The sequence below is a fragment of the Thunnus albacares genome, chromosome 1 (genome assembly GCF_914725855.1).
Source record: "Thunnus albacares chromosome 1, fThuAlb1.1, whole genome shotgun sequence".
Lineage (NCBI taxonomy): Eukaryota > Metazoa > Chordata > Actinopteri > Scombriformes > Scombridae > Thunnus > Thunnus albacares.
In genome coordinates this window covers 11474851-11546939 of record NC_058106.1, presented here as the reverse complement: position 1 = coordinate 11546939, position 72089 = coordinate 11474851, and the positions used below count along the sequence as shown (strand labels likewise).

The 72089-nt window shown below is 38.9% G+C and overlaps 1 long non-coding RNA gene across 2 annotated transcripts; it reads right to left on the bottom strand.

Moving 5' to 3' along the window:
• Positions 1 to 33901: 33901 nt before the first annotated feature.
• Positions 33902 to 47123, bottom strand: LOC122988199. 2 transcript variants are annotated; one of them, XR_006404729.1, is made up of 4 exons: positions 46558 to 47123; positions 35828 to 35908; positions 34543 to 34612; positions 33902 to 34366 (listed from the first exon to the last, which is right to left on the bottom strand). It is a non-coding gene; the product is annotated as an uncharacterized LOC122988199 (long non-coding RNA). The 2 variants fall into 2 exon arrangements; XR_006404731.1 differs by having other exon boundaries at positions 35855 to 35908.
• Positions 47124 to 72089: the final 24966 nt, after the last annotated feature.

Below are 72089 nucleotides of genomic sequence, written 5' to 3'. Positions count from 1 at the left end.
GTGTCATGCAGGATACAGGTAAGGAACCCAACACAAACAGCTGAGTTGTCACTGATGATGGTGTCACTGTTTAATAGCTCGACCCTTCTACTGAATGTATCCACTCCTAAGACTGATTTTTTTAAACAAATTGCGCTATCAAAGAGGATAATCCACATGCAATGAATTCATTAAAGCATTAATGGGTAAGAATATATGAATATTAATATATAATAAGGCTCTACATAATAAGGCTGTAAGCAAGGGTTAAAATGCTTATGTGTACAGTATGTCTGTGAAGATTCTCAGTCATCCAGGTTATGGTATAAAAGGACTATGTCAAGAACAACTGGACTTGCTTTTGATTCTTGACAACGTGTCACCTCTCATCCAAAAAGTATCTGAAGCAGCCTTTTCAAAGAGAAGCATTTAGAACTGTTGAGCATCATAGATTTAATACTGTATAACAGCAAAATCAATTTCAGATTCACCATGTGTATGCATGTGTAAATACGTAATGTGTATGTCCATGTGTAGTACAGATCTGGAGCACTGGGTGGTCTTAATCACCTCCCTGCTCACACACACACACAGTGAGCTGACAAGATGGTGACAGTATGGACACAAACAGATCTCCTGCTTTCTCGAGGCCCAAGGCTGAGCCCTGTGGCCCCCGGGACCATGTTCCATGTTGTCCCCCTGGATCAGCTCAGGGAGAGTCCTGCTGTGTGCCACAGCTCAGCTCAGAGCTGCTGGGGAACATATGTTGAATGTGACACATGGTTGCACTGACACACGTGGCCTTGCATTTATACAAACAGCACACCCCTGTCTCCCTAACCACACACACACACACACACACACACACAAGCATACACACATGCTCTCTTTAAACCACCTGAAAATAATCACTACACACAAATAATACCTAACTGTGAGCACAGCAACATTAAAAAGACTTTTACAAACCTATATGGGCACACACACACACACACACACACACACACTCACGTAAGTACCAGAGACTGGCGTACTCTCCAGTTAAACAAATCACAGTTTCCCCAGCAGCACACATTCTCCCAGCCCCCCTCCACTGCAGAGGCAACAACACCATAGCAACCAACTGGATCACATCCAACATAATATGTATTAGATTTGATGGAGTCAAAGCGCTGGCCACAATCTAATTAAAGCTAATGTGTTTATATTTGTGTTGTGTGCTGCTGATTGCAGTCTCAGTGGACTGGAGTAGGGCTAACGCTAACATGATGAGTTTTGGCTGCTCAGACATTCCTTGTAATTGAGGCCGCTGAGTTAGCTTGCTCTGATTGGTTGGCTTCTGGTTCTTCTTGTTAAACAAGGCCCATGTCCACCAGAAGCATGTTTGATCCAGTATTTGCCGTGCATATGTTGGAGCCAACATGGAGGCATTTTGTTCAACGGAGCTATGACCACCAGCTGTGGATGTGGCATGACAGCCAGACTGGAGCCTTGCGGCATTTTCTGCTGTCCTTTATCCACCTCCGGTCTAGTCTTTTCTGGGTACATTTATGTTTATGAACTCTGGCAATAAACTGTAAAGATTTAGTATGTATACAGTATATTTACAGTAATGACATGGAAAATTGGAATATTACGTATAATATTACTAAGTGTTATGTATCAACTGACATAAAAACAGCTTAAACAATTCACTCAAATTATATTAACAACAAAAGCAATGTCATATTTTGCTTCGGAATGAAAAGTGCCTGAAACTACTAGTAGTCAACGTAACTTCTATCTTCCTCACACACAAAACACTTTTTATTTGTTTGGAAGAAACTTTATTATCAAAACTGCAAAAGTCACTACAAACTGTACACGCAGTTACAAGGCATAAAATCTCAAAGTGACCCAATAATAGCCTTTATTTTTACCTAGGTGTACATAATATAAAATGAATAACTAATGATGCCAAACAATCAAAATGTTTAATGAGAGATGCAACTGATTCTAAAAGAAACCCTATTTTTACTTAGGTGCGCATGAAATTAATATATAATTATGCCAAACAATCAAATTCAATGAGAAATGCATAAGAAGAGTAAGTTACTTCAGGTCAATTTCATAACGAATGTGATCCATGACATTTCTCTCCATCTGCTTCCTTAGTCAACATTCAGAGTATGACAACAAAACAGATTCTTCACTGGCTTTCAAAATGCAAGAGAAATGTCCCACACTTCAACCCACATAGCAATGTTAGAAGAACAAACAACAGTAATGTGGTAGGTAGTGTGTGAGGCAACTTATGTGAGAAAAAAAATCACAGAATTTATATGTGCGACCCAGAAAGCGTCCATCTCCAGCAGTGAGAGCCAGGTAGGTCCCACTGTTTACTGATGGGGATTATGTGATTTCAAGCAAAAAACTTGAACTCACAATGTCTTTGTCACTTTTGACAATGCATGGTGGGTCACGATCTCTCTCACAACACAGTCTTATGGAATAACATTGTAAAGATGGGGTAAAGATAGTCGGTGGAGCCATTTTTTTGTAGATTTAAAAGTGGAAACCCACGAAAAAAATCACAGATCTCAACATTGCGATGTATAGGCTATTTCCGGTTCCTATTATTGATGGCAACTTAAAGTATCTACAATACAAAGCTCATCTTTGAATGAAGTAATCACAGCTCACCACTATATATATATATTAAAAAAAAAAGTGGGTGAATTATTCAATTCTTGCATGTCAGTCGGGGGCCCTTTGGGAGGTCGGGGCCCATTTCAACTGAAACAGGTGAAACACAGAAAAGGCCACCAATGACCCTGGTTACCCTGTAGTGTTGCTGCCGTCAGAATGACAAACTAGAGACCCATAACACTGACCGAGTGCAACACTATTACTAAAATATGCTCCGTTATCTCCATAGTGAAATGACACCGCGTCTCCCCGTCCCCGTCCCGTCTCTGTATTGGTCAGCTTTTCACTCCGCCTTTGAGTGAAGTCGTTCAGAACAACCATAAACACATTTGATTTCTGACGTGGTCAGACAGCACGTCACAAGAACCAGTTCTGAGAGAGAAAAATGTAGTTAAAAAGTATGAAAGTAAAAATAGTAGTTTGGTCCCTGAACGATATATTTTTTTATTTTATTAACCAGAAAGTCCCTTGAGATTGAAATCTCTTTTCTGAGGGAGAGCTGGCCAAGCACACCAGTTACAGTTTATGTAGAAATAAAACACAACAGATAAGGAATACAAACATCAAACACACAAAGAAGAGACTGAATTCAGCCACATGAGGTAGTTGCAATTCTCAGTTGCAGGGACTTTTAACATGGCTTTAAAATTTTCCATATATTATACATACATATCATTTATGACATCATTAGATCATTAATACTGAAGCATGTTACTGTTGTAGCTGCTGGAGGTGGAGCTAGTTTCAACTATTTTATATACAGTTAAACCATAAATCAGCATAAAGCAGCTGCCAGAGGGTGTCCTGACTCCTTGCAAGAAACAGAGAAGTTGTTTTCTTTTTCCACTGTAGCAACTAAACTGTTTCACTAATAGTTTCCACTGCAGAACAACTAAATTGTTTCATTAATAGTTTTGACCAATGAGCCATTGATGGAGGTTTAAATGTTTCAAAATAAAAAGACCAAATTGTTATTTTCTACCTTTCTTTTTTTCCTGCTGTACTGAAATCGTACTGAACCGTGACCCCAAAACCGAGGTACAGACTGAACAGTGAATTTTGTGTATCATCACACCCCTAGTAGACACAAACACATTTGACAAGTCATCTTTTTTTATTGCATTGTATTGTAGTTTTCACAATTAGGTGCCCCGATTGAAGCCAGTGATCGAAATGTATATCTACCAATATATAACAACATACATATGTCACATATCTCTATGCACCTTTCATAAAGAATTGAAATGCGTGCTGTTTGTGTATGTGGATTGCCGGGGAGCAACAGATTCATCAAGATGTTTAAATGTGTTTCAAACCACAGTGTATGTCTAATCCAATTCACAGCTCAGAAAAAGAGATGTATATCATCTCTATATGATAACTCACACTGTGACACCCTGAGATTTTCATATCATGATGAAGCAAAGTCAATCTGCAGGAGAGTGCGGTATTGGATAGAGTCACGCTCCTCTCAGCCTTGTAAAGTACAGAGTGCCCGGCTCTTGCAAGGTAACCATCTTTCTTGGCCGTCCGTCTCATTCACTTGTAAAACATAGCTATACTTTATAGGCTTGTTACTGCCACAGGGTTACTCTTTTATTTATTAGCCTGTCCACAGTGAATGGATGTGTTTCTGTCTGTGATGTGAACCTCTTGAAGTGAGCCTGATTCTTGTGTTGCTTCTACCAGGGTTGGACAGGAATGCTAATGCTATCAGACAATCAGTCCCCTGCCTGTGGGTGGATAAAACTTGTGTGTGTGTGTGTGTGTGTGTGTGTGTATGCATTCATGTAGGAGAGATGTAATCATATGAATTGTTCGCTTATGCATTTTTGCCTCTTAAATACACATAACAGATACAAAAAGCAGCGCAGGTTTTATTTTAAACAGCTCTGATTGAGCCATCTGAATGTTAAACATATTTATCAAATGGTAGCTACATCCTTCCAGAGGGCTTCTGGGGGGTTGGGGTGGGGGCACAGCCTGCCACGTATGGTGACTCGATGCATCTTGGACCACTGAGCCTCAGTGCATTGAACTCTGAGATAAATGATAAAAGGGAGCTAATCTTCAATGGCATGCCATCATAGCTCATTTCCATAGCAGCCCTTCTCATTGTAGCAGGATCAAATCTGAGCTGGCACAGAACAGTTGTTTCCATTTGATATGCCCCTCTGCCCACTGCACCATAATAGCTGCCCTGCAATAAGGATATACTTTTTGATTGCCAGTGAATATCCTGCAGCGATTCAACGCTTTTCCTTCCGACGGTGTGTGCAGAGCCCATTCTGTTTCTGCAGCTGAGTTCATCTCGATTTGGACAGAGAGGCAGAGGATGGAGGGGAGAAGAAAAGAGAAGAGATTTTAGTGCACTCTCTGTTCTCCGCGATAATGAATGCTTTGTCAGGGAGAATCCATCAACGGTCACTGTGGGGGGAGGAAATGTCAGGGAAAGTTATGGTTTGTTGGCTTTTAACCCACGTGGCCCAGCCCCGCAAAGTAATTGAAGTACAGAAAATGTCATGTTGTTGCACTTCATCTATTTGTATAGCTGTCTCACAGGATAAATAGAAATATTGCTGTGGCAACACGACGAACAACAAGCGTAGAGTCTGTTTAGATCTACAAAGTGTGGGTGGAGGGTTGATGTACCGTACAATACACCACACTGCACATTCCCAATGCTGCAAAAAGAGAATCTCTATCGATTCTTGTTCTTCTGCTATTTGTGTGCTTTTTATGCTCTTGTGCCTCTTTCAGAAATAGCGTCTTCTTTTGTCAATTTGATATTGTGGAAACCTGAGTGAAAAATCAGGGCTTGATGATTGCAGTCTTGTTGAAGGCAGTCGGGTATCTGTGTGATATGGACAGGAAAGGGATGAGTAGTTCACAAGGCATGAAAAAGGGAAATCTGTGTACGCCTTGTGCACACCCTCTCCCAGGTGTTCCTCTGTGTCAAAGGAAAGACATGATGCTAAAGCTGATAATCTTTCTTGCAGGGAGTGTGACAATTATTGGCTCCTCATTCAGTTTCAGAAAACATTTCATTGCAGGAATTTCATCTCTCAACTGTAAAACTGAATACCATCTCTGACTAAATGCTATTGTAAACAAAAACTGAGGTCAACTGTTTACCTCAAATACAAATAATACATTCTATCAAAGCATTTAAGTCAAAGTACACTTAGACGCCCTTTACACCTTGCATTAAAATGCGTTTTGGGTGATCGGATTGCAATTGGATAGTACTTGACCACATGGAAGTACAGGTGTAAATGCACCCAAGACGCACTGAGGATGGATTGTGGACCCGATCGGCCAAACCACCTCCGGACGCATTGTGACCACATTGAACACAAGTGTAAATGCAATTGCTCTTGCAATTGTATATCCACATACAACAACTACGTGTGTGGAAATACATAATTGCACAGGACTGTTCCAAACTAGCGAGGTAGCAGCCATTAGCCAGTTAGTGAGCTAAGCTACTGGCAAGAAAGCTATGGATATTCAAGACACTTGTGGATGGAGTCCATACAATATAGCACAGCCTCATGGATGGCTACCATTTTTTGTTGTTGTTGTTGTTGTTGTTGTTTTGGACCCACACAAATGAGAGGAGGAAGTGACGTTAGGTTGTTGATCTGGACAGAGCAATCAGATCTCAATGTGGACACTGGAGACACATATTAATACCAGGTATAAATGTCATCAGGTTAAATTATATCTAGATACAATCTAGTGACAAGACACATTGTAATGCAGGGTGTAATGGGGGTCTTAGTTACCTACTGCACTTTAAAAAGTACCGCTGTTAATTTTTAGCTTGTCAGTGAGCAGATGGGCCTTATTTTAGAACAAAATTAAAATACTAACTATAATCACTTCTGTGCCCTTGAAGCTTTGCCAGTTTAATTATATTCACCTTGATCTTAACCCTTAACAGTAAACCCATCCATGTCTAACTAAAAGCTTGTGGACGAAGGGGTGGATACACTGCAGCCTGTTCTAATTGGAGAGGGCCTGTCTGTCTGTGTTGTTTAGTGATCCATGGATGGACCCTTTCCTCCAGTTAGAGGTAGCCAGGCTTGAATGACACCTCCATGTAAGTGAAAGCTGCACAACCTCAACCTGATCAGCCTCTTTAACTGTTGAAGCATGGCTCCTCGTGTAGCCTTCCCTTCTTCCAGCCTGCCTCATTCCAATTCCGAGGCCAGAAATAACTGTCAGTGTTGGCCCAACTAGGCTCCTGGAATCCAGGCTCTGTCCATCACCGTGAGGCCGACATTCTTCATGTGAGTAATGGGAGAATGTGTTAGGCTTTATATCCCATCCATCCTGTGTATTGTTTGACTTCCCTAGCCCCAACAATGTAAACGCTGTGAGTCAGAGTTCACTAAGGTCATGAGTGGTATTTACTGACCCAGAGAAGAGAGAAGAAAAAACTAGCAGGAATATTTTGCTGTGGTTTTAAACTGAGGGAGACTGAAACAAACATTGCGGTTTGCAAACAACTGCTTTTCACTTGGAAACAGCTTGTCATAGACATCAGTGTCACATGATCACAGCACTGAGCAGCTGATGTGTTTTGATTTTGGCACTGTATGTTGAGCAGCGCACAATGATTTGATTCAAATGTTATGATTGGAAGGATGGGAAAAAAATCTGCAATCTTCAGTAATTGTTCCCCGGAATGAAACTGATTCACACCCAACCGAGCATGAAATAACATTGGCAGATGACACTGCTGTTACTGTGCCTGAAACACAACACAATTCTAATAGGAATAATCAGCCCCTTCTTGCAGAGAGGAGACACAGCCATACTTTTAGGCGATTAGATGATGCAAACTGTTTTACCAGGTAGGGTAACCTAACCCTAACCTGGTATTAACGTATGAATTAATCCCTAAATGGAGCTAAAAGTAAATGTAAAATCTTTAAATCTTTATCCTGAAAATAAATCACACTTTTTCTAATCCAGAAGAGTAATTAGGACTCTGAAGGCTCTCATGGCCACATATTCTTAATATGACACAGCAGGTGTTTGAAGATAACAGTCCGCCTTCATGTAATAATGTTTTTGAAAGCAATTCCATACTAAATCTGCACTGTGCAACATTATTGTACAAAATGGGCACAGTGGCAAAGACACTTTTTACACTTTCAAATATTACTGACTAACTCATTGGGATTTGGACTTGGGGGAGGTGAAAACAACTCTAAAAAGATCTCACAATAATCACGACCAGGGACGTCATGCAGTCAATTCTTTTGATGGGGGCATAATTTCACAATGCATATGTTAATGTTCACACCAAACCAAGCTGTCACAAGAATTTATCTGCTTTGGCTTCTATGTTCATGATCAAGTCGCTCCCCTCCTATCAGTAACTATCTACCATTGAATGACTTATTAACACTATATTGTATTTAACAGCAATATTGAACAAGAGAATGTTAGCAAAAAGGCTTTAAACTCAGGGCTAATGTTAGATGGTTAGCTAGCTTGCATTGTTGATTATTTAACGTGAATAAAGAAAGCTCACAAACATGTAGCTGATGTTTTTACTGATACTATTTAGCTCTTGACTCATTACAAAAAATGTTGTTATGCCCATCCTGTTTTGTAGAATGCATTTTAGTGCGGGAAACAGCAAAAAAATAACTGATAAAAATACTAATTTAATACTAGCAAAGGACAACAAACTAACACTACTGTTAATTACTTGTGGGTTATAGTTAAAACCACTGTTGCTAAAGTCAATTTAAATAGGGAAATTGTGAAATTCTTCATCATTTACAAAGTCATTCAAGTCATACTGTTTTATAATGGTTCTGCTAGCTCCACTGCTACTATGTAGTGCTTTCTAGCTAGAGGGAACCAAGTAACCTAAACAGAGAGGAGTTAAATGCAAATAAAAACACAGCAAAGTTTCTAAAAATATATTGTTAAGGCTAATAAAAAACACTTATTGTGAAAATAGAATTCAACAATTCCCAAAGTCTCAAATATTTGAGGGGGCATGCAGCATTTTTTGCCCACACTAGATATCAAACAAAAGCCAGAGACATATCGTATCATATTAAGTTGCTGTGAGGTGTAAATTCACCACTTCTAAGCAGAAGGCAGAAGATAACGTTATCTTGGACCCTGACAAGCCTCAGGAAAGGCCTCTCTTCCTCTGGGTAGCTCGGCTGTTCCTGCCACCATCTCAGACTCACCCTGGTCGGTGGCTGTCTCCTCGGCCTGCTGCTGGGTGCGCAGTGCTATCTTCTTCTTCTTTTTTCTGTTTTATGACACGTGGCAACCAGCGTTAACGGGCATCACTGCCACCTACCATGTTGGAATGTGAACCAGAGTTATCTACCCACACAAACAAACAGCACTATCTTCTTGCTCAACTTTCAGGGCTTGGAAGCCCTGGACACATAGCCCAGGGTGGGTCCCGGTGTAACACCAGCAATTGTCTGACCAATGAGAATTTGGTCGGACAAGAGCATATCGACCAACCAATCGTTGTCCATTTATCATCATGCCAATCATGTGCATCCTCAGAACACAACATTTTGTCCAATTTGAACTAATAACGTACTGGTAATTTGTCTACAGTGTATAGTCATTTAGCTCTCTGATAGATTGGCGATCTGTCCATGGTGTACTGGAATAGGCTCAATCCTGACCAGGACAAGTGGTCCTGAAAATGGATGGATGGGTAATAGCCTGAAGCAATGACACACTAAAAAGCTATGAGCACTACACATACTATGTAATGCACATCATGAATACACACAACATTGACACTTTTATGCATGAATCTCAACTTTTCTGACATATGGTCATTGCATTTAAAAATGATGCTGCTGAGTTTGGCCCAGGGCGGTGGGTACCTCCACAGGGTCTGAAAATACTCCTCACACTGCTGCACAGCACTGTTAGGCCAGTGGCTCTCTGGAGGCTCAGGGATGATCAGTAAACAGACTGACCTGATTCTGATGCCCTGCCTCCAGCTATTCAGCCCAGAATCGTTGAGCACAGAGCTCTTCTCATGAACCGACAGCTACGCGGTCTTGGTATTTAGTTTGCCACACCCCACTCATTTTTCTTCTATTCAACCAACTGCCACAGAAAAGATAAATGTGTTTTGGAACGAGAGACTGCATGTTGATGTATATTAAGCAAGCAGAGATTACTATACTGTACCACTTCAGTAAAAATCAATAGCACTGACTGGCTTTGCCTAGGAATAAAAGAGTGGTGAGCCAGGTTTTTAACAAATACACCCAAATCAAGAGATCCATCATGCTATTGGTTTTTACTGACTAACCCGAAGTGGCTGCTACCCCCAGAACATTTTTTCTTTGGAATATTATCTTAGTTGTATTTCTGCTTCGTTCAATTGTAAGAGAGTGGCAAAGACAGAACATTACCTCCAATAAAGATATGAGCTGGACTCCAAGAGAGTATTAAGAGAAACCAGACAAGTGTTAATAATAAATCCTGCCCAATCCAATTAACTACTGAAAGACAAATTCTGGCAACTTTTAAAGTAACTAAGACAATAATAAAAGTAAGGCAGGGCCCATATCAACACCAAAATCTCATTGTGTGTGTGTTGTAAATGTAAGTAGAGAGACAGACAGCGGTAGCCACAACACACATGTTGGGAGGTTCCATTTTACAGAATTATAATGTAATCATGGTTTTGATTACACATCAATTCTTCACACTTAAAACACAAAACTAGGGCTACAAATAATAATAATCATTGATCAATCAGACAATTATATTCTAAATTAAGCCATTAAGATTCACCTACAAAATATCAGAAAATAGTGGAAAATGTCACAATTTTATTAAATCCATGGTGCCATCTTCAAACTGCTTGTTTTGTACCTACAGTACAAACAGTCCAAACCCCAAAGATATTCAGTTCACAATTATACAGATAAGCAAATCCTCACAACTGAGATGCTAGAGACTGTTTACTTGAAAAAATACTGCTACGTGCTTCTCATCTGCCACCTCTATTGGTAAGTCTAAGTGTACACAACTAGAATGACTTGAGTTTTTTTTTATAGGCAGGGACGGAGTCAGACTAAAAAATGGCCCTATACTTTTTTACTCAGACCAGCCAATGCATCTCTCTCACTCTTGTTTCTGTATAATGGGCTGCTTAAGCGGCCCACAGAACGACCAGCCCACCGGGATTTCTCCTGCTTCTCCTGATGGCCAGTCCGAGTATGGACAGAGGAGACATTACAGGAAATGAAGGGAGAGAGAGATGGGGAGCAACATGCAACAAAGGTCCACTGCCGAATTCTAACGGCAGACATTGCGGTTATGTGGCATGCATCTTAACCAGTGGGCTACCAGGTTGCACCTAGAATCACTTGGTTAAGGCTAGAGACAAATCATGGCCAGGGCTGAGTGTTGACCGGAAACAGTATGTGACTGCAGTGCTAAAGTCACACACTTTTGCACCATTTAAACAAATGACCAATACTTTTATTTTATCTGTCTTTTATCAGTACTATAGCCCCAGTAGTGCGTGCATGTAAACAAGTGTCAGTAATATACAGTACAGTGGTTACTGACCTATGCAGAAGGAGGAAGCTTCCATAGAGAGAACCCACTACCAGGAACCAGTACCCATTGAACTATTCAGAACCAAAATATGCACTCACATTCAGTAAGATTAATGATTTAAGTTTATCTTCTCCATCTATCTCATATTGACTTGGTTAATATGCACACGGTGAGATACAGCATATCTTGATCACCCTGTCGTCAGAATAGGCTCAGTCCCATGAGCAGTCGGTGCAGCGTCTCCATTGTCTCTCCAAGAAATTAGTGGGGGAGGGAATTAAAGAACAAGGTTAATTAAGAAAGAGCTTAAATCACGGCTGCTAATCACTGCAACTTACACACTGAGAACAGTATCTATAGTCATTTTTGTTGAGAGCGAAGAACAGAGATGCCGTTCTGCAGAAAAGTGCTGGAAACAATAGGTGAGAGGCTCATTAAACTGCTGACAGTACTTTAATTCTCACTCTATAGCTGCTGGCAACACGCAAATGAAGTGAGGGAAACGGTTCCTCCTCAAAGTTACTCTTCATAGTTTAATTAGAGGTCATAGCGTCTGATGATTATGCATTAGCACTGTTGTGTTGTGCAGGGTGAGTGCGTTGGAGATGGACGACGGTACATGAACATGATTAGGCAGGTCTCCTATCTGGTTGCGTGTAATGAATTTAGCCATTATAGAAGTTCATATACAGTACAAGCAATCATTTCACTACTGTCCATGGGTACTTGTGAGTGTGCATGTATTTGCTCTGTATACTCCCTGACCTCTTGTTTGAGGCAAAAAATAACAATTTGAATTTGATATGACATGTTTACAGTACAGCAAAATGACCTTTGTAGATACAACGAAAGCAAGTCACATGAGATTAAAACAAAGCATCTCTACTGGTGCGAGTGGTTTAACGTTATTTATAGAAATGCCCCTTAAAATATATAATATAGACATTTTATTATCGAATGCTGCTTTTGTTGCTGTTCTACAATCGCTGAGTGTGTGTTTCTGTGACCTTTTTGCTCTAGCAGGACACCTGAGCTAATCATACCTCACCTCATCTGGATCTTGTTGCCAGTTTTCAAGAAAACCCATCACGCTGTGGCCGTGTGCAGGTGGGAAACGAGGAATGCTTGGGAACAAACCTGCAGCCTCATTCCCCTCCGTTCTCAAGACTGGCAGGGTTGAGGCTGTACCAGCTGCTTGAGAAACCCCCAGTGTGGGAAAGTCTGTCCTCGGCTAATGGAAGACAAACACCTCGGAGAGTGGTAGAGATAGCATGAAAACGATTAAAGCGTGACCCAGATTCTGTTGTGTCTCTGGCCTTTCTCTGTGGTTGACAAATACAGGAGGGGACCTTGCTAATGAAAACACTGGATGCTAATGAAGACAAACAACCTCATCCCAAGGTGCAGCTGGCACAGGCTTTGACATGAAGGGAGAAGGAAGGTGCTTGTCAATAGAGCTATTATATTAAAACAGAGCTATGTTGTTAACCAAGAAAATAATGCAATAATAATAACTGCAAATTCTCAGAGACCTTTTTCAAATCTTGTCATATACACAGAAGAGTTTGAAGTGAAGAAACAGCGTCAAATAGGCTTTTTTTGTATTATGAAAGTGATGGGAGGGCAGCAACTTAAAACATTATTCAGTTCTAAGGCTATCATGAACTTTTTGTGACATTTCAGTGGTTGGCATTTGCTTTCCAGCAAGAAGCTATAAATCATCTTGTACTTTTACCGATAACGATGCAATTTCTTTAAAAGGCTTTTATGGGATTTCTATGTATTCATTAGAGTTAAGTCTTAAAATGACATTGCCTCTAATAAAACATGCTAATTCATAGTCGATACGTGAGGCATATTTTATTACATGGCATAACCTGTTTGGGCTGCAAAACAACACTGTTATGTTGGCTGCATTTGATCCTATTTATGTCTTCAGCAATTACAGCTCAGCGCTTGCAGAGCTTCCTCCTTCATGAATTTTGTCTCTGTCAGTATCTATTTGTCTTTGGAGAGATACATCGCAAAAAGGAACCCTTTTTTTTTTTTCTAACTCTTTGCTTTAATCTCCAAGCTTTTGCTCCAGCTGAGCTCTCAGCAGTTGAACACTCCTAATTGACCTGCAGTTGACTGCTAATAGCCCAGTAAGGCAGTGTTTGTTGCGTTTTGTGTACCCTTGTGCAACTCACTTTTTCATTGTTGTGAAAGGAGAAATAGAGAGAAAATAGAATATAAAAAGAACAAAAGTCCCTTGATGTGTGCTTGTGTTGTAGCAGCGTGTGATGGGACTCTAGGGAGAGGCGCTCACATCCCAGAGGGGAAGTCAACCCACGCCTTTAGTTGCAAACCTGTCCCTGTACTCTGGTGGGTTAACATCAGTAAAGGGCATGAATGATACACGGTTGATCGGGCTGTCTGCTGTATGGACAGTTGAGCCTTAAGTCCTGTAGTTCTGTACTTAAGTGTACAATGTAGTATTTAGCGTCAAAACACAGATAACAAATCCTCACTCTTCTATCTCCAAACCCATTCAACACTTCTCCCCTGGAATATATTCCTCTGGGGACTTTCCTGTTTCTAAATACTCATCTCTTTAAGATGTCAGTCCCTCCCCTTTGATTCATATCTCTCCCATATCTTCTTCTATTTGGTCTGATTTTTTTATGATCTTAGCATAGTCACAAGAATACTGTAAAAGGCCTTTGGCTTTGGCAAAGAAAGCACTTCATGCTTGCAAATGCATGTAATGTTAGTGATCTTGGAGATGAAGCCTGCTGGACTTACGGTAAGTTCTCCTAGAAAGCTAAATGCCTAAAATGTGGAGGTAAATTGGATTCATTCCTGGTATGTGCACATGGCAGTACACTGGCAGAGGAATCCTAGTCATGAGGGATTCATTTAGCAAATATTCCAGCAGCCCAGCAAAGAATCTAAGAGTCCATTCCACTGTGTTTCTACCAGCCCTTGATGCCATATGTGCCTGAAATGAACAATAGTGCTTTTCCACTGATGACCAGTAGGGGGCACTGACATGATACAGGACCCTGCCAATCTGTTATGCCTGGCTGGCCCACAGAGATGTTTGCAGTAATTTAGTTCCACTGCCAATATATAAATAGGAATTCTGCTGTTAGCACAAAAGAGAAAGGGGGGGGGGGGGGGGGTGGGGGGGTTGGGGGGGGGACATACTGCCGAATGAATGTGAATTGCTCCCCTGCTCCCATTTCAACATCAAAGTAATCAAGGAAAACAAGCTTTTTTAATCGAAAGTATGCAATTAGAATAAAGCAGAACTGTCCTGGCTGTGCACACTGCCAGAATGAAGAGATTAAATGGGTAAGCAGAGAGGGGAAGCACAATCATTGTAGCAGCAGCTATCGGACTGCAGTCAGAACAGATAATGTAACACCTTTCATTTCTGTCCTATACTGTTACGCCAAAGACTGACTCAATTCTGGAAAATTCAAGGGCAGAGGAAACGCCAATCATTAGAGACAGCGGAGGGATCACTTTGCAGTGCAACTAATAAAAACATGTGTTTTTGTTACTACTGCACCTCCACTCCATCCCCAAGAGAAATTACATATAAAAAATGACGATCTATATTACAGGGCGTTGTGAAAGAGGGTATTGTATCTAGTCTTTTACAATATAGCACTAATTTTATCATGTACAACGCTCTGGAATATTAATGTGTTGTATCTCTTTCTCCCCACACACACACACACACACACACACACCGACCCGCTATCTATAGGCACACCCCATGCAGTCCTATCCTATGCAGTGTCAAAACAATGATAAACATTTGGCAGCTATAGGAGTGCTCTGGAAACCAGCCAAGCTGAATGGGCTGTTTTGTTTCACTGAACAATAGCTCTGCTAAAAGTACTTAACAGCTGTGCTATGCTCTGGGTTCCCTACAGACCCACAACAGTAGAGCATACTAGGAAGTGTTGCTTTGTGCAGTTGTTCATTTCTTTATCCAACTGGGAGAGCTATAGTATATTTAAAGACTTTCATTTTTGAAATGTAGTATTCACTATCTGAATGAAGAGGAATGACAAACTGCCGTTTCAAGCACAAGCTGTGTTCCTTTCTGTCAAGACTATCTAATAGCTATTGAATATTACCCTTTTTAAGATATTTCCTTACAGAGAAGTACATATACTGAGCAAAAATCACGTTGATGTTTTTCTCTCAATTGTTATACATTATTTTGGAATCAAATACTATATATTTCCTTTGCAGAATAGAATAGTTGCTATCAGACGCTTTGTCTTTCTTATGGCTTTATTAGCTGAGAGAATCATTCTCTTTCAGTCACTGTTTCTTCTTTAACCATATCTCTTTTCTCTCTATCTCTGTAAGGTACAGTATGCATACACTAGAGGTGAGCAGACATTAACTCTCATCTAGTAGCATGTTCCCTTTTCTTAAAGCCTGCAGTATTTCTTTCCCTCAGCAACTCTGTAAACGACGACATCTTCTAAACCTTCTCCGCAGTCATTTTCTCCTTCCTTGCAAGATTGCAACCAGCTAAAGCCATAATGTAACCAGATAACACAGCCCACAGTATGTTAAGATCACACCCTGAATAGCTGAACACAGTAACTCAAGGTAAACCAGTCTCTGGAGCGTCTGTGTACAGGTCAGCTTCACTCTCCACAGGATTGGACCTAACAGCTGTCATTTTAGATCGATTTCTCCCTGAAGCCCTGAGTAATAAACACTTGAGAGAGTCTCTGCTTTGGTGATGTGTGAGTGTAATGAGGCTCTGTCACATGACTGACAAGTAATGTTCCTGCCTCTTCTTCTTTTCTGATTCAGATGATCCCTGTAGAAACCCTGTCCATCTTCTAGCCCATATACCGGTCATACTGTTACCGTCCTCTCTCCAAAGTCAAACTGTGATTCACTGGGAAGGAATGTTTTGGTTCACAATATAAAATATAGAGGGAACTTACTGGAATTTGTCTTTGTGACCATGGTGCATAGACATATTTATGAGTAACAGAGCTACAGAGTGCATGTTGACACAACGCGTCAGAGACAATAGAATCTCATACGCACCAGGAAAATATAGCAGAGATGCTATAAAGAGCATAGATATCACTCTAAATAAACACATTCAAAGGTTAACATATCATTTTTTTTCTGCAGATTGTCTGGGTTGCCTTCAAATTAGTCCAAGCTGTCTCTCCACTGGATATTTATTTCCTTACGTAATGTAATTCACTTTTGTACAGGAAACTTCCGCTGATTTGGACACTGCCCAGGATGGATAATTTGTCATGGTAAATATGATGCCTTAATTTTAAAGTGTCTGTTTTGTTGTCACTTCTTTGTGGCTGAGTTTTGTGTTTACATCTCACTGGGCACATTATTTTATGCTGTGCTTACTGTCAATCACCTGACACCCACGGGAAGAAATGGAAGCCTCTGCCAGAAAATAATACCTCAAACAATAACAATAAAAATACTTCAACATGTCAGCTTGCAAACTTGTCACATCAATGTCTTCTTATTTAGAGCGTTTTTGTTAAGCGAGACAGTAGCTCATTTCCAGCTATGGTTTCACGCAGTCAAGTTTGTGTGAAAATAACGAAAAATAAATGAATGCGGCATGCATTGCAAAATGATTATGAGAAACAGAAACTAGATAAAGACAGTAGCAAATAGGCAATAACTCTAGATGAGGATGAAATCACACAATTGTTCACACATTTATACACACAAATGCTCCTTTCCTCTGATGGGTCTAATACTTGATCCACAACTGGAGGTGTTGGAGGTTCATCTTTCCCCCTCCCACCCCCATTCCACCAGAGCTTCTTGTAATTAATTTGACTCACTTAATTAGCTTTATGGCTCTGTGTATTTAAAACATTACATCATTCAGATAGCATTAATTGCTTTGTTAAGTGTCCATGCACTGTGTTTTAAAGCTACGGGAAACTCAAATGTTGCAAATGTCTAGATGTTGGCCATGTTGGTGGCATTTTTGTTTACTTTGGTTCCGCAGACTCTAATTTCAAGGTCACGTGGGGAGAAAATTTTCTAAATATTGAAAACTACTGTATCCAGACTGGATATTGCCTTTAATGTGTGACTGACAGGTAAACTAATTATTTTGATAGACTTGAGAGAATGGTGACATGCTGACAGAGCTTTAGTGTTGAGTGGTGCAGTAAGAGGGATATTTTGTTCCACTATGCCAGACAAGAATTGAGCTGTGCTCATCGCAGGAGAGACTGTGGTGATCAGTGGCCTCTTGCAGCCAGACATGAAAGAACTTTTGGTTGCTCAGGGGACATAAAATTCATGTGAAAGTCAAAAAGATCTGCTCCTTTACAAAAAAGGTTATAATTCTATGACCTACAGTGGTGAACCATGACTATTAGTGCGGGCCTTCAGCTTAGCCAAAATAAGAAGCCCCCTCCTCATCCCCCCAAAAAACACCACACACACACACCAAAAAAAAGCAGCAACAGGGCAAAAAGATTTTGTGAGGGATAAGCAACTGTAACACTTCAACTAACCATGACGTAAAGTAAACAAGAATATGCATAATAACCATTTTAACCTCAGGCGTCTTCTCTATACCTACTCAATGTAAACAAGTCACAAAAAACACATCATCATTTAGACTACAAAATGAACACCATACAAAGATAACAACTGGAAATATAAAACTGGCCACCCAGAACATATATATAATTCTTGTCAATGGATATCAAAATAGCGTTTATCTCTCAGGCCTGGTTCCAGGATGAAGTGACTGAAGTGTTGTTAAAAATTGCAAGGGGCAATTTTTCATAAAATACAATTAATTGATTTGGTTAAAGGACAGTTATCCTTTCATTTCTGAAGCAAACCTGATAGAAAATGAGGCTAAAATTTGAATTAGAAGAGAATAATTATTAAATGAAAGAGATTAAAGGACCAACCAACTTATTGCAGAAAGTGTATGAAACCCATGACCAAAACAGTCATACATTCTGTCATTCTGTCATTGTGTTATCATGGATGGAATTATAGTGAAAATACATTATTCCCCTTTTTGCTGGAGACCCTCTGGAACCCCCTCAAGGACCCCTGGGGGTACCTGAACCCCACTTTGAGAACCACTGTCTTAAAAGGACCAGTGTGTAAGATTTAGTGGCATCTAGCAATGAGATTGCAGATTGCAACGAATACCCCTCACTCTCCCCTTCCAAGCATGTAGGAGAACCTACAGTGGCTGCGAAACTCGCAAAAAAACATGAAAGGCCCTCTTTACAGCCGGTGTTTGGTTTGTCCATTCTGGGCTACTGTAGAAACATGGCAGTGCAACATGGCAGGCTCTATGGAAGAGGACCTGCTCCCTATGTAGATATAAAGGGCTCATTCTAAGGTAACGAAAACACAACAATTGTTATTTCCAGGTGATTATACACTAATTATAACATACTTATGAATATTATATTCCATTTCTGCCAAGTCTGTTCTGCTAGATGCCGCTAAATTCTACACACTGCACCTTTAGAATGCTGATATGAAGGAGGCCTTAAGGGTTTTCCTCTGGTGACCTATGGTGGTAACGTGCATGCTCATTAGTACCTGGAGTTAATGGGTGACTGCTGTGCACTACTATTGACCCAATGTTGTAATGAGTAAGTCTTCTGACTTCCATGCTGGAGGTTTGGGGTTCAATACAACGCTGAATAAAATGAATACATATTGATTGATAACAGTGAATAGTCTTGACTCGGTAGGTAGTCTAATTATTCATCACACTACACTACGGTAGTTACAGTAAGTGGTCACCTCTGTTATAAAACAGACACTTAGCAGCCACAATGGTATAATATTTACTTGATATCTCTTCCTCTGGTATTGATTTTCAGATGTGTAGTGGTTAAATCTACATCTTGTGCATCTACATGCAGAAAAACAACGGGTGTATCAAACTGTGCACACAAGCCTGTGTGCCAGTGTAAAGCAGGTTGCGGCTGGCAGGACATTTTAGCATGTCTGGCACTGGTAGAAACATAGAAAGAGCAGAAAACTGAGCTGCAGTGGGGTTCATGGTGTGACAGGTCTCTGTTCCTATTAAAAAAACACTTGTCAAACCTCAGAACAGATCAATTGTGTCCAAGCTTGCAAATATGCTTTTTGGATTATTCAGTTACATCTATTGCTCCCTATAGGTGACAAGCATATCCCCATTGTCTCATCACTTTACACATTATTTATTTCCCACATCTTTTATATCATATGACTTTTTAAAAAATATATAGTATATATATAGTATATACTTATAGTATAAGTAGCAAAGTTAAAAAGATGATGTATTCCGTTAATAGACACACCAGTAAGCAGTCAAAACATAATGACCGCTGTGTGTGTTCTCCAGCCCCAACTCTTGTTCCCCCTTTATCGTATGCACCAATCGTCCCTTTTCACTCCCAGAGCAGGGAGACCTCATTAAGGCAGGTTAAGGCAACCCACTAATGGTTCCTCTCAGTGCTAATAACACGGGGTCACCTAATATTACACACTGCTTTGTTCAGTTCACCCAGCTATTTATCATGTATTATTAACAGCCAGGTATCATGAAATCACTGCTATAATCACAATGATGTTCATATGGCCTAGGTTAAGACAGGCAGCACTCAGTGTGTTAGCAGGTGACTTATTATGGAGCAGGAAAGGAAGCGCTCCGTCCACTTGATGAATATTTCACTGCAAACTGAGTTGGATGAAATAACAAATTAGTGTCAAGCTGTTTTGGACTTTTTTGTATGTGTTGTGTGCAGTGTGTATGTATTTCAGATATTCAGCCAACAATGTTATTCAGCCCCTTCTAATGAATGCAGCAGTAAAATCATTTTAAGTGTCTACATTTCAACATAATGTACAATTGCATGGAGTACAAAATAACCTAGATGATAGATGTAATAAATATTTCCACAGAATATTGCAATAATGCAGGTAATAATAGAGATCTAGCTGCCTCCCGAGCTTATTTGGTTTGTGCTCTTCATCTTTATTTCAAAACCATGCATGCTATATTTGTTTGAATAAAGCAAAGGTTTGTCTCAAATGTGATGAATTCAGAGGCCAAGGGCCAATACTCAGTAGCTTTTCAGCATCTGTTTAGAATATGAAGCATGCTGTTAAATCACATGCAGACCCCTTCTAGACTTTGGGAATCTTGCCTCGGTCATTGTAATGGGCAACGTTGCATTGCCAAGCAGGCAAGCTGATGTGATTTAGCATAATTTGAATAATGCCATTCATGGAAAAGTGCAAGGGTGATGAAATTTTAATGGAGCTTGGGATAACACAACTGCTCCTCAATTACAATAGCTTTCTCCAGGACTCTGAGGCCTCAATCATAACATGGCTTATTTCATTACTGTACTATCAATGTTTTCATTGGACTCACTTAATTACTATGGATATCTCTATTGTTGCAGAGTAAGAAAAATCAGCAAAGCGCCCTTTTTCTCTTCACTGATAGCCAGTTCTGCAAACTCATCCTGTTTGCTGAGATTGGATACTGAGGGATGCTGTTGTTTAATACCGCTGGATATCATCTCAGCCACTGATGGTTGCATGGATGAGTTGCATACTTGATATGAAAAAGTCTGCATAGTACAAGAATTCAGGTCATAAAGATGGGATTGTAAAAAAAAAGTTAAGATCTGGTTCAACCATGTAAAACCTAAATACCTGCTAGGAATAAGGCTGGGCCCGCAATAAGAGGGCACATAAAAACACTACTCAGATTGAATCACTGACCCAAAATGTTGAATCACAACATCAATCTCAGTTTCTCATAGATGCTGTAACAAATGACATATCTGGATGCTATAACAAATAACATTAAACATTTCCCACTCTTAATTCCCCACAGCTAAAGCTGAACATTTTCAACAATCAACACACATGTTTTAAAGATATATGTCTTCGTGTAGGAATAAACGTGGTTTGAAGACCCTGCCTGTACCACGTATTGTAGATGTGGGATTATGGTTGAATTACATAATAGTGCACTTTCAGCCAAGCAGTTTTATTGGTCTAAAACAGTTTCCAGCAGTGCAGATGATACCCATAAAGCAGGTCTCTTGTGTAACCAGGGAACTAGTCAGTGATATTTCCTGTTTTTGCTTCTAAGACTTTATGGGTGTATTTCACTATAGCCTAGAAATATTTACTAGATAGCTTTAGAAGTCTCCTAAAAAGTTAACTGTCACCCAGATGTTTATGAAGTGCAGTAATGCAAACGGATTGCAAACTGTATAGCTTTGCCTTTTTTCATTAAAACCGCACATTTAAATTAACAATGTTCCATCTTAGTGGCTAAATTTGTATGAGCTTCCTGATGCTGCCAACCATTGATATCATCAAATTCCAGTGGTTGACTCACTACTCTGATGTCTTATTGACTCTTGCATTCCCCCAACATCATCTGTCACTTTCCAACCTTCCCTGTGGGCGTGTGGCAGTGAAAATGTGGTGCAAAATGTTTGGTATCTAGCTCAAATGTACCTTAACCTCATCATCTGTCCAATCAGAGGACACAGGCCACGTAGCCTCATCTTTTCCTTTACCCTTACTTCCTTAGAGATTACAACACCAATTAGACTGCTGTTTCCTGACATTCTCCCATCAAAGCTGCAAAGCGGTTGGTTTTTATTTTTCACATCAAAGGGTATTATGCTTTTGTTTCTCCTTTCAAATCAACATCTACCCTGAGGATGTGTGAGTTTTCTCTCTCATTTTCCCCCTTTCTACACGGAGTCAAAATCTTCTCTGAACCTAGCCATAAACGGCAAGGCAAACCAAAGATAACAAGGGGAGTGTTCCCAGTAGCACTCCAGAGATATCAAATTGTTTATTGTCTCTCCTTCTTTTCTGTCTTTTTTTTTCATTTCTGTATCATTGTTTATTATTCCAACACAATGTGTGAGACTTGCAAAATCTAAAGGCAGTACCTGGTAGTTTTATATGGGGAGCACGTCGCTACACAGCACCATAGTTATGTATTAGGAGCGAAGGTTTAAAAATGTATGATCTGTGCATTATGTATAATAATGTTTTAAATATAAGATCTCCTTTGCTCCTCTGAGACTTTTGTCTGTATGGTCCTGTTTTATCAGGAGTGATTGATCTCAGCTGGATGTTGCGTTTGAATACCTGTTGAGAAAATAGTGTTCAGAGAGGGGAGGGATAGCACAGAAAATAATCCAAGCTTGAAAAACAATAAGTATGTGATAGTTGTGATGTGTACTCAAACCTGTAGTTGCTTATATAAATACTTTTTACACAACTCTGTCACATCTACCAGAATACTGCGTGTAACAGCTCCCTGTGTGTACAGACATTTAAACTGTGATCACAACTACGTATCGTTATGCTGAATATATCAAAACAAATCAGCTCAACATGATCTTATCCATGTACTGTATAATAACGAGAGTTTCAACAGGACCGGGGAGCTGTAAAGCTTTCCCAGTTATCCCTTAATTTGCTTTAGTCCTGCTTTTTATTTGAAAGCAAACATGTCTTCTTTGTGTATGTGTGTGTGGGCGTATGTACATACTGGTATGTGTGTATGCTGTATTATTCTATATGTCATGAGGAATGGATGTCTTCCCAACAAAAGAAACAAATAGAGAAATCCTGAGTAGGGACATCTTGGCTGGTTTCATATCTTTAAAGTATTAATCGGTGAGATTTTTTTTTTCTTGATTCTGGTGATAAATCATTTTAAGCGCATGTTTCCTCTGCTGCCAACTTCTGTGAAGCTTTTGACTCTAAAATTTGAGTTTTCCTCAGATGTTGATGCTACAACAAACAGCTGTGATATTTGTACCAAATATTTGATGACAAATTGCACCATCTAAACATAGGAACATTTACATGACTAATATCCATCTCCTCACATCTCAGTAATGAAGTTGGTGAGTAAAATGCTTTCATAACCAGTAGGAATGACTACAAAAACAAACCTAACCCTAACCCACCCAGGTTGTTAGACATTTTTTTTTAAACAATGAAACAGATTGAAGGCTGAGTTTGAAGCTTAGTGTCCATCTAATTAAATAAGCAAGTATTTGAAAACTTCAATAAAAAGGTACTTTGCAAACAGTATTGAAGCAATTACCCAAAATCCCAGAATCCTTTTCAAAGAGCTCAATTATGCCATAGTTGCAAATCCTGTTTTTTTCATTGATTCTTATCAAGAGAAAAGTAATGACACAAAGCAAGTCTCTTTTTTCAGTGATAAACAACTTTTAAGGCAATGACTGAAACTCTGAAACTCTTAAAGCCAATCAGACAAAGTTATAAAACTTCCACCTGTTTTCTTGAAATTCCTTCCAGTAGTAGCCATCAAGTTGAGTCCACATAGCGCTCACCCCCATGCTAACAGATGCTTCGTATCATCATTAACCCAACCTGTTATGAGAGCCTCATATAACTTCTTACGTCGGCAGGGATCATAAAAATAGGTTGTTTTAAGCTGTTTGAACAAACAACAAATGCTACAGATTTTCTGAAGAGAAGAGTCACAATCTTTCCTCAAGCCCAGAACATGTCCCATTTTCAGCCCATCTCATGAGCATCTGTTGGACAGATCTAACATGCCTCCACCATGCAGCAGTCAGCTTCATGCCATTAACCTAACATGGCTATAGAGTAAAACTCTAGGTTAAATGAAGAGGCTGCGCAGTCTACCATCCATACCATCCATCCTTGACATCCAACTAGTAGAAGGTGTCACTGTTGACAGCTCCCATACTACATGACAGAATGATGAGCCAGTGGTGCAGAGGTGAAAAACTGAGCAGAGCGTGTGCTGTGTTGCTATATGACCTCTGGGATGAAAATACTTCATTACAAAGAACATGACTTTTTTTTTTTTTTTATTTTCCTTTACCGTGTCAGCTACATGCCAAAAATGTAAATGTAAGTACATGAATGAATGAGTCACTTGAGCTTTATTTCACTCAAGCTGAAATGTAATGAGAATGCTGTTAATGCTTTAAGGGTAATAAATAAGCCTTATATTATAGGCAGGCAAGTCCAGCTTCCTGTGGATAGAGCACCAGATATTTAAGAGACATAGTTTATTTTCATTTTTCATTTTCCTTTAGTTAACCAGATAAAGGTCTTGTTGAAATAAAAATCTCTTTCTCAAGAGAGATGTGGCCAAAATGGCAGCATGAAAACATTGTTAAAACAAAAAACACAAACAGCATAAACAAACTGAGAAAATTGTTGCCAACACCATCGTCATGGCTACAATAATAACCATAGGGTTAAGGTTAGGGGACGATGGTAGTTATGTTTGTTTGTTTTTTTTGTTGTTGTTGTTTTTTTTTCAAAAAACTGTCCCAACTGAAATGAACAGTTCACTGCTGGGTTAATTTAATGCACATTAGGGATTGCATGTTGTTTGTTCTCACATTTTTCACAGATCGAGTAGACATGTAATAGAATCCAACATATTGGCCTGAATATTAGATGACCCTGATTATAAGACATAAAAGTAAAACATGAAATACTTAGTATATATCATAATAATGTTGATCCCACATTTTCTGTAGCTTGTCTATTAGTCACATGCTCACACTTGAAATTAAGAAAAAAAGCAGTCAAAACTTTTTTCTCTGACAGTTAGCATATTTTAAGCTCCCCCATCATCTGTGTCACCAGCAATTCTCGGTTGCTTGACAGATGATTCGGTCCCCACTGTGTTGCTGCAGATGACATTGTGATACGCTTTTGACTCATTTTCACTCGTCATGCAGGAATTGAATTCCTCCGTGGCATCACACATTACACAAAACTCCCATAACTTGAACTGGACTTCTTAAAAACTATTATTAGGGCTGACTAACTCACTATAAACGGACTGGAAACTCTCAAGCATAGCAACAATAAGACTACAAACCAACCATCATGCAACATTCTCTGTAAAACACTCTCTAATTTAGAGAAACAATATCTGATGTTGTGAATAATCTGTAATGGTGTAGTCCTCGAATATATAATGGAAGCCCTTTTTCAGGCGTAATTTACAGGGGAAAAAATCATCTCATCTTGTAAGGTATATATGGTATTGTTGAAGTGCCATCTTGGTCATGTGGCACCACATTTCTTCCATACAGATACTAAAGGAAAAAAGATTGAATAGGGAAAAAAAAGTTTGATGGGTCCAATTAGTTATTGATTAATCTATTGCTCATACCAATACCTGGTGCACATATCCACAAATTGGTGGATTCAAATGGGGCTTACAATCCTATCGATGCAGAGGGCCGACATGCACGCACAAGTTCTCCTGCTACAACTGATTTCAAGGTCTTAAAGCAGTGGTTCTCAAACTTTTTCATGTCAAGAACCCCTAAACTGACACAAATTAGACCACAGACCCCCCTTTGATAAGATCTTTGCTTTGAGGCGTTTTATTACAGAAAGTGTATGAAACCCATGGTCATACATTCTGTCATTGTGTTACTTATGGATGGAATTATAGTGAGAGTAAATTATTCCCCTTTGTGCTAGGGACCCCTGGGAACACCAGGCACTTTCCCCAGAACCACTGTCTTAAAGGACCAGTGGCATCTAGCAATGAGACTGCAGATTGCCACTGAATCCTACTGTAGAAACTAGGGCTGTAGTCTGCTGGTCGACTAGTCGATTAGTTGGTCGATATGCTCTCGTCCGACTAAATTCTCATTGGTCAAATAACCTCTGTGTTATTTTCATAAGGAGAAAAGTGCTACATCAATACCTTTCCAGGAGTAATCCAATATTTCCTGCAGCTGGAGGGACAGACTAACAAATTACCTGTGAAAACGGGGGTGTATTCAAACACTCCCATTGTTTTCGCAACTTTGAACTCGCCCAAGCTAATGGAGACTGCTGGGTCTAACTGTACTCAACGTTTAGTGAATATACTGAACGTTTCTCCATAATGACACAACGAGAACCCCCGCCAGGCCAAAAAAAATATTTTTTAATATTTGATATCCAAATGAATATCCATTCATTCAGAGATCGATAGCATTTTGGAGTCTCTGTGCAGCGCTGTTGTGGTACGTGAGTCAACCTCTGTCGTTGCCTGGGAAACTATTGGTAGCGTGGCTCCGTTAAGGAGTAGTTTGCGTAGTGAGTGGGAAAGAGCGAGGTGCAGAGAAGTGATGGTGGATGCAAGCGGGGCAGAGGAAAAGGTTAGCAGTAAGTTGTCAGTCTGGCAGTAAATGTACAGTACAGACTACAGTGTGTCAGTTAATAAATGCTAAAAAGTCACGTCTGTGGTTTCCCCAAATGCTGGAAAAGTAAAGGAGGTTAGCTCCAAAGTTAGCAACAATGGGTTAGCATAACCTGAAGACACAAAACAGAGAAATACAGAACAGAGAAATTTGTGGCTGCCAAGTTTACTGTGCTCCTGTTACACCCCCCCCCCCCCCCCCCCCCACGACTAATCGATTAGTTGAAGATTATGTACGATTTTAGTCAACCAAGATTTTCTTTGGTTGACTGCAGCCCTAGTAGAAACATGGTGTTGCAACATGGAAGAGGACCCGCTCCCTATGTAGATATAAAGGGCTCATTGTAAGGTAACAAAAACACAACAATTCTTATAGTCAGGTGATTATACACTAATTAAAACATACTTATGAATATTATATTCCATTTCTGCCAAGTCCGTTCTGATAGACACCACTAAATTCTACACACTGCACCTTTAAGTTTGTAAAAAAAAAACCTGACTGATGGTATTAGTATAAAAAAAATCCAACAAAGAAACTAATAACTACTAGCATTTACTCTCTAGATTCCATCAGAAAGAGATCATGTTTTTCCTCTTTCCATGAAAAACCTCTACCTTCCTCTTAATTTTCATAAAAGTCTTGACCTTTATGGAAACAGGTTCAAAACTTCACAATTTGAAAACATACATATTAATAGCAATCTTAAGGTCAAAACCGGATAATGTTTCAGCAGAAAACCTGCACTTCAGTTAAAGTCAGTCTTGGAGCATTTGTGATCTCTTGGTGGACAGGATTTTAGCTAATGGAAGTCAAAGGTTAGAGAACGTTGTCCTTTCCTAAATCTGAATGTAGAATATTAAAGTGGGCTGTTTTTGTAGACAAGTACATTTTAGGGTCTCTAATGATATGTCAAAACTGGGGGAACCATCTAACTTGTATTTAATATATCACTGCATGTAACTTGTGTAGCACTGTGTCTTTTAATAAAAGTAAAGATTGGTAGTCAAAAGGTTATCATGTGTGGTCCATACAGAAAAACAAAGCCACCATGTTTTGAAAAAGACAAGCAGAAATTGTCGCTTTATACACAGAGATGAAATGGGAGCTAATGTATCTTGCACATCTAGCTCATGTGATTTACATTACTGTATCATAAATTATTCTAAAAGCAATTAACATAGAAACTTCTAATGATTTAAGAGTAACTCATTGCAAAGTAGATTTTTCATATGTAATTAGTATGTTCTTGAGCAGTCCAATCTTAATTTGTGAACATGAACAGGAAATTGCTTTCAAAGCTTCTGAAGCAAAGGAGCCAAGACTGTCTAATTAATATCAGTGGGACAAACAGCTGAGGATTCAATAATGAATCATTGAAGAGACACAGAGAGTACATAAGTCAATGTGTTATGGATATAGGCGTGTTTATTTAAACGTTCTGTCTATTGGCATTATAGACATGCTTTTAATTTTATTAATGGACTTCATAACATGTTCAACAAATTATTCTTCAATTCTTCAGTTCTGAGATAACTAAAAGAGCTTCAATGAACCTTGACGGAGATTCTTTTAGAGGGATGAAGACCATTCTTCCAAAAGATTTTCCCTCGTTTGGTGCTTTTTGGTGGCGGGTGTTAATTTCGGACCCTGGTTCAAATCATTGTCATATTCAAACTATTCAGAGACCCCTGGCGCACTGTATGGAAGTTTCCCACATTTTTGTTGGTTTGTGGTTAGTTGAAGTTAGTTGTGGTCAGTTTAATAGCAGGTTTTCTGCAATAGTTTAGTAGAGCAATGTACTGTAAACATTCTTTACACATTTTTCAGACATGAGTAATTAGAACAGATTTCACACCTGTAGGAACCAGGGGTTTGAATGAGTTTCAGTTATCTTCCTTTAATTATACAGTTTTGGACCTGAGACGTTAGCCCTTACCATTCATATTCAGAAACCTTCTGATTGTGTTATTGTGCTGCTCCCTACTGCTTTGGCAATTAATGCACAGTGTATCTCTAAATCTATCAGATTTGAAATTCTTATTAAGTATTTCGTGTAGTACCATATCACAGCCCATTTTGATTTTCTGAAGGCAACAACATCTCACTCAAATTAAACCGATAAGATAAAGCAAATAATATCAATAATTAACTGTAATCTGATGATTTGTCTACTTTTCTATAAAACTTTAATTATGGATCCAAAGCATTCAAAGGGCTGCTATATCTATGGTACCCAGAGTTTCCAATTATAGATAAAAAACAGATTAAATAATTTACAATGATTAAAACCTTTGCTGCACTGTTAAAAAATGATGTCAATTACAATTTTAGCTACAGCTCACGCAATTATGTCTGTTTGTAGCGTTTGGCTGGAAACACTTCCAGAGCTATCTGTTCTGAAAAAGGTGCACTCAAGGGATGTTAAACATGGGGTTGAGGGGTTGAGTCCTGCTCAGTGCTGAGAGAAAGTCCCACTTGTTAAGTAAATGGAAAGATCCTGGGTCCCTCTCCCTAATGGCGTGGCGTCGCTACTGGGAGCACAAAACAGTAGCCTGAATACCAATGGGAGGCTGCTGGGTCCTTGAAGGAACACAACCACCAGCAGACAACCACTGCCAATTAGCAGAGGGCCCCTACTCATCAGCCATGTGTTCACATCTGATTAACAGAACACATTCATTGCATCAGGTCCAGGCAAACACAAAACCTTTCCCCTGGGCACTTGGTTTTCTCCTCATATCCTTATTTATGTCAATTAAAAAGCTTTATTATGATGCTAACTGTGAGACCACTCTGAGGAGTGTTGTGGAAAGGGGGGGAGAGAAAAGGAGCAAACTGGTTACTGTATTGCACCTTTGTTTCCTTCCATAAGAGATCTCCACCAAAGGCCTGAACAAAAATCACACGCTTGCTTTGGCCTTCTTGAACACATTCTGAAGAGGGCAGGAACTGGGAATCGACCAGTTTTTAATGGCTGCATACTTCTTTTTTTTTTTTTTTTTTTTGCTTGTCTTGAGTGGCTTGTGTAAAGTGTGTGGATGAATAAAAGTCTCTTGTGCTGTCCAAAGGTGTGGCATTGTACTGCTGGTGGCACAGCTGCCTCTCAGAACTCAGGAGACATCACCTGGCAAACAGGTCACCGCAGCAGAAATCTTTAACAACCAGTTTTAGAAAATATTACAAGTCATTTAACATTATTGTTACTTTTATTTACTGGAACATTTCCCTTAGGGAAATGTTTAAGTGCAACATTCAGTTTATAATCCCGCTGCAGCAATTGTGTTAAACATTTTATATAAGATGGTACAGATAAGTCCAGTAAGGACTTAGCTTTAGTTGATGAACATTAATGCATATTACATTTTGAGAGAGAGCATTTTATTTTTAATATTAAAATAAGCCTTATGCTATGAAACTGTTTTGTCAGTTCCACAAAACTTAGCTCCCATAGGTCATATGTTTTGTCTATTAAAGTAAATGTGTTTCAGTTTAGCAGTTGATAAATACCATGTTTTCTGTTTTCTTTACAATCACTAGAACAATTTTTGCAATCTGCTCCCAAGGTCTCAGCTGAAAAAGGCTGAAAGGGTTCCCAATACAGTATAACTCTATGTTCTTGAAGTTCATTACAAAATTATTTTAAAATGAAAAGAGGAGACGACTCATGGTCATTTTTTAACAATTATGAAGAATCATGAGACAAACATATATATGAAGTGGTCTATAGACGACTTCATATTGAGTTATTGAGTCTGCCTCTTTTAGCTAAGACCTTGATCCCACTGGACTGCTACTGGAGCAGTCTTTTCAGCATTTGTTTTGTATATTTGCACTGTGCACTTACCTGCTATGTGATTTATTGCTTGTATACATTTGTTTTTTTTGTTTTTTTTTCCCCACACCATTTTGTGTCTAGGTACAGATATTTTGTAGATTTGGTATTGCCACTCAAAAAAAAAAAAAAAAAAAAACACTGTTGCTGAAATAAATGTTAAATAATTCAAATAAACATGTGCAAATGTGTAAAACACTGTCTTGGTAATGCTTCTTCAAATCTTCTCAGCCATAGTAAATCAATTCTTAAGCCATTTAGCTGTGGTCATAATTATCCATTTGTGTGGAAGTGAGAGATGATGTTGTGGGAGGGGGGGCATTCAATGACAGTCTTGTAGTTCATAAAGAGCAATTAGCCCAATCTGACTTAGCTAATTAAAGAAGAAGAATGATGACAAGAGGGGAAAAAACATGGGATTATTGTGTATGGTGGTGTAAAGAGAGGATTCATGCTGAAAACCAGACCACACTATAAAAGTATTTAATTAATGTATTTGCGATGAAAGATTGTGTGAAATGCGTGTTGGGATATGATGTGTTTGTAGTTGTTAAGTCTTTAAAAAGCATCACTAATTTAAACTTAAGGCATGAAGGTTTTATAGAACGGAAATCATCTCTTCTGACGTGCTTTTGCACAGAAACTATCTTTCTTTCTACCTGACTATAGACTGTTTTTGTACAGGAGTTTATTAACCTGACTGCCAGATGGTTTGTTACACAGAACCATCTGAGAAGTCATCCTTGGAAACTGTTTGGAAAAGGCCGGGTACTTTCAAAAAATACGAACCATATGACGTAGAGGAAGAGGAAACAACAACAATCTGCAGTCTGAGGAACTCTGAAAGCTAGCAAGCAGGTCAGTGTAATTAGCTATGTAGGTAGCATGTCGGCAGACAATTCTTTCCGTCTTTGTAAGGAAGTTTTGCACATGAAAGGCAATCTCACGAATCGCCATTGTTGTTTTAGAATGAACAGTAACTTCTCGCTGTCGTCACACCTAAACCACACCCATAGCTGACTGGTCCCAACCACTGTAGTTCAGCCACAAGTGCATAACTTGAAGCCTGACAAGATGGATTCTCGTGAATCCAGCTGCCTCGCAAGGTAAGGGGTTTAGGGCAACTACTCACAGGAATTTCCTCGATAATTTACTGAGTCATACCACAAACTGGGATTATAATTTATTGTAGGGCTGCATCTTACAACAATTTTCATTATCGGTTAATCTGCCCATTTTTTTCTAAAACTAAGGCTGCTGATTGCATTTTCCCAGATGTTTACGTGACGTCTTCAAATAGCTTGATCTGGCTAACCAACAGTCCAAAACCAAAAGGGAAATTCAGCAAAGAAAATCAGACATCCATCAACTTATCAATTAACCAACTATTAATTTCACCTCTAATTTCTTCACATAGGATCCATGCTCTCAATAGTAGACATGCACGACTACAATACATCGTCTTTGCATATTTGCATTTGTCCTTGCTGCTTGAGCTCCGACATGATGTTCTAATCAAAGAATCTTCTGAATGCCTGTCATTACGCTACAAAAGGTGCCAAGTTGTGGTTACATAACAAGTGCTGTCATCACATTATTTATTTGTTTATGATTACTTCTTATGCGCTTTGAGATCCTCTGAAGGTACATACAGGCAGCACAATGGCAGGTGACATTCTGTCACATATCTTATTTTTAATGATCCTGACGCCTGCAGCACAATGATGCAAATCTCTCGTCACACTGTGAGCTCTGTGGCTCACTTGACCCCATTGTTTTGTATTAAAGGTGTTCCTACTGCATTGCACTAATCTGATAAAATGTGTTTAATATTGTTTGTACACTTTTCAAAGGCAGTGGCTTTATTGCAGGCGAAGCCAACAGAAGGCATGGCATAAGAGTGCTGACAGGAATATTAAGTGAGGCAGCCTGAGCAATATAGAATATAAATGAGGTTATTTTACACTGCAGAGCTCTGCAAACCGACGCGCAGACTTCTCTCTTTGTAATAAATCATTCCCATTCAGACAGCCTCTACTCTTAGGGCATTGTTTAATACTATCTGCAATAGAGGGGAGAAATAAATTGGTTTACATTGCAAAAAAAAGGTGCTGTGGTTGGAATGCATGATATGATGATGAAAGATAGAATATACTTGACTTATTGATGATAATGAACTTGCAGATAGGAGAATGTTGCATGGAGGGTGTCATATGGGAGTAATATTAAGAGGAGGAACTGGAGAGAAATCCCAAGTAAGCAGTAAATGTAGCAGAGTAAGATTTTTCTGAAATAGCATTTTAGTCCCTACCCACCCCTTTCAATAGAACGACATAAAAATGCAATTTATGTCTATACCCCAGCCCACAATAGTGCTTGTGCCACGGTGAGATAAATATTTTGTCAGATGCCGAAGGCTAAAGATGAAGTGACAATTACTCCCCTCAAGAAACACTTCTTGCGTCTTTGCTGTTGTGGGTATTGTGGCAGAAACAACCTTCAGTGGATCACTTTCTCTCTGATTTGCAGATACAGCCGGACTGCTGTTGTGTGATATACGTTGGATTTTGGTTATTTTACTCAGATAGAGGGCTGTAATAGACAGAAGTAAACCTTTTACTGTGGCTTGTCTGCAGCGTGATCCAAGATCAACAACGGTGGGAGCGCAACAAGGGAAAGAAAACAGTATTTTTGCTCCGCTGCCTGTGCTCGTCAGAACAGCGAGAACTCAGTGACATTGAGAATTATACCTCCACGTCAAATGTGTTGCAGCAATCCCAAAAAGAGAGCAACGTGCCAAAACTATTCCCAGTAGAACAGTTACATAAGTGAGACAGCTACTAAGCACAAAGATGAGAACACTTCAGAAGGTAAATTTAAGAACTATTCCCCTTTTTTTTTGCATTACCATATGTGACAGTGGTTTGATGAATAGAGCTGCGCGGAGGCTCATCATACTTTGTCAAATGACATTGCAGTGAGGACGGCTGAACATGCAAATTGTGAGTATGACATCGGAGACTACTTGTGGTAAATTAGATTTTAGCCACATGATAGGTTATTAACAGATTTTTTTTTAATCTACAGCCCTGAACCTGTAGGACACATGACCTCCTCTGCTGGATATAATGCAGCCGCTTTTTCCTGCTGCATTTTGATTGGCAGACAAGGTGTGTAAGGCGATCAGCAGAGAGTGTGATACCTGTAATTCTTTTAGGAGATGAGATTCACAACATTCTATTGCAGGAAATGAAAGTTGGCTTTAAATGGGCCTTTCTCCTTCGAATTGGAGCCAGAATCATTAGGATTTACAAAACTAAGGCATCAGGTTATGGTGGTTTTCTTTATTTTTTTTTTTCTTTATTATTCTCTTGTTGTTGCCTCTTCCCATATCTCCTCATGAACATGCGTTGCCCTCCAACACCTCTGTGTTCAGAGATAGGAAGGCGCTGCAGTCCTCTCCGATCAGATACACAATCAGGATACTTGGTTAAGGATTGGACTATATGCAGCACTGTGCCTGTTTAGTGGATGAAATATGATTTCGGAGGCTGGGGTGATTCTAGCTTGTTTTATTACATCATTATCTCTCTGGTGATGCTTAAACATTTGTCATATATATAGTGAATAGCATAAAAAAAAGGTTCACATAGACCCTTGGGACCATCACATACTCTTGATGGAAAGATTTTGTGAGTTGTACATATATTGCATTGGGCAAGTAAAATTACATTGATTGATTATGAATTGTCAAAGAAAATGAGTCATGAAAGAACAGTAACAATTGGACAATGAGGGTCAACATTCAGGAGAACAGAGTGTTTTTTTATATTCCTGGAAAACTAAAAATGTACTTCATTTTTAATCTGATTGGCGCAAAATTTGTGTGGACAGGCAATAAAAACTGTTTTGTTATATCACTTCAATTCCAACAGCCACATAGGCCGTTAACCAGCTGGGAAACCTACATTGTAAGCCAATGCTTGGTTTGATCTGCCTGTGCCTGTGGACATAATCCAGTCACTCATTAAGTTTGTTAATGCAACATAATTGGGAAAACATTTTAGTTGTTTATAAATGTAATTTCTATGAGACAGGGTTGATCTCAAAAGGGTTGTACAAGGAACACATTTATACAGGATAAATGCCAACTTGCTCTGGTTGTATGGTTGTACTTACATTGCAAACAACAGTACAGACTGATGGTAGGTAGAGGATGTCTTGTGGCAAGTCTGTGATACTCAATACACTGAAAAATAAAAGAGCAGCTGCACCAGATACTGAAGAACAGAACGATGACATACAGTGCTGTATTGTGAAATCTTTTTCTCCACCATATGAAACATGGAACATCTTTAAAATCTTCCTTTGAAGACCGTTTCTCTCAATTTAAAATTCTCTAATAATCAATATCAAATTGTTCCATTTCTCATGACAGGCAAAGCTTTGGTGCAATATATGGCTATATCTCTTGCTAAGGGAGTAAAACCCCTAATTTAGTCTGCAATAAAACCAACGGGCTTAGAGAAACAGATTCTTTCCAGAACATTAATCATAAAAATTTAATGGATATCAAATATTTAATACAGTAGAATGTACAACTTGTATTACTATGGCTTTCTCCAAATCGATCATGGAGAGGAAAATCCATAATTAAAATTATGCTAGCAAGGGCAAATCATTAAGATTTCTATTCGCCTTCATGCTTCAGGAAAATGAAATATACACCCTGCCAGTGATGTATAGGCTATTAGAGGCAGAAATAAATTATTACTGTCTCTTATAAAAATGGGTGCTTGACTATATTAGAAAAAATAAAAGTATGTGATAATTCTTGTGTAACTGAATCTCAGATACAGCCTCTGTTCAAATAAAATAGAGAAATAAACTACATTAAGAAAGTTATGATGGAAAATGTCTAGACATATTGAATATGGTGTGAAAAAAAGATGTCTATAACTTTAATATTAATATGTATATTGTTCATTCATTCTGATGCACATACAGCTACAATCACCCAGTTCAGATGAACCTACTCTTCTGTAATGCAAGGAAAAGTAGCATTCACCACCTACTTACTACATATCATTTTTGTAGTTTTTATATCTCATATATCAGAACTAAGCTACCATACTTTATAGGGTGTTGATTAAAGACAATTTAATGTGGACAAACTAAGAACATAGCATTAGCCTTAATACATATAATCTAATCAGCGTCATTGTTGTGTTAAAATCAGGAAAAGAGGGTACTTGTACCCCAGGGGGTACCTCTGCAGTTACCAGGACGTGGGTACATGGAAAGATTAAAGTAAAGGAGCTCAACTAAGTTAAAAAGACAGAAATTATGATTTGATAATATATATCCACATATCTGTGTTTAGGAGGAAATTAAAGACACAAATGGGACTTCAATTTTGTGTGATGTTTATTTAAAGTATACTTATTGTCACAATGACATACACCAAGCAGTCTGACTGCACAGGACACACCTCAGTTTCCAGCGACTGGAGTCAGTTGAAACACCTCGACATCAAGGATTACAACTGAAAGGGTGTGAAAACTGGTTAGAAAAAAAAACAACAAAAACCTTAAAGTAGTAGATAAATTGTTGAAATGTGTTAGTAGTAATAATGAAAACTAAAATAACTAATACTATTGAACAATCCATGAAGGCCATCCCATCAATTGAGGTGGTACTGTGTAATACTGGGGTACTTACACCAACCTGATAGGGCTGTGGAGGTACAATGGATAGAAAAAGTTGTTTAAGTTGTCTAGTTAATACTAGATGTCAGAGGTTTTTGTCTACAACTGCTCAGTATGGCTCCACATAATCCAAATGTTGGTGAAGATTATTATGTGTTGTTAATATTCTGCTGCAACTTGGCTAGTTAGGCTACCCCTTCTCTGGACTTCTCTGCCCCCAAAATCACTTGCCATGAGTATATTTCATGCCTTCAGGTGCTCTGCTATAAATTCTGGGCCCCCTGAAAGAATATTGCTCTGCACCCTCCTTAATTGGCCCCTAATCCTACTGGAATTTTTGTGGATCCCCTCCAGCTCTGGGCCTGCAGGATTGCCACCATTTTTCACCAAATAAGCACTGTAAGCCAATCTAAACAGGTACAGAAATATGCTTGTGACTAGAATTGCCTGTTCAGTTGTAAAGTTTAGAGGACAACAGGGAAGACATCAAAGTGTCATTGAGTAAAGATGTTTACACACATATAAGAGAACTTTTAGATGAGAAGTAATTACAGTGAGCTTCTACATCTCCTCCTCTATGGAATATTATATCATTCAAAAAGGTGTACTTGAAAACAGGCTTTTGTATCTTAGTTTTGTAAATGTGTACATTTATGTTTGTAACTGTAAATTCTGTGTTGCAAGCCTGCACATTTATACTTACAGGCTGAGCTTTCCGGTGTCTGCCTGCAAACTCAGTTTTGCAAGATTGTGCATTCAGTTACAGGCCTGCGAGCCTGAATTCATGACCTATGAGGTAAAAACACTGCCACGGGAGTGTGTGCACATGCACACAGACTTTTGACATGTTTACTGTACTGTGTGTTACAGTCATGTGTGGCAGTCAGTTTTATATACCCAGGGGCAAATACACAAAGAAGGGATTGCAGCCGCTGATAGCACCGAGAATTGTGCATCATTTGCAACTGCTATCTGCCCCATCTCAAGGTCTGATTCACATTCTCAGATTTTGCGCTAATGATATGAAGGCACAAACGTGACCATGAAGTTTTGCAGTTGAGTGCATTTTGCCCTTGTTTTGCATCTGTTTGAGTGAGCGGAGCGATTTCCAGTGTTTCAGGCTTTTCTCCACATTTCAGCACACAGATTGGCACATAATGAAAACTGCAGAGAGCACAAAAGCCTCAGATTGTGTGTCTTTAATTAGCAGAGGTGCCAACGCACAGAGCTCTCCACAATCACATACCAACTTTCATGTATTTTGCTTCTTTTACTTCTCTTGTATTTCGCATCTACAACATAATCTACTGAAATGTCAAATGTCAAAATACAGCTATTAATGTGACTGAAGCAAGTCTGAAACATATTAGATTAATGTCTGAATCTTACAATAATGTTGTTCATGTGTCACTGAATGTATCCAGGATGACGCAGAAACATCAGTACTGATGTTCTGTTTGTTGCCCACAGCTGGCTGTGTGTCACAGTTGGCTGCAGCATCACACAGCAGCTGAAACGATCAGTGTGTCTCCAAACTGAGAAAGAGGATGTGCGCATTTACGCACATGGCAGAGCAGCGGTAACTTCATCAACACCAGATCGGTCAGGTTCTGACGGTAATTAATGTTTTGTGTTCTGCTACACATCTACAAAGGTCAGCTGTTCCACACAGATTGAGGTTTATACGGTGGGACTGTTTGTAATAAAGCAGCCCTTACGGATGAATCCTGAGCTCTATCAGAGCTGTCAGGACATTTTTAATTTTTAGTAGCTGAAAGATACTACCACCCCATCCTTGACCCCCCAACCCCCCAATGTCTGACTACAGATTTCACCCTTGATATTATTCAATATCAATTCAATATCATTCAATGCCTCACAAGAGAGGAGTGAGTGAGTGTTCTTCAGTTACCACCAACTCTCTGAAGACGTTAATAATTTCACTCTAACTGCATGAGGCTATTAGCGCTGGTCTTTGTGAATTGGACTGTTTTTGCATTTAGGTTCATTTGCATCTAATGTATGCATATTATTTAATTTACATACATGCAAATAGCAAAGGAGTACCAACATGCTATTTGCTTGGCAGCGCAGTTTGGGGTACATTTCACCCTTTGCGGGTGCTTTGTGAATTGCATGGTTTCTTTAAGTCTCATTTGTGCAGGTTTAGCAGCCGCAAAAGTCGCACAATCCTTTTGTGAAGTTGCCCCTTAGTGTATAGAACAAGACTGTAACACACAGTAAACATGTCAAAGGTTTGTGTGCATGCACACGCACTCCCGCACAAGTGTTTTTGCCTCACCAGTCATGAATACAGGCTCGCAGGCCTGAAACTGAATGCACAAACTTGCAAAACAGGGTTTGCAGGCAGACACCGAAATGTTCAAGCCTGCAAGTATTTATATGCAAGCTTGCAGCACAGAATTTACAGTTACAAACATAAATGTACAAGTTTACACAAGTAAGGTTACAGATACAAAACCCTGTTTTCAAGTACACCTTTTTGAATGATATAATATTCCATACCCCTCTGGCACTGTGATATGGACAGAGGCCATTCCCCTTCGGAGGAATTCCTGCATTCATCCACACATACCTCCCCCTCTATCTTAGCAGCTCTGGCTCCTCTTTGATCTGCTTATGTTCTCTTGAAAGGCTGAAACACTTCAAACACAAAGGGCCGTGAGCCGAGCGTGACTTTCATACGAGCAGCTAGTTTTTTTCCTGCCATCTCATTGATTTGATAAAAGTGATCGATACTCTTAAATAATGTATCTTATCTTGTTCCTCTGTTTTGGGATCTGAGCATCAGTTGCCTCTTCATGATTTGAGAGGAGAGGTGCTTTTCACTCTAATGAGACAGACCTCTCAGAACATATAGTACATATGTGGAGGGTATGAATTATGGATTAGGAATACAAACAGTTCATATAGAATGCACCTGATAAGATTATCAAACATTTACCAATAAATGCACATTTGACCATGAACCTAATGGCTTATAAAGTACTGTTCCATATTAAGATGCCCTTATCTTCTTATGCCATGATCATTAGTTCTACTTTTATTCTGTAAATAATTCACACTGCACTGGAACAATACTAGTCATTCAGATAGACACAGTGATGTGGATTTAACCTGCATCTGAAGCTGAACATTTGTCATCTGACTTGGCTGAATGACCCTTTAATTTAATGAAATGTTACTCAAGTTTAAACAACAAATGTTTGCAAACAATTACATAGGCTACTACTTAGTCTTATAAAAAGAGTAAGATTAGGGCTGGGCTATATTGAAGTATTTCGATTAATTTTATTTATTTTTATTGTTTTGCACAATGTGTAAAATGTGTCTGCATCATGAAAATCGACTTATTACAAGGTACACAAAAATGTTGTATGTGTGTGTCTGACAGCTGTCCTGAGTCCCAACAGTCCCATAAACTGCATCGTGAATAGTTGCAATAAATGTGCACCTGTCAGAATTCACAGGACTGTTGTGACTCCTGGTGGCTAGCTGGCTCTGGCTATCTCACTGTGACCCTAATGATCTTTTTTTTTTTTTTTTTTTTTTAAAAAGGGACAGGCTGAAAAAAGACTCACACACACCGATCTGCAGTCTTGGGTTTGTGTTTGTCAACAGGATATCATTTTTGGTTTCAAGAGGTGAAGCCATGTGAGTCGACTGAACTTGAATACGGAATCTACTTTATTCAGTCTGTCCCTGCCAAGAAGCCTGGTAGCTAATGCTAGCGAGCCAGCTGTCTACAGATATGAAGCTGATGTCTTGTCAACAAACACAAACAGCAGGAGCAAATGAATCAGTAGACCTTTCTACTCTGTGCTGAGACTGATTATTAAACTGGATGTCCATGCTCTACTTAGATGAAGCATCTGGTACAGACAGTCCATTGAAGCATCTGGTACAGACAGTCCATAGCAATGTGGGATAAACTGCATATTTTGAATATGCATAAAGATGACAGCCATGCAAGTGGTGCAGTTCTTGGATTATTCTTGCTCAACAGTCTTGCACATAAAGACTGAAAAAGGATGTTTCAGTCACGTTTTAATCTTGCTACAGGTTTGTTTGTTTTTTTTAAATCATGGATCCCAAAGCTTTAAAAAAAACCTACTTTTTTTGTCTGTATCACTCAGCCAGTCCTGAGAGACACAGAGAGAAAGACGTTGAGAGACAACAGGAGAGTGTGCGCAAATGTGCAAGCAAGGCTGGAATAGAGAGTAACTGTAATTTTTTGTGCTGTCCACTCCCAACCTGCTTTGGCCAGGCCAACAGCCCACTGTGCACGCTGCAACTTAATTCTGTAACCTATAATAAACTCTAGGTCATCTGTGCTTAACATGACTTAAGTGTGCAGACCCAGCACCGTCAACTGTTGCTAAAATAACCACGAGTCTAGTCTCAAACTAATTCATGTTGAAGGTTTGCAGATGAAGAAGAAATATATGAAAGACATTGAAGAAATAAACCACAAAGACATAAAACTATTCTGTAACACTGTTGACCAATTTCAGGTGATGATACAGCACCATGAACAACAGTATGGGAAAATCTGAAGTAGCTCCAAGCAATACAGCTGTTTCCAAAACAAAAGCACCGTTTTGTCCTGTGATATTATTTTACTTATCATTGCTCTGCACCGACATAAAAATCCTTGCAATTAAGGGATCACTATTTATTGCATTTTCACTCTGTTCTCTTGCTGTAAAAATATCCTTCTGCCATGAAAATATTATCTCCAATATATTAACAGAGATGGACACAGGCAGTCTGACACAGAGTAATGCTTACTGAGGTTTCTTTAAAGACACCCTGAAGCGCAAATCAGAGCTGAGGTCATAAGCTGTGGTTGTGATAAAAAAGGAAATATGAGAGCGAGCTGTGAGCCAAACTGTGGAAAGGTCCGTCTCATAAGTGGCAAAGCAGCAGCAGTATTTCTGGAGGTAGCAATAAAAACAAACACAGTGATGAAATATACTTGTATTGAAACTCTTTTATCAAAATATTACACTCGTATACCACAATTACCTCGACTTCATTGTATGAGGCTTGTGACATTACTTGCATGTAAACTTTTAACAGAGATGGGGAAATATTATAAGCGCGGTTAACCGTCTACTTTATTGACTTCTGCTATATAATTAATTTCATTTTCTTTGTTTTTAGAAGTTGAGCTTATGCTTAGGCATGCTGCGATTGACATTGGGTCACAAATGTTTTTTTAATTCAATGTTTTGAAAATGCTTTCCGTTCAGATCAGAGCTCACTTTAAAAAAATATAGGACTGAATTTGACTGAAACACACTTTTTCTATTCTTTTTCTCTAATATCTGCATCCCTTACTTCTTGGTTTAAAGCTTGCCTATTTAGAGGGACAATGTTAATGAATGCAGAGCTACAGTTGCATGCGCTGTTAAGTGCTGTGCATGGGCTCATCGCAAGTTTATTGTCAATGCATGCTGCACCCAGATGTCTTAGAAAGCACAATGTAACAAATAATATATCAAACTAGAAACCTGCATGTGTGTCAGTGTCACTTTTACTATTATAGCCACTGTATAATGATTTACAGTAGGTCATCATGTTGCATTATAAATGGTTTTCTGATCATAGAGATAAATTAGCTGTCTGGGTTTAACCCACACAGTCAGTGAATGTAAAAAAAAAAAAAAAAAAAAAAAAAAAAAAAAAGATGCTTGAATTCTACAGAGCTGTTGGAGCTGAAACTGGTAAGTGGTTTTAATTTATTTACATAAAGAGGTGGAATGTAATAGGTATTTAATTTAAGTGATATTGCAGCTGTTGTTTACTGGTATTCCTGGGTGTAAACAACCTGAGTCATGGATGTATGGAGTTTATATCACATGTGTAAACTCTTACCACTCTAGTCCTAATTGCAAGTCACATTTTACTCCAAACCACACATTTTATAGCGCAGGTCATCATCCAACCCCATGAAAGTGTTGACTCATATCTCCCTGACTTTCAGGAGATGTACGGGACTGAGGTCTGGATCTGAGGTCTCGATGAACATGGCTATTGAACATGACAAAGTGACAATGATGGACGGTCCTCCTGTCTAACAAATGAAGAATAGCAGGAAGTGTGATTGTTTCAGATAGACCTGTGATAGCATGGCATCAGCACAGGATGGCATTTTTAAGTTCTTGTGTTTCACATCTCTATTTGTGAATTCTCATTAGGGGTGTGATGTAAAGATCTGTTATATCTGTATTTGTACTTGAATGCAAAATGGAAGTTTTAATGAACTGGAAGTGAAAAAATGGCCCAGAGTGTCTCTTTTTCTGTCCTAAATAGTTTGCTATTAACCAGTAACTCTTTGGCCTTGATATCAAACAGGATGTAGTATTTATGTCACATGTCTGAGCCCACAAATTTAATATTTGTATTAAACCAACATTCAATCATAATTGGTTATCAAATATGCATTTTACAAACAGCATGTAATATTGTTAAAAGATTAGCTCTTCAGTAGTTCAGCCACAGCACTTGAGCAAAATGAGTACTAATTTATTGATGTGTTAGCCCTAAATAGCGCTCTACCAATCAAATGTAACTCAGAATGTAACTACATTCTTGACACTAACAGTAATTGTTACTGATGGCTGTAGCATCAATTGAATATTTTAAATATGCAGCCAACAGTCATAGCTCAAGGTTGATGACTACTTAAATGTGTTTTTTTTTCCAGATAATGTACTTTTTAGAGGAGGAAAATATGAGCATGGACTCTTACTGTTGTAACACCCCTTCATGATTTTTTTTTTTCCTCCGGGCAATTCTTTCCTGAGCGTTGTAAAGTCAAATCAAATTAGTAGAGTGTGAGACCAAACTCTATTGTCTCACAATCAGCCAGTTCCCAGACCTTTCCATCTGCCTTCTAGCAGTTAAAATAAGCTGAACCTTTTTTTTTCTCTGTTTCCTCATGGGCACGCAGCTGAAGTGCAGCAGTCATTCAGCTATATGTAGAAAAAGTGAGATCTCTGTTATGACTTTATCACCATAATTATCAACTTGATCTCAGTTATCATCACCTATAGCTTCACAGTTATAGTGAAATATTTTCACAATATCACAATACATTTTTAGCGAGCTATATAATGTCGAGTTGAAATTGAATACAGGCATATTTGGGAATAACAAAACACCTCATCTAGCTTTAAGACTCCAACAGAATGAGGATTAAAAGGTCTACAGTAGTCTCTCGGAGCTTTTGAAAATAGTACGTTTTTACAGTATAGAGTTCGTTGTGAAGAATAGCGTTGAGGTGGAAAAGTGTCCGGGGAGCAGCTGGGAGCCTCACGATGCAGCTGCAGTGCTTTACCGATTCACCCTGCACTCCTAAATCATTCATAAATGTTTACCCAGTACTGTATGCAGCAAATGTGCTCCGGCATTGCCGTTTAGATGCTGAACATCGGCTGCAGCAGATCAGAGCTTCCATCGTAATATGAGTCCAAACTTCACTGCCACATTAATAATGAAAAGCTACAAACAGGAGGTTAAGGGCCTCCTGATGCATGGCCAGTGAACTGGGTCCATCGCTGAGCGCTTCATAAAGATTGCTACGTGTCACCCCCATCCCCCCTTTCTGTTTGGTTTCGTGCACAACCTTTAGACATGGTAGCAAACATGGAGGGCAGCAGTTTAGTGTGCAGAGATTCTGCAATGATCACTCACAGGTGACGTGCCTAATAGTCCCTTCAGTCTACCACTTTCACCTGACATGTTCAATAAATTCCCATATGGGTACTGTTGATGGATCTGATATCAGAATTACAGTCTTGTGCCGATGTGCTCGCCAATATGTGTGTGTCGTATTCAGTGGCTGAAGTACTGTGTGTCTATATGCGTCGGTATTAAAGAAATGGGGACTTTAGACAAATGGAATAAGCTACCTGCAGTCTTACAGGATGGCTTTCCCCTAGTGGCCAGATTTCATCTCCTTAAAAGGAGCCATTAACTCCTAGTGACAGAGAAATGAATTCGCTCTGTGGTGAGAACAGCTTCTCATCGGCAATCATTAGTTTAGCACTCCATAATCACCCCTTCGTGCTGTGTGTTCATCAGTAGGCCCGCTCTGCTGGTGCTAACAGAGAGTGAGGCCACTATCATCAAGGGCAGGATGTGAAAATTGCTCCATAAAACAAAAGTAATACCCAATAAAATAGGAAAGCAAGTGGCACTTACAACATAAAACTGAAAGATTACCATGGAAGTACATGGTAAACACGTTGTTATTCCTCAAATGTAATCCAAATCGCAACCTTGTGTTGTTGCTTTACCTTAAGACTTACATGTTGAGGTCTCATCTGTATATTAAGATGAGGAATGGGGCTCATAGATGAAATGCTATTCAATAAAGAACATTTTGCTGTTAAGGGTCCATGATAGCAGTAGGGGAATAATTCAAAAAGGCTGCTAAGATTAGAGAAAGTGCCATGTGGTGTTTGTGGCTTTAAAGGTTCTGCGGAACAGGAACAATCTGTCTTCATGGAAGCTCTGACTTGATGAGGCAACCTGAAAGGTAATTAAGTTTGATATGTTGCCTGTGCTGCTCTGCCCACGCTTTGAGAGAGTAACAAGCTCCAACAGCAAAAAGCAATGTTTAAGTTATGGCCTGTCATTTTATATTTTCAGCCCCGTATGATTTTTCACTGTCACAGGAACCAACTTATGAATTCCATTTGAACCAGAAATAATCTAACATTAAGGCTGCTTTCCACTTCCATGGTAACTCCTGATTAATGTGGAAATGTTTTTTTTTAATCTAAGAGGCATAATATATGCTCTGATGAAGGTCTGATAGACCAAAAGCTCAAAATAAAGTGATACACTGCACATGTCTAAGTGTGCGGTTTAGACTCATTGACGCTTCCAGCATCTTAGCAAAAATCTAGCCAGGCAGAGCAGTGGTCATCCTGCATTAATCTAGGAGGCATACAATAGGCACAAACAAATATTATATGACATGACATGAACACAGGCAGAGCAGTGATTCATTTTGTATTACAGATGTTTATGATAAAATGGCCCACAACATCCCTTCTACTCCAAATGCAATGGTTTCAGAACCGTGGTTTGTGCAGGCTGGTTGACACTGTCGTAACACTTAACATCTTTAATATAATTAGTAACACCTGTGCTTTTCCTGCTAAGACTAGTCAACATGTCTGCTGTGAAAATGGTTTTAATGGTTATTGCATTCTCTCAATCATACAAAAAGTAGCCACTGTTTTGTTATATGTGTTTTCACAGTTTGCGATATTATTTTAACATTACATTTAATGCAAGAAAAAACACAAACAGCCCAGCTCTGACAGAAACATTAGCATGCAGAAAGCTTTGCAACATATATAAATTTGTTCTGAGAGGTTAGAGGAGAGATAAACGCTATTTCAAAAGCCTTTGCAAATAAGAGCAGTTATTAATGAGAATGGCCAGAATTTCATTGTACAAGGAAAAATATGTTTTTTAGACATTTGGTCTATTGGCTTCACTATGGTGTTAGGAGCTCAGGAGGAGATAATATTCAAAGGTTCAATAGCACTCTTACCCACAAGGACCAACCTTTTCTTTTTGGGGGGCAGTTAAATTAACTAGGAAACTAAGCTATCATTAAAGCATTGACATGCAGTAGGAAGCTCTTCATAACAACAAGGTATACAGTGAAACACTGCTGGTGTCATTTTATAAAGTTAACATATTCAGATTTGTAAAGTAACACTGTTGCATGGCATCAGAGTACAACAATCCTTATATACCATTCTATGAGGATAACTTCTAGGAAACTGATTTATGTTCACATCAAAAACTAACTGCACGTATCAAAGATACATGACTTACACGTCTTATCTATGTTCTTAAAATAAAAATATACATCACAAAGAATGCACAGTGCAAATCAGTACTGTAACACAAAAACTACTGGAACACGCAAAATTCATTCGCAAATGACACCAGCATCAATGCACATATCAAGTAGGCTCCATTAAACACCGCCCTAGCTAGGCCTTAACGTATAGCAGATACTGTACTCAACGTCATATACATAACAATCTTTATATAAAATTAATGTATCATTATGGAGCACAGTTTAATAATAAAATATAGATGAAAAAATCCAACAAGCAACCAGCAGACTTTCTGCACAGGCTACAATCACAAATCTCACACATAGCTAAACAGGAAACTTTGCTACAACTAATGCAAAGTGGGAAATTGATTTAATGTCTGAGCAGACCCTGTCCTCTGTGTCTCTGTAGACAACACACAGCAACACAACAGCTTCAGTGTCCAGGCAAACAACAAGGCAAGACGTTTAAACATGAATATCTCCATAACATCAGCAACAGCACAGCAAGTAAACACAGCCATGTCGGGCCATTTAGCCAGAAAACACAAGTAGCAAAGACAGACACAGAGAGACACGTTTTTAACTCACCCTACTTTGAAGAAGAGGCGCGCATTCTGCTGTCCTTCAGGTAGGCAGAGTTGTCTGTATCCATGTCCTATAATTCCCCACTGTAGTTTTAACTTTCTATAGCCAAATACGTTGTTTATGACGGTTAACTCAGCAGCTAAACTTCTGGCAGTGGTATGACAGTGACTACATTGGTTCAGACTGACAGTGCTGTTGTCTAATCAATGCATATCAATTTCACTTGGTTTCCCATCCAAGCTGATGATGAACTACACCCTTCTCACCACACACTGATGTACATTTACCAGCAATAACGATCTAGGGGGCGCTGTTTCACTAATTTGACGAAACTCAATTAAAACCGGTTAAGAAAGAGTAAAGACGTGATACTGCATTTAAAACTAGAGTACGGGACATTTGTCTCCCCCTTCTGGCAGTGAGAGTAATTACAAGAACATTGTTGACACGTGCTTACTTCATAGGCTCCACCATAGCCTACTCCGTGGCTACGATTGCGGCTGTAAAACGGTGGATAAATTGTTTTGAGTGTCACACAACCCCCGTGAAATGACTCGTGTTACTATCAGAATTTGATCCATTCAGTCCAATAACATTTGGAAACTCTAGAAGAGCTGCATGATTAAATTATTTTATCTCCAATCAAGTGAGCAGAGTGCTAGCCGGAAGTCAGCTGGCTCGGCCGGCGGAAGTCTCTAGTGCTCATGCACTGCCCATAGAGCACGCGCAGTATGCATTCATCCTGCCAGGGCGGGAATGTCAAACCCGACACCAGATTAAAAACCTGGGTATACCCTGAAATACAGAGAGATTTATCTGCTTAATCAGCATTGTGTGAACTTGTTTGGCAAAGGCTCGAATGTAACGGATGTTCATTTATATGTAGTTCGGCACTGCAGATTTAAGAATACAGTGACAATATATATATATATATATATATATATATATATATATATATATATATATATATATATATATATACTTCCTCAAACACCCTTAAGGCTAAAAGCAGGCACTTTAACCTGACAGCCAATGTTTAATTTCATATCTGATGAGCTGGAATACACAGCCAAAACAATTAGAATTAGAAATATGTTACAGTTCAACTACTTAGGGACTGCACTGTGTAAGCACACCAGTTCCCTTTGGTATAGACCTACAGAATGGACTTCTTTATCACATAGGGGACAAACATACATCCAAATGTTTTTTTCCCCCTTGCCATGTTCATGCTCTATACACAGGCAGTGTTAACTCAAAAGAAAGAACCAACTAGTCTGTGCAAGTTAATTAAAACTGTAATCCAATGAGTTGCACTTGTCGGTCACATATTTTGATACTCTTTTCCAGTTTGCATTGTATAATGATCTAACTTAACCACCAAAATGACTTGGAAGGGTTTCAGCTCCTTGTCCTACAGTATGTCCTATAATCTGGTCAGATCCCTGGATTTTAATAACATGATGGATGCTTTTGCCCAGAAACGGATTAGAGAGAGAAAAAAACAAACGTGTGATTTATGTTAGACAGCTCACAGTGTTATTGCATGTTTATGGTAAATGTATTGAGAAGAGTACAGACTCTAGCTCTACTCTTGCTGCTCAATAAGTACTCACTACTGTAGGTCATGTAGAGTTTCTGCCTGCAATTTGGTTAGCTAGTTAGTCTTCATTCAGGTTTGCTAGAGGTGGCTAATTGATGGCTTTCCGTGCAAAATATGTCCATTTGTTAAGACTTTTTGAAGTTAATAATATCACTAATTGATAAGGAGGTTAGTCACTGGTGTGCACAGTGTATTTTTTGTGTCTCCCTACAGATGATAAATAATTTCACATATGTGAGTGAGACTAGACAGAGCAGGCATCTACTGCATATGCATTTGGCATATACTGTATGTCTACTGCCTGGAATATCTTGCCAGCAAATGGAAGGAAAAAAAAAGAAAAAGTGGTAAAGTGAGGATTAAAAAGGATTTTACTGTGTTTTACTCTGCATAGTAATTTTACTCTCCCTTGGCTTTTTCTATATTGTGTGCAAATATTGGATTGTAAAAAAAAATACTATATTGTGCAAATACAGGTGATGTCGCCAGTGAATCTAAATTAAGTTTGCAGCAGACTGTAGTAGACTGTTTTATGAAGGGGAATGATACATTTAATCAAAATCTGGCCCCAGAGCCACTGTAAGCTAACAGTTGCAAATGCATGAAACATATTGCCTTGGGACAAACACTGTCTTTACACATGTCAAAATATTCATTATATATTCATGTCATGTCAGTGGAGTGCATGATGAAATGCTTAATTATACAGCTGGATTTAGCCATGCACTCTGTTTGACTTTCATTGGCCGTGTCTCTGTAAAATGAATTGGTTGATATAAGAATCTGCAATAATAATGAAGGGTGTAGGCTTAATAGAAAACTTCATGAATGCTCAGTTTCTTGTACACATCAGTAGACCATCAATAACTTAGCCAGTTAAATGTATTTGTGCCATTTATTTGTTTGACTATAATGGTTATGGCTTGCTTCTGAAACGTTCTGTTTTTAAATGCTTTGGATGAAATGGAATAGCGTTGTGTTTGTGTGTGTGCGACATGAGTGATGCTGTATTAAAGTCCGGGCCTCAATCTATTCAAGAACCTTTGCTGCACTATCTTCACAATTGAGTTAGCTCGGTGCAATTGCTGTCTATTCAATGGCTGAGAAATTGAGTTTCAAGCCAGAAGCACTGCCAACATCATGGAATGAGGAGAAAGAGAGAGAGAGAGAGAGAGAGAGAAGGAGAGAAAATACTGAAAAGTAAATGAGTGCATCTTCATCCTCCTGTGCCCACATTGCAACAAGCACACATATTTATTTTAAATGTGACACTTGAGAAAGTTTTTGACAGCCATGTCAAAACCCAGAGGTTCTCCATCAGTCCTGGACTCGTGTACAGTCATTAAGTCCCAGCATCATAACCAAAGGCTTATGCAGCCCATTCCTCCTCTATATGCAAAGCAGTGATTACTGGACAGGTTATAAATTGTGTTATTTTCTCCATCTCACCAAGAACTGCTCATTCGTGGAAAGGTGATTTGAGTGCACCACAATTACATAGCTTGAAAGAGAAAATTGCGCACTTGACTCAGCCAGAGTCCAATTGGTTCCAACTTCTAGATGATGGGCAATCAAGGCTGTATTTATTTGGTCATGTTTGGGTCCAGGAGTTGATTGAATTTTGGTATCAATCCCTATCACTATTTTGTACTTGATTGTGTATGCAAAGTATTCTGATGAGTGCTTGTATTCTTTATTTGCCTTACTCAGAGCAGTCTGCATGCCAAGCATCACTACTGTATGGCACTGCTCCCTTCTGTGACTCACGCTTGTCATTGTTCTGTCGCTTTGATCAGCCTGAGTCAATCTCCTCTGCTTTCGCTGCCAGCCATCACAGATTGGCCAGACTATGTGACACAGAGCCAAATTCAGAGGCACTCTCTCCTTCAGAAGCAAATACTCCCAGAAATGACCCTAAATTTGGTTGTGTTGTCATTATGTCTGCAATGATGACCATATGGGTCCATATGGCAGTGCTTGTCTGAAGCACCATATGTTATCAGTACAAGCAGGCTGTAGTACTCATTTGAATAATATTGGTATCCCAAACCAGGCCTTATGTTGCTGAATTTCATCACGCAGCTTTAAAGGCGTCTTCATTCCTCTAGAATGAGAGGAAGTAACCCAGCTTAAGGATTTCGTGATTGGGCCTGATTTGAATGAGGATCAATCTTACTGAAATATTTACCAATTTCCATTTAGTTCATGTTGTATATCTAACAACCATATGTGGCATCCTTCAGCTGCTTAGTTTTGTATCAGAATGTGCTGCGTTCATTCAGACAAAGAATGTGATGAAATTTCACCATATGCCACTATAGAATGCATTAAAAGAAAGCAACTCCCCTTGATTACTTTCACAGAGTTTATTTGACTGAGTGGACACACAAGTTCTGTTAAAACAGTACCGGCTGATGAAAATTGCTTGCAGACCTGGCTTCTCCTCAGCTGAACTCCACCTTTCCTATCCTGTCTCTGTCAGTTGGGGTTAAGGATAGCTACCAGCAGCTCCACAGCCCCCCATCAGAAAACAAGACTCCTTCTTAAAGCAAAACACTAGGATGCTTTCAACTCCCTCCAGGCAATAAAGGGACACAGAGAGCATTTTATATAGAGGTTGAAAGGTTGCACTTCATTACAGTGTGGACAGGTAGACGTACCAATGGTGTGTCTGCAGTTTATTTGGCTGTGCAGAGCCTCTGAGATGGTAATAATAAAAAAGGAATGTATGTGGGATGTTTGATTCAAAGCTTGTAAGATTCACTTTACACAGTGGGGTGTTGTACTTTGATAAATCATTTCCTCCATATGTGCTGTAACTTATTTCCAGGTTGGGGCTAAATCATGGTAGGAAACCAGCATGTATGGTATCACACTGCTTCACATGGAAGTTACCATATATATAGTACATGGTTGGTCAGTCAGTCCGCCATTTTAGTCCAGACTGAAATATCTTAACTATTCAAACATTGATGGTTTCCAGAGGATAAATTCTACTAACTTTAGTCATCTCCTGACTTTTCTTCTAGAAATGTGTGGCTTTTAATGAATGTCTCAACAACCCTTGGATGAATTGTCATGATATTTGACAGTGATAGTGGGCATACACCCCAAAGCATTAAACCCAAGGTACAGTCTCAGCTGTACTTTGGGCTTAGTGCTAATTAGAATTGTTAGCATGCTAACATGCTTAACTAAGGTGGTAAACATGCTGAACATAAAACCTGCTAAACATCATCATTTTAGCCTTGTCATTGTGAGCATGTTACCATGCTGAAGTACAGCTTCACAGAGCTGCTAGCTAGACTTAGCCCTACTGTGTGTTCAAACAGAGTGCAAAGTCAATAGAAAGATGCAATCTCCAATCCATCTGTTGCAGCACGAGTTGAGCGAAAAATGTGCGCATATCCCGGAACTTTATGAAAATACTTCATAAATGTACAGAGGTGAGGGGAAAAGAGAGAGAGACTGGAAGAACTGGAGTCTCTGGTGAGTTCTGAGTTGAGTACACTCCAATGCATTTTGGCTGTTGGCTGTCTGAACAAACTTCTTATTTTGTAAAATAATGAATAGAATGACACATTTTTATTGCAAAGTCAATTCATAACCCTGCTGTTGTCTCCTTTTCACTATAGAATATGTTGAAAAGATATGCCTGCATTTATTTTGGAGAAAATAGAGACTTATTATTTTTGTACAAGTGTACCTTATAACAAAACACATTTAGAATCCTAGATACAGTGTGTCTTCCTGCCAGTGCAGAGGCATACAGTCACCACAATCTGACACAGGCAATATAAACATTTCAGTTTAAATAAACCCAAAGCCACCCTTTGTCTACAAACTTTGCCTTTAAAAATGTCATTGGTTCTTCTGACAAAGTTGTCTCAGGTCAAGTTGTATTTCATATGGGCACTGAGGCAGACTCACACCAGAGGTGAAATTAAAGGGCAAACCAGCAGAGCATTAAAGAAGCGCTGTGAAAACCAAACTTAGACTATTGTTTCACAGCTGTCATGTGAAGGGGCATACAGTACACTACCAGCCCCCTTCAAAGTGGCTCCTGCAGGTAAATAATTCAGAAAGCATGTCCAGGTATACATTGCTGGGAGTTGCGCTCAATCTGACTCTCTCGGTATGTTTTTTTCCTGCCATGTCTCAAATAATATATGAAAAAAGAAAAAAAAAGTACCATTCCTCTGTGGAGAATTGGGTTTTTCTCTCTGTCTCCTAAAAGAATTTGTAAACAGAGCTGCAGTTTGATGAGGTCTTGTTGAGGTAAGTCCAGGGGCCTTCAGGTAAAATGGAAGAGAATGAGAACATGGAAGCAGCACTGTAGTGACTTTTTTTTTCTCGCGCTGGGTGGAAGTGGCAAGTGGTTTGTTGAGACCTTGGCTCAATATTGATGTGTATCACCTAGTTTTGAAATAGAATCCCTCAAGAACTTAATTCTGGAGATGCTAAATATTTTGATCTTCGATTGGGGCTAAAAATTTATGAAGCTTTACGATGTTTTGTTCATGTGTGGAAACTTGTCGTGGGCTGACAGCACTGTTGACCCCCTATCACTATAAAAGTGTATTAAATGAAATCAAATTTTACATGTACAACAACAAAAAATAGATGCCAGTGGTTGTATTTTCAGTTTAAATGTATACTATTGATGCTTGAGTCCCCAATTCAACACCAGTCCAATGATGTCAGAATATTGTGCATATTTTTTTTTAACATACTCAATATGTTAAATAAAGATGTGACTTGATAAAATGAAAATGCTGACAGATAGGGTAGCATTTTCAACAGCGCATAAAACACAAATACTGTATGTACTAATATTTTGAAAACGCTGAACAAATCCTATTCAGGAGATCATAATAGCAGCCAAAGAGGAAAACAGTCCAGGGTGACCTCTGTATGCAACATCTCTCCCATTCCATTAGACCCAAAACACTTGAAACTACTCCACTGAATCAAAATTGAATTTTCTCCACTCTCATACTCTCCATATCAGCAACAATACATTATCCCTTCAAGGTCAACTGGGTCATGCAGCTCAGTCCTACAATGATTTACTTGGCACCACCATTATTTTGGCCTTAATGATTGGGTGACTGAAGGGACTAAATGTTGAACGCTAAATGCTATTAAACTCTTGTTAGTGGGACTTCTGCTTGTCTGACGCTTTTTCCATTCCATTTGCTGGGTGTTTAGCTGAATATACACTTTTGCTGAACTAAATTTAGAGCCTGATTGGTTCAGAAACAAAAAAAGTTACAGTACAGCATATTTGCAGCCATAATTGACAGCTAGTTTTAGCTTGAGCAGAATGTGTTGCTGTTGATCAGCTTCTTTTTATTTGGGTTAAGTGACATTAAACAAATACGGTGCTGCTTAAAGCGATGGGTAATGATAGTTGCATAGACCTCTAAAATGGAAATAAATGTGAAAGATAAAAGAGTTGTACTTCCAAAATATCAACTTTTCAACAGGAATGTTTTTTTTTGTTTTTTTTTTGCTTGATGACAAGGCATTTTTCATGTGTCCACCACTTGGGTCCAGACTCAAACAATTCTACAACTATTGGATGGATTGCCTTGACATTTTGTACAGATGTTCATGATCACTGGAGGATGAAGTGTAATGATTTTAGAGATCCCCTGATCTTCACTATAGCATCATCATGTGATTGAAAGTTTTGTTTTATTGTAAAATGTCTCAAGAACTTTTGGATGGATTGTCATAAAACTTGGTACAGATAGTGAGATTTCATTTGATTTGATGGCATAAGAAATGACACAGTGATGCCTGTAACTACTATTTTTTGTAATTCTATGTCTGCATCATTTATGGAGAACTCACGCATCAATATCCAATTTGTGGCTCATTTCAACAACATAAAATATGCAGTCCTAATGTAATTGTACTTGGATGTAAAGTAATTTTAAAGAATACTTGAGGGAAATCTTTTGTAAATAAATAATGCCAAAATAAACAGAATGGTAAATGGCAGATTGATGGATTCCCTTGTGTGTGGGGGGAAGGAGGATCCTTTTCATACTTGACCATGTGTTGACTCTGTGTCTTTAATTAGGGCAGGGTGGATTTAACCAATAATAGCCAGAGTGGGGAAAGACATTGGTGTCATTAGGATAATCAGAGCTCTAAATGAGGTTTTGATGCAGTGTGTCCGACAGGTGTAGTGGCAAGATAGGGGAGGGAAAGGTTCCTCCAGCATGCTCCAGCTGTGTTTACACTCTTTGTCTAGAACAAAGGGGCCTTGTCATATCCATCATGATTGATGCGGCTGCAGAAGAATCGTTAGAGCATATTTACATGAAACACTGGTGGGAGGACCGACACGAGCAGGCCGTTTTTGTGTTGCCATTATTTGTCCTGCACACTCCACAGCAGAGTGCTTGCCAAGCAGGCGTGCTGCGACATAGCAGACTATCCCTCCCACTTCCCCATTTGATGAAATCAGTTTACATTTCTGGGAATGATTCACCACGTTGCCCGGGCGTTCAGGACACTATACTCCCAACATATCCCTCACTATCACATGTCATCAAGCAACCTCTCAGCTCTGCCTCAGGGAAATCACACCGTTCAAAACATTTCAGTAAGACATCTCCCCCTCATGTTTGTGTCATCTTTGTATCATTTTGAATTGCTAATGACAAACGATGTTCTACAGAGAAATCATATCAACGTACTTGACAATGAAGAGCATTAGAAAAAGGCAATAACCGAACTCTTGACTGATCATTCTGGAGATCTCATCGGCAGCTCCTTTAAAACATAAAGCAGCTCTGTTCTATTCTGAGGGCTTCGGATGAGCCCAGTGAGTTTGGGCTGATTTGAAGAACAATGAAGTGGATGTGCTGTTCTATAGACTGAATAATGAGGTTGTGTGCTTCAGAGAGCAGCCCCCCCCCCTCTCTCTCTCTTACAAAGACACCATCCCCCACCCTCCCCTCCTCTTTGATGGCGCTGATATATGCATAAGCAACACTTTCATTGGGTGCCAAGTATTGCTGGGTTAGAAGCTTGGTGCCCTATCTATGTCTAATGCTGTGATTACTTATATCACATTATTTCCACCTGAAATGCAAATAGCATGAAACAAGCTTGCTGTAATTACTGCTGACAAAGCTTTTGAGATCCTGTTTTAGCCTGCCTGATTTTATGTGCTTTTAGTGTGTTGCCACAGTCTATGTTGATCACTCAGATATTGTCAAAAAATGTTAACCTTTCCAGTACAATAGAGGTACACTAGCCCATGGCTTCTGACTGAGAAAGGGCATTCTTTCTGTTTTAATGGCTGCCAAACCACACAGGGAATATGATTCATGTAGAGCAGAGCTTAGTTATAGCAGAATGTTGTCTCTCTCCAGCCTTGAAATACCATGGCCTTGACTAGATTCCCATGGCTATAATTAGATACTGTGGTTCTGAACCCAAGGTGAATCAATGTCTTAAACATCTCGTTCTCCTGCTGGATACCAAAAGCTTCACCCCCCCCCCCCCCCCCCCCCCACTTCATTTGGTCTGGATCAAAATGAGTACTGCAAATAGCCCTGCTGTGTTATTGTTGTGCAACGCTCGGAGGCTCGGCGAATGCGGTTTGTGTTCTCCACTTGTCGGACCACAACAGAGTTCACCGTATGCAGAACTCAGCTTTTGTGGCAGGCCAAGGTTTAACCCTGAGGGCTTTTCTAGACTCTTAATCAAACTAATGACCAGCCAATAATGAGGACAGTTTGCGCATATCTGTTTGTGCCAGTATCAATAAACTAGTGGGTTAGTGTTGAACCCCAGCCAAATGTTATTGTTCATTGTACAACCATTGTGGTGTGCTTTAAAAGCGAGGTCAATGTCAAAGCCTCATTGCACACAAATGAAAATATCTCCATGCATTCATGCCCCAGTGCTTATGAATACATACATAAATAAGGCAAATGAATCTAAACAGATATATCCCAAGAGGGTGTTTGTGTTCTGTTGATAGCATTCATTTTAAAATACACTCTTTGTATTTCTGCAAAAGCTGACATGTTCCAGTAGTTTGATATTTCTTAAACACTTCAGCGACTGTGCATGATTTGTGTTTGCAGCACTACTGTTCTGGGGCACAGTGCTGCTCTGTGTGTGTATGTGTGTGTGTGTGTATGTGTTTGTGTGTGTGAATAAAAAAATCATTGTGTATGAATAGCATACTTATTCAACTGCTTGGAGATTTAAAAGGGGATTACAAGGTTTCTCTCCAGAGATGAATTTGCTCCATTTAAACAAAACTCGAATCCAGGAGGTAGGCCTGCATTGCGTTGATCAGCTGTTTAAGGTGCAGTTTATGGAGGCTTAAAACTCTTTAATTGACGCTTTCTCCCAGAGTTGAATGGTGAGTCTCCAGAGTAATCAGTATGCATTAAATCTCATCTCTCTTTGTGAATATTAGCCTTTCTATAGAAGGCAGGGAGAACAAAAAGAGATGCAGGTCCCTATGCACAAATACTGTGATTTAAGAATCAGAGAAACAAGGATTATTCTGATACAAAGGCTTTTGCTTTAATGACTCACTGTAAGTTTGTCAAATAGCAAGTGATTTCATAAGTTGTGATTAAAACATGTACTTAAGTTTTTGTAACACATTTCTTTTCTGCAGTAGGATATATCCTCCATAAATTAAACATTTCAAATAGCCTCGCCAATTTCTTTTTTCCCCCTGTATGCACATGAATACTGTATGAGCGTGTTTTACTTGAAGAGCACAGAGAGAATGAATCTGTGATTAATAGAAGAATAATGGAAGTGTAATAGAAATTACATTTTGAACATTCATAATCTGCTTCCCTCTCTTTGTTCAAATACAAATGCTTCAGGCTCCAATTTTCATTTTCACTTTGAATAATGAGACGGTAAATTGAAGTGCATGGCAGGCTAAGAGAGGGAGAACTTTCAAGTTCAGCTGAAATATATTCTGACCTTGTTTTTTTTTTTTTTGTCAAAAATTCATCTGATGCAATCAAAGAGTGATTCAAATGTAAATCAGAAACGTAGTATGATCAAAGTTAAATTGCCATTTGACTTCTGTAAGCCGTTGCATCTCTGTCACTGGTAAGTGATATGCACAGTACATACTGCTGTTGGCAAGATAAGGGGAATATACGTGTGATCCATCATCTTGTGCACATAATAATAAGGTCTTTTTCTCCTCCTGCTCACTGCTGATGCATGAGGACGATGACTTTACGCTGTATCTTTAAGAGAGAAAATTTCCTCCCTTTGGCTTTGTATGTGAGCCATCAGATGGAGTATTGCATGTCACTCGTGTCACATTTGATGGGGGTTTTGAGAACTAATGTGGAAAATGGGGGCTGAAACCTACATTGAATTTAAATGGAGGAATCAATTTGAATGGGGGAATCAAGATCTGCGATGACACGGGCGGACACCATTCTTGACATATACACTAACCCCCTCACCCTTTAGAGTCCAAATGTAGCATATAAGTGGTTCTATTTAATTATTTCATTTCCAAGCTGCTTGCGGTGAATATTTTTGACACTGGATATTATCTGGAACAGTATTGAAGGGGAATTCCACTATTCCACAAGAAATTTGCATAACCCTCAGACCCTCTGAGCTCACAACTGCAGCAAGGTTTCATTTGATCTTTCGCACGCACACAGACACACACACACACACACATTCCCCTTGAATTTCTATTCAGTTATTCAAAGTCTAAGCCCCCGTAAGTGGCTTGCTTTAAAACAGAAGGATGTGTACAATGCTATGGAGTTCAAGGACAAACACAAGTTATGAGAGAAAGAAGATACAAGTTTCTGGAGTGATATTGTGTTGATTGTGCTCTTTAATTAATAGTTAAACAGTCTGAAGTGATTGAAGGCACAAAATATCCTTTAGACACTTACATTGAAATTATGTTTTCATAGTTGTCAAGCATCAACAAAAGACAAACTCTGGGTATTGGAGCTAATTTGGGATAAAATTAAAACAACTGATGCATTGGGTTGGATCTTGACTCATAGGGGAGTCTGTACATTTGTTGTTGTTGGTTTGAACACTAGTTCCATATTGGAAGCCATCGCAAAATATACAAAAACTGTCTGAATAGGAGCAATTTCCAATTGCAAAAGAAGTATATCTCCACACAGAAATCCATTATGTGTGCTTCAAAACAGCATTGGTGGTGTTTGTATTTTCCCACAGTAATAGTGTTTCACAAACTTAATTTAAGCAGTAAAATTGTATTACTGTATCTGCAGGAGTTATTATAAAGCACATAATTTAATAATAATTGTATTCTCCCATAGTTGCACTCATTAATTTGCTTGCCCCAAAATAGTATAAATCCATGCAAGTTACTTTTATTTACATTCTTTTGTGATATAAATTGCCTGCACTGACATATTCATATGTGTTATTGTGAGATGTATTCTTCAGATAAACTAAATCAAGCAACAAAAGAGCTTTCAGCTACAGAACATTGGATTTACTGATCCAGTAATAGGTACCATAAATTCTCACTTACATGCAGCAGTGACAAATGGTACATCAGATATGAAATTTCCTTTGGGACTTTCATCCTTTTCCAGAAGTGGTTTGTACATGAAACAAGTATTTATCCTGCTAAGTGAAAAGGTACAGTAGGCTGACAGTGGAAAGATATACCACAGTGCATTTTATATTACAAACCCTATTATTAAAGTTGCATTGATGATGTGGGTAGATCTGCTCATGGAAAGTGTTTGTGATGGGATTCTGAAATAACAGCTCAGGAGAGTGTGTCTGGAACATGACAACAAAGCTGTTAAGGGAGCCAAATTGCATATTGAATTTTAGAACATAAAGTTTATGTCTCAGGAATATATCTGGCGCTCTTACCACACAAAGTTTACTTGGAATGAGATTGACTTACTAAAGGCAACAAACCACTTATCTTGTAACTCATATTACATAAACTCATATGAACTCATAAGGTAAGCAATATCAGTGGGCAATTGCCAATTCTTTGTGTGATCATCATACTAAAAAACTGTGTGCAGGTGTATCTAGGAGAATTGGTGCTGTTTTAAAGACAAAGTGTGGTCGCATTTAGGTTTCTTTACTGCATTTAATTGATTAATAAAAAATATTCATGGCATTATTTTTGAAAGCATCCTCACTTTACTTTTGGTGCCTAAAACTTTTGCACAGTACTGTGCATGATATTGTGCAAAAGACTCAGGCAAAAGCTGAGCTGAGCTGCATATCCCAGGTAAAAAGTAAGGATTCTCACAATTCTCAGACATAATTCTGTTTACTGCGTAATAATAACACACAACGTATGATGCATGTCAATTAACGTGATGCTCTGTGATGCCACTTATATACTTGATACTTGTTGATATTTTGAAACAGCAGGTTTTTACATTTAACATTAGAAGGGGACTTTTAGGATGAGGGCAAATTGATGTGTTTGACAAACATTAACACTAACCCTGGATATGTGGGTTGAAGTTGCTGGAGGGTAAAGAGACACCAGCATTACCCTAAACTCTGAGCCAAGTGGGTAATTCCGGGTCTGAAAAGTGAAGCCAATGCAGAACTCCCTTAAACCTGCATTCTTTCTAATGACCATCAGGGGGCGACTCCACTGGCTGCAAAAAGAAGTCCAAGTCTCAATCGCTAGTTTCAAGTCTTCTTCAATACAGCATGATGTTCATTTTGTAAATTATGGTCCCATTTAATTCAAAGACGATAAAACAGGTTACGCTTTAGGGCATGATTGACAAGTTGCTACCATGGTGACGATATTGGTTAGGTAACGTAAACATGGCGTAACCCCAGATTAACAGAGTATAGGTATAGCCTTAGCCGTTGCTATTTCAGTGTGTTTTCAGTACATGAAAGTTAACTGTAACATTTTGGTCACCTAAAAAAGTATTGTTCAGTGTTTGGCTGTACTAAAAGATCCTCTAAGGAGTCAGATATTTATTGTTTTAATGGTTTTAAGCCTGTTTTTCGCTAGCGAAAATTAGCATTAGCATTATCACAGTTATCACAAGTGTTAGGGTCAGTTCCACCCTCTCATCCAAATATGGTCACTTCTGGCTCCAAAAATGCAAGATGGTGACGGTCAAAACGCGAGTGACTGCTAAGAAAAATTGGCTGTGGAGCCATATCCAGCTCTTATAATACATCCATGGTGACGTCACAGTGGCTATGTCCATTATTTTATACAGTGTTATTTTATATGCCCTGAGCACATGCAGGACCAGCTTCCACACAGTGGTGAGATGTTTGTACATGGGGCTCTTGTTTTCAATGTAACCTGTAACCCCACAACACTTTTGCTCTTATTTTATTTTATTTATTTATTTTTGGTTTTAGAAAGGCTTGAAAAGAAAACAAAAAAATTCACCACCTTCCAAACCTTTTGAATGCTAATGAGTGTTGCTCCTACAAGAGCCCCATACACACTGCTTGCATGTAAGGACATGTTGCTAAGCTATGATTGGACAGTTGTTCAGGGAGAGGTTTAGCAAATTGCCTCTTTCAACACTTTCTCCGAGGTAAACTGAGCGGCTGACAAGTTTGTCACATGTGTGAACTGCATGTTTCATTGATGAAATGCTCTCTGTAGCTGCTCCTCAGCATCTGTCACTGACCCAGTTCTGTTGTAGCCTGTAATGCAAAAAACAATATCTACTTACTTTACCATAACTGTTATCCTGACTCCAACATCTGCTATTCCCTTCTTCATATTTGCAGTGTTCATAGCATCTCTGTGTTTCTAAGCAAATCTATCTAAACTAAGACTGTGTGTTTCCTTGATTATTTTGGGCTGGTGAGTCAGGAGGAGCAGGTTGACCTATATCCCTGCCTCAGATTTGCATCATTGTGGGAGGGGTTTAGCGCACCAAAAATATGCCTCCTTCTGAAAACAGAGGAGATGCTGTTTGTTTGACCCACTGCATTTATGTCTTTGTTGCATGTAAGGTAAAAAGTCTCCTCAAAGACAGAAAGCCAGGACCAAATCAACAGACAAACACTACATATTCCCCTGCATTGCCAAACATTTCACCAGAGTGTTTCATCACTGGAGGACGGTGGATGCAACCCAAACTGAAGGTGTTTCTGAGATTTTAAAGAGTAACACTTAAGTATGTTTGGCTGCATGCTCCTGAGGCAACACGGGAAATGTGTTAGCAACAAACTCACTCCACTATTACCGTCTTCATAATGTTATTCCACTTTTTTATGAGACTGTTGACCTGACAGAGCCTTGGTGGAAAATGTGAAGCCTCCAGGGTGAGATTGCCTTGCATAAGCACATTTCCCATTAGAACAGCACTGAAGGGCAAGTGGAATTTGAACAAGACTCCTGTCTATATACAATACAACAACTTGTGGAAAATATGAAAATATGCACAAACACAATGGTCAGTAACGTATCAAAACAGGTACAGCTGGTAAGTATGCACAAACAGGAACACAAACCAAGAGAAAACATATAAAATTAAGGAAAACAAACTATATGATAGATAATTGTATGATCACTACATCTGTATATTGTAAAATAAAGGTCTCAACACTCTGCAACCCGAGCCAGCCCTTGCCTCTTCCCTTCTCTCCCTCCCTCCATCCATTCCCTCATGGTTAATTGAACAGAATAGTTTAGTGTGCAATTAATTATGATGTGCTGAGATGATGTATGGACCTGACAGGGCATTGTGGGTAATAATAGGAGAGATTTATTTACTGGCTTTGTGTAGGCTCTTCTCACCCCTGCAAAATTAATACATTTTCTCTGATTCAAATTATGGAAGAAAATAGGAAGGAAATTGTGTCAGACGCATACATATACAATACACCCGGGAACACACTTACACACACTCAAAGGCAAACAAATGGATGAATATGTGCACACATACACACTTACACACAAACACAAGGAATCAATGTTGTTCTTGTGGGAAAATTGTAAATGTAAAACGGCAGAAATGAATCATGCTAATGGCATGGCTGACAGTTGTGTTCAATATTATGATTTCAAACCCCCAAAAGATTGATTGCATAACCTCTTCTTTATTTACTTGGTGGTGGAAAATATATTGCCCCACAGTACTGTGAGATAAACATAAAGTTAGGATAAATAACACAGTTCTGATCTGAGCTGAGCAGGAAAATGATGCATCAAAGCTGCTATATGTGTGGTTTTGGTAAAGAAAATGACTCCATTCATGCTTAAATCTCATCACATAATACCAAAAAAAAAAAAAACCCTTTGAGGCATGTTTTGAGTAGGTTGGGACCATCATAGCTAAAAGATTTTCTTTCTAGCTTCAAATATTGTCAAAAATCTCACTGAAAATGCTATTTGTTCAGTGCCACATCTTTTCTCAAATGATTTTGACATTTAAAATGTTCATGTCTAAAACTATACAGCCACCACTAAACTAACTAAAGCTGCACTAGGCTCAATTGACAACTTGCTCACTGGCACTTTCAAATGGCAGTAACCATTGTTTGCACTCTGTGGACAGAAATATACCATGATGCCAGTTAAACTACATGTTCACTAAAGCAGCCAGCCTTGGGTTGATTTATATTGGGAGACACTAAGAAAAGAGCGGGACAAGAGAGGCAAAAAAAAAAATGCCTACAGGTCCAGCTGTCTCTGCATAGTGCTCTTATAATTTGATCACTTCCTGTGCATTTACAGTACAGTGAGTGTACATATATTAACAGTCAAGCTTGAAATAATTTGGGCAAGAAGGGTAATTGTACGGCACTGCGTGTAGGCAGAACAGGATGAGACAAGTGTATTTTTCCATTAGAAAAACTTGCCCAATGCAGCCTTCACATAATCATCCCTCTCTGGAAACTAGACAAGTAGTGTAACTTAGTCCAACAACAGGTGCATGTTTTGCAGAGGCCAGTGCTTTCCCTGACTCACTAATACACAGTATGTGATCAGTGATCGTTGCACATCTGCAGTGAATAATGATCACTATAGTCCTAAAGCACCTGAACGTTTGAATGATTGCAGATGTTGCTGGAACATAAATATAAATGAGTGAGACAGCATTTACATGTGTGGGTGTGGTGTTTATTTTGTATAGAGGCCAAGGCCTATACAGTTTCATACAGCTGCGAGGTTTGGCGTCAAGCAAAGCACTTGTGTCTCTCGTTGATCGATTGTCTTTCACTGAAGCACTGACTGCTACTGCATTTTGTAACTTGCTATAGTTAACTTGATTCATGTATTTTCTTCACAAATGCTCTTAGAGCGGAAGAGCTATTGGGTAAAAGTTGTGAACAACACAAAGCAGCATTGATTGCTTTCTATTCTGCCATCCAATTCTTTCATTCTTCCCCTCAAGCACTCTCTGGTGTCTCTCCATCTCTGTTTAAAAAGCACCTTGCTTCTTGGCGTTCCATTTAGCAACATGTGGGCACTCTGCCAGCTGCTTTCATTGTTACATAAATGAAACAAATCCCTGCTGTGTTAGAAATGATGTGGACATGGAAAAGGATGATATTACTTCTCCATCAGGAGTTGGTCCAAACACCAGGAAGCTTGTAAAAGGCTGGTATGTTTGGACCATAAGGAGACCATTCTCAAAGAGTGGGGCAAAGGAAGGAAATTAAATCTAGATGCCACTGGAGCCTAATAACGGTTTCCTAATTTCTCACAATGGAAACTAAGCAGCAAAAGGATTATATAATACTAATGCAACAGTAAACAGCCGTTTATGAGAGCAGTTTGCAACGGTTTTCCATGGGGATTTGTCTACAATATAATCCAAACATCATACGATATGTAAACAGATGTGCCTGAAATTGAAAACACTTTGCTGACAAGTGTTTTTGATCCACTACAGTGATTGAGGTCACCACTATAGTTTTCATAAGCTTCCCCATTTATATCAGAGGTATTACCTCATACAATTACATTTCACTTCATTGGGATGAGGTCACTGTGGAACTGTTGGCTTAACATGTAGTATGTATATGTGTCTATGTGTGTGAGTGTGTGTCTATAGGTATGCATGCACACGTAGACAGCCTGAAGCATTAGAAAACATGCAGCGACCAGGGGCCCCAAAACTAGCATAGTCTCTCAAGGTTTCTCTGTTCCTCAGTTTTTTGACTTAATGTACACATCTTTTAGACAATTATTATATCTTTCTACTGTTTCTGCAATTTTCATGTATCATTTATTTATACAATTTATTCTTTAAAGCTGAAATCAGTGATGTCTACATTGTTGACCCCTGCAGTGGTGTGACATCTACAGCAAAAACACGGCAGCATTGTTCGGAAACCTGCTGTAAAATTTAAAGGATAAGTATATTAATATTTTACTTTTGTAATTTTTTTTATTTATAATTTTTTATAATTTTTTATTATTATTTATTATTTTATTATTTATTTTTTCATTTACTTTTTTTAATTTTAGATGGAAAACAGCAATTAATTGGTTTTACTAATAAGTATTGTTGGTGTATCCAAAGCCTGATGTAGCTTATTCCTCTGTGCCATAGACCTCAATTGTTGTCCATGAAAAACACATACAAACCAGCGACACTGTTGTACTGGGAGACATGTTCCTTCATGATCATGAACAAGGGCACTTTAGTTACTTTTGAGTCCATCACCCACACATCCTCATGGTGCTGTAAATAATCACCAGTGTACCTAATCTGCAGCTAAAACTAGTCCCTAAATACACTATACTGTACACTAGACTACACTATACACTATACCAAATACTGTTTGAGTAACATTTGCCAATGAAACAATGAAACCATATATTTGTGACCTGCAGTTGTATGTCCTCATTTGGGACCAATGGACCTGGGGCTGAAGGCTATAGACTGAGGTAGATCAACTTGACCAGCTTGAGAAGTGTGGTACATGAGAGTGGATAGTCTAGCAGAATGGATGCAGGAACACAGCCCAGTGAATCCAGTGAAAACACCAGTCAAGGTTTAACAGCTGAAGCAGAAGCTGAAGCAGAAGATATGAATAAACTAGTCTGGGTTTAGTTATCAGGATAATGTTATTTCTGTCAGTTTTCTGCTCAGAAATTCCGATAACTAACAAATGAAAGTATTTTGTCTGTGTGATTAGCTTGGACCTTATAGCACTTTGTCACAGAAGAATTCAATGATGGATGTGAAGGCACTGAAATGAATTATGTCTGGTACTGTATTTATCGCTGTATTGTTCAATAACACTTATACTTGAGGTTAGCATAAAATACAAATTACCAGCACAACGTAATACAATGCAAATGAGACCACGCCAGATACCAGCTGTCTTGTTAATGCTCAGTTTTTATTGATAGTATGACTTTAGTTGTTTGTTTGTTGACTCAGGTAGCTATAGTTTTTGGGAAGGTATGTACTTTGTTGTGGTGATGTTGTAGTCAACAGTATTACATGAAAATGTGTTTCTGATATTTCGTCCACCTCACAAGTCCAACAGTTATGAAGTTATCATAGAATCTGATCTGACCCAGTGTAAATAACGATTACCACTTTACACAATTGTGTAACAACTGTTATCATTATTATATAACACTGTACAGGGGTTTCTATTTTATGTCTCACTCCACAAATCATGACAGATTCTTTAAGCAACCAAATCTCAATTTACTTCTTAATTCTTGTAAAGTTAGACATGGGCTGTATGGATGATGGTGTATATCTAGGAGGGTTTTGGTGGGCCGGTCTGAGTCAGATGTCCTGGGACGATTTTAATTTCCATTCTGCCCTTGCGCAGACACATTAAAATACTAACATAGTGAGAAACATATTGCTTTCAGTGTGCTGCCTACATTTTCAATATATTGATATTGTGAACCGTGATGAGTTTGACCATAGTACACAGAGAATCCAATAAATGTGCTGTTTTTTTCCCCAGTTTTCAACCAAGCAGATGGTTATTCTTTTAAAAAATTGTATAACTCATAATTACATTTGTACTGCTGTGTGACCATACAATGCAACTGTTGTATGACTATAAAATGTGTCTGTGAGTGTTTACGGGGGTTTCTTAGGCTGGCCATGCATGTCTGTGAGCTTGAACAGACACTTCACACCAGTAGCCGTTTATTCATTTCCATGGTTTAAGTGAGTCAGTGGAAAACAGATTAAATTCTACACAAGACCGGTGGCAACTTATAAGTGTTTGACTCATTCCATTTTATTCTAAATGCATAAAACATCAGACTGTTGACTTGCCATGAACGCTGCATTGTGAAGAGTAGATTAGGGTGAAGCTCCTTGCCATGTCTTTAAGTAAGCTTATTCTGAACTGAAGCAAGCACCACTCATCAGATACAGTGTACTGGTACAGGCTAGTTTGTATGCAGTCAAAGATGCTCTCTTCTTGCCACAGGCATCTCTGTATCATTCTTCATTTAAGTGGTGCTTTGAAGAGTCTAGTGAAGTGTAGTGAGAGATACGAGTGAAAACAGCTGCCTGTCATAGTGGATGTTTACTCTTTTCGAGTGCACTTTGAATAACCCTTTTAAAGTGCTATTTATAATCAAATTCATTACATGCAACTCTGAATGAAACCAAACCTTTTTTTTTTTTTTTTTATAAATGTTTTCCCACTATTCTTATATTAGCTAAAGTCTCAACTTTTTGGCAACAGTTTCACCATCCTTTTTCTTTTTCATATATTTTTGTCTTGTAAACTGTAATGCCTCCATGCAGCTAAAAACTGGGTGCAGTGTTTACATGAACTAAATATTATTTTCTTTTTTTTTGTTTTTAAAAAGTGTCACAACATAAACTTAAAGCTGCACTAATCAATACTTTTTTATATTAACAATGAATCAAATTACTAAGTGTAATATGAGAGGGGTCTTTCACAGTAACAAGCCCCCAGAGAGATATCACCCCTCAGGTCTATATCTTACTGACTATAAGCTCATTATTTTGATTTTACAGCCCGCAACTTTACTATTTTGATTCAGTCTCACCATTGTCATTACCAGAAGGCAGGCATTTTCAGTAAAGAAAACAAACTCTGATAAGCTGACTGAACTGTACCTGTCCAGCACCAAATAGCACACAGACAAAGTTAGCGACTAGCTGGTGAACATAGAGGGTGGGGGGTGGGTTGGGGAGTGGGGGTGTCGGGGTTAGCTGCTCCCATATTTCCCTCAGGAGTTTGTGGCAACCAAGCAGAGCAGGCAAAAGAGAAAATAAATTACATTTGAGAAGTGGCCAGAAACACAACTACAAATGAATGATCATGTTGCTCCATGTCAGTTGGATCTGATAGGATATAAACAGCTTTATAAGAATAATACATCAATGTTGTGTTTTCAGCTTGTTTTGCTGCCCCAAGTGACAAAAAACAATGAATACAACTTTAAATACACACTTCATGTAATTATTTAATGGTACCAAGAAATAAAATTTAACAACTGTGGCAAAATTAATAATTGATTAAATTAAAAAATAATTTATTACTGCTCAAGTAAGATAAATCCACCAGCTGCATTTGCGTCACAAAATTTCATCATGGTTACAGTTTCTGTCATCTGAAATGACTGAGCTTCCACTAGAAAACAATTCCTGTGATGCATTAAGTGTGATTAAGGGTGTTGACATACAGCTTTTGAAGCCATTGTATCCCAGACAAGAAACAACAGAAATAGTATCATTCAATTTGAGCAACCACAAATATCAGATAATTATCAATCCTTAAGTGAGGCAGTGAGTGACTATAGGTCTGATGAGGACCATGTTGCTCTTCAGCTGCTGCTGGCCATTAGGAAATGCAGCAAGCCTACTGCCATTTTTAGGAATTTCGGTCCTGATTCTGAACTCAATTTCCTTGCAGTTTCATGGAAGATTAATGAGCTCGTGCTTTGTGTGGCCTCCTGATATGCCCTCTGCAATGGAATTTAACAACCAATCACAAGCATAAAAGGTGCCTCAGACCCAGTCGTCAGGCGGAATTGATACACTCTTTGGCCGAACTTTCCATTTCCCACTGACAGAGATTAGACTAATTGTGAATCAAACCAAATGATTAACTTGAACACATTTTGAAAGGTTCTAAGGCATTTCAATTAACTTGCAGGATACCAATGAATGGAGAGAGTTTAATGAGATCCAATGGTACTATTTGCCAAAGAAATATCATTAGTTGATTTATGTGTGTTTATGATGAATGTTTTATTCTTATTAAATGGGTCCTGCTCATTATTAATGGAATACTGATACAGCACCATGGTTAATGAATCTGCTTATTAAACGAAGCCCATGCCGTTAACATTCCCAGCATACAATTTAATTTTCTTTTTTTTTTTTACCCTTGCTCTAATTATCTTTGATATTTTTCATCTTCACAAGGTCTGATGGCTATCTTATCTTAAAGGCACATAGCCAAGACTTTTATTATGCCTTTTGAGATCAAAAAAGAGACTCGGCGGAGAATAGTGTTTTTCTGTCATATGAGACAGAAAGATCAAAAGCAGAGCTGAAGAATACTTTCATCATGATGTTCTATTTGACTTCAATCTCAGTGCTTTGGAATCACACACTGCGACTGAGGGGTGGGAGGGCGAGTACAAGCCTAATAATTTTGGGCAGACCACATTATGTATATATGCATGCTTGAATGCATGCACACATATGCATAAACACGCACAGACACAAACAGACACATTCCAAAACATGCTCTGGCCTGAGTTCTGAGGATAGCTTTTAATGCATTTTCACGGTTATTTTCAGTCCACTTGGCCAATGCTCTCTCTCTCTCTCAAAGACAAAAGCCAGAACAGGCACCATTTAAATGTGCAGATGACAAAATCTGCTACACTCTGTTAATGGTAAATTAAATAACTTTCATCATAAAACCAAAATGTTTTACAGTCTTCACTGGAGGAAAAAAAAAATTCCTCAGAATACATCATCAGGATTTAATCAAACATGGCTGCCAGAGGCCACACACTGAAACACAGACTGAGGTGCAAATAACATTTCATGTAATGTACAGTGCTGTGTTTCTGGTTAGATTGCCATAACTCCGTATATACTGTAAACCTGTGAGAACTACTGAGTAAGCACCAGACTGGCTTTAATGATACCGTAATGATATCTGTGAGTGGGACAGTAATTAGGATGTGAAAGAAGAAGAGAGATGAACGGGAAGACAACTCTACAGTAACGACGCGCATTTGGGGAGATCAAAGAGAAGTAGATGGGCGAGGGGTGATTTAGATACAGTTGTCACAGACAGCTGCCAGCATAATCACGCTGCCATATTCGTCAGTTGATGGGCTCTGATGAGAAGCCCGAGCTTAGCCAAATCATTATTAGATCCCCATTGTGATAAATGTTATTTATTGCTGTCAAGCAGCATTAATGTTTAATTCAGACGTGGAAAATGAGCAGGGTAGAGCTGCACAGTTCAGCCCATTCACGGTCAGTTTGTGACAAAGGGAATGACTGAACACCAGCCAGACAAACTTCATCACCCGAGAAGGAGTGTGTGTGTGTGTGTGTGTGTGTATGTGTTGGGGGAGGAAGGGGGGGAAGGGAGGGGGGGTAATGGTTCTAATTTGCATGTGTTTTAAAAGGGTAATGAAGTAATATGATGTTTATCTTTTCTGAAGAGTTTAATTTCTGTTGGCAGAAACCCAGAGCGCACCGTGACACAATATAATGAACAGCAACGTGAATATGGGCCAGGGTATGTAATGGTAGCAGATGTGCAAGGGTCCAAGGGTAGAGAGGGAACGAGAGGGGGATGTTTAGCTTCTGTTGTGATGGGCAATGGATTGATGTGTGTGTGTTGGGATAGGGGGTATGGGGGAGCCATGCTCAATGATTTATTCATTAAGTTCACTAACCAGAAGCTTGTGTTTGTTTGTTGACCCTCAGTGGTACGATAGAAAGACACTCAAATCTCCCCTGATCAGATCATCATCTCTTCATTTTCTTTCTTCATGATAGCACCATAATGTGTGTTAGTGCAGCAGCATTAAACGAGACATCTCATGATAAACCATTATGTATGCATGTTTCATTTGATGGGGAGTGCAACATTTTTTTTTTTTTCTTACCGACTTGAGTATTCTGAAAGTGGAGGCTGAAGGAGAAACACTGCGGAGAAATTGCCATGCCCAAGAGGTTCTGGTTCCTGAAATAAGATGATGATGTAAAAAGGGGTCAGCTGCTAATCTTTATTCCCTGAGTAAAGCGCTCATTCATTATGTAACAGTTTGCATTTGTATTCAGGCCACAGACCCAGGGTGCAGAAACATTCAGACAGCCACTCATAAAAACAGTTTATTTTTTTTTACTTACTACAGCTCCCGTCTTTTCTCTCACTGTAATCTAATGACAAGCTATTATGAAAGATAAAAAAGCCCAGAGGAAGTCTTTATTACATGTTGCTTAACAAAGAAATGCAGAAATGAAAATGAGCTTCAGAAATGAATTATATCAATAATGAAATCCCTTTGTTCCGAGGTGCCATCAAATATTTGCTTTGATAATGAGCCAGATATATTTTTTTCCCCCTTTTCCTCTAGTGTGCAGAGACTCGTCTTTAGTGTTGAAATTAATTCCAAAATTGAAATCAATATGGGGTGTTAGGAAAATGAAGACCCTTGGTAAATATTTTGTTCCAGTGTATGAAGTGCTCTTACTCTTCTTTTAAAGACATAATCTGTAACTTCTCTGCATTAAAATGTCTAAAACTGTCTAGATCTATGTTATATATTTTGTTGAGCTGTGTACTTGCATTGTCCCAGATGTTTCCAACAATGCTCAATCCCAGAGAAATCCGTAATTTTAACCAAGGTAAGGGTCTGTTTCATTTGGTCATCTGTCAATGTAGTCTACTTGCTATAACTTCTGGGGAAACACTGGAAAGACCAAATGATATGTCAGAGAGTGAGGAAGGAACTCAACAAACTAGTTAGCTAGCCACTGTATTGTTTACTATTGTTTGTATTGCTCACTCGTGATGGAGCACAATTATTCATTACTGTTTGCTGTGCATTCTCTTACCGAAGCTGTCCATTACCTTGTCCGTGAACAAGATTTTTTCTGTCTGAGTCATGTCAGATCAATTTTCATCAGCAATGGTGGTGTTAGGAGTAGAGGAGCAGGTGGACCCAAATGCAGGAGACAGTAGGCAGAGCAAGGCTGAATAATAACTTTTTTTTAGCCTGTTCTAGGCTAGAGTGTAGTCAAAGTAAAACTGAACTGAACTGAACAAAACAAAGCAGAAACATAACAATACAAAAAAAGACTGAACAAAGGATCCAACAACACGAAACCAAAAACCAGGACATAAATACAAACTAAAGTGACGAGGGGATGAAGTGCAGGTATATAACAGGAGAACAGGAAAAGAGCTGACAGGCTGGGGAAGACACAGGGAGCAGGGCAGGGCTAATGAGACTAATGCAGGGCAGGTGTGGAGGGAAGGTGTGAAGGGGAAAGCAGGCTGGGGACACATGAGGAAAAACATAGAGCGAACCAAAAGCAAAATCCTCTCTTCAGTATGTCACACTGACATTTAAGGCATAAGGTACAGCAAAAATCTGACAGACTGATACTGTCAAATCATTTTAGCATGTTAGATATTTACAGAACATCCACCCTCTGTCAAACTACAGATTCCCCTTCAATCTATCCCTGAATATCGAACAGATCAATAAACACAAAGGGCATCTATGGCAGTATAAGAGCACAACGCAGGATTAAAAAGTCAGTTCGTCTTAATATTCAAAGTATCTGTCCCTCTCCCACTCAGTCCAGACTTCACATAACAAGAAGAAAAGGCTGAGGGTCTCTGGTGGACTGGTGGATAATGGCAGTTAAGGAACATAGAGCCAGACTGGAACAGAACCATAACAGGTGGTTATTTAACAATGAAG